Raw genomic sequence first — 72,089 nt, forward strand, 5'->3', positions numbered from 1 at the left:
ACGAATCACATAACTAAACTAGGTCGTGTGTCCTTTGGGAGAACGATACTTGGTCTTACCGAGTTTATTACTTGAAATGATTCGGTCATACTTGCCGATTGTTCAACAAGTTTGTGGCGCCGTATTTCGGTATTCGTAAATCTGTCATCACACGTCCAATACCATGACAACTTTACATAGTTGTAAAACTCAAATGTCGAAGCCCCGAAAAATTCGATGTTCTATAGTAGTAATACTTGGACGTATTATTGTCAGTCATAAGCCTTTGGCTTACTTCAATAATTACTGGGAGTAATTGACGTCCAATCCTCAAAGAGTTTGACGCGATATGGGTAACCCTTTGGTTTCAACCGCATAGTACAACGTCGAACCCTTTAGAAATTCGATGTTGATGAAATTATATTATTGGGCTCTCTGTTTTTGAAAATTTTAATCGGGCTTGAAACTGATAATATTTGATGCACAACTTTATAAATACTAGATTTGAAAACCTATTGTGCACACAGTGTTTTCTAAACTGAACAGTTACAAACCCTAGAACTGTGAAAGACGTTCCAGAATTTGATCAGAAATGGCTTCTTCATCATTATCAAGAAGAAAAGGGAAGGTTGCCCGGATTACAAGGAATGTTAATCCTACAGGGACGATTAGTGATGAAGACATTCAAGGGAAGATTTTAAGTCTAAGGAAGATTAAAACCGTGATTTGTCACAGATATCTGAAACTAATGAGGGTGTTCTACTCCAACTTGAAGATGAGTGATGAAACATTTTGTTCTAGAGTCAAGGGGGTTAAAATAAAGTTTAGGATTGGTCATCAGCAATTATATCCCATCTTTGAAACTTGGAGTGCAAACAAAACAGATTTGACAAAAACTGAAAAAGATGAGTGGGCTAAATGGTATGTGGTGAAAATAGATTGTATGTCAGAATCGCTAAAAAGATTTTTGGGACTCAAGTAAATTGAAAGATGGCACAGTCATTGACAAAAGACTCTAATGATTGAAAAATCACCGATCAAAATGAAAAGGAAGGTGATGTGAACAACCAAAAATGGATCAATAATAATTCTGCAAATGAAGAATATGGATTTTCGTTATTTGATTTTAATTTTGTAATTAGTGGCTTCTTAAGCCATCTTTTGTTTTGCTGGTTGTAATCATCTTTTGAATATTAATAAAATTCTCTTGTGGCAATAACATTAGTGAATGGTGATTGAATTGTTTAAATTGATTAAATCACTTGTATGATTGTAATTGAACATTTTGATGTTATATCATTACATTGAATATACCATTGCACTATTTTTGTTTTTTTTTTCTATTAGAACACCAATAGTATGTCGATTGGTAAAGCTACTCGACGTAATATTAATAGAAAAAGTTTTGAAACCAAGAGGTTAACGTCATTCTTCAGACTTCGACATATTATTGTTAGCCAGATCACTCCCTTTTTATTTCTTTTTCCTTTAAACCAACAATAAACGTCCAATTTCTTGGGCGTGTGACGTATTATTTGTTAACCAAACCCAAAGGTGATGGACAAATTTGTAAGCACCAAAATATGATGTCACAAACTTGTTTCACAATCGGCAAGTATGACTGAATCGTTCAAGTAATAAAACTTGGTAAGACCAAGTATCGTTCTTCCCAAAGGACTCACGGCCTAGTTTAGTTATGTGGTTTCTTGATTAACTAAGACTTACAAACGAAATATTTGAGTTTAAAATGCAAGACAGAAAATAAACATGTATGCATGAATTTTGATCAATGGCAAAGACAAAAGATAAACACTTTCAATGGAATATATGAATGAATATGTTGTTGGGGTCAATTTCATCTCATCCACTCTCATATATTTTAGGAATTCAACATTCAAATCATCATTGTTAATGCCACTCTCTAATGTACCATTCTAGATGGCTTCTCCCTAATCAAATAGTTCATACAATTCCTAGCATTCCTAATGATTAGTTCATGAGTGCAGGAGCTTAAAGGCAACCAATAGAATATTGTCAGTATAATATTGGGAGAAATTCCCCGGATCTAGACTTCCCCGTACGTGTCTGTATCGACAAAACCAATAATCATGCATTAGAATGAGTTAAACAATGCAAGCATTGAGCAAAGAGGAAAAACCCTAACTAATGATGAAAGAAAGCATATGTCTTAATTCAAAGATGTACTCAACAAATCCATATATGAGAGCTTCAAGAGATTACATTGATTCCCCAACAAACATACAAGGTTTAGTTCACCATATTCATGGTGAACCTAGATGAATAACAATGAAAGTATGAAAGAATAAACCCAATAAAGTGGAAGAGGTAGCCTGAGCATCCAAGATCCTCCTTCAAAGGGGTGAAAGAGAGAGTGTTTGCCTCGTTTCTGCCAAAGATGCTAACTATAGGACGTGCAAGCCCTTATATACTAATCTAGAGTTACAAAAGATTACAAAAGTCCAAGCCCAAAAAGTGCCGCTCAGCGGTATTTACCGCTCAGCGGTGATTGCGCGTCTTCTTTCTTCCCCTCAGCGGCCTTTTTGCCCCTCAGCGGTTCCAACGTCACCTCTTGAGTGCCGCTCAGCGGTAGTTTGCCGCTGAGCGGTGCCTTCGACTTCTCCTTTTTGCACTCTTTCTTGTCTTTTCTAATGTCCTCTCTCTTATTCTTCACTTCTTTCACCAAATTCACCTCAAAACCTGCACAAAAACACTTAAATCAAGCATAAACCTGTCCAGCTCTCTTATTTCTGAAAATATAAACAAAAGGCATGATTTCAAGCTAGTTTCTAAGTCTAAAGGTTGCTTTTAGTATCAACTTTAAGCATGAAAATAACAGTTTTTCAACTGTTATCACAACCCCAAACTTAGAACTTTGCTTGTCCTCAAGCAAATAAAATGTAACTCCATCTCCAACCAATTCATATGATGGTTCACTCATTCAAAATGCTCTTTTCAAGATAAGTAATAACTTCACTCAAACTTAAGACCAAGAGTTCAATCAAGATGTGCACATGCTTTAGTGTTCACAAAGTCATTTAAATTCCAACAAATGCTATTTTTCATGAATGATCAATCAATTAAGCATGGATGTTCATGTGCTTATGGAATATTTCCTCACTAGGTAAAGTGTTTCACTCAACACACAAGTGTATAAGAGGTAAAGTGTTTCACTCATTCACTCCACTATCACAATGTCACATGAATCAACTTTGCCTTTCATTTAACCACAATCAAATACATTCACAAGCATGCATCATCACAAGGACTTTTCAATGGCTTATAATGTGGCTGGGCTAACAAGAAAATTGGTTTTTCTGGATCACAAAATCATTGAGTTAAGAGAATCATAACAACACAATCTTCTTATTCATTCCCAACTTTCTTTTGCCTTTGCTTTTGCATTTGCATTGAGCTTTGCTTCTTTTTCTTTTCTTTTCTTTGCATATTCTTACTTTTTAGCTCTTAGCTCAATGCTTTTTCCTTTTTCATGTTTCCCCAATAACCCCAAACTTGAACATTTAACAATACCACACAAGATCTTCTACTTAACTCAAGGTAAAGATTTTCAATCAAGGGTGTTCAGTGTATATTTAAGGCTAAGGGTTCAACGGATAGAACACAACGTGTTCTCTTTTAGAAGGCTAACTTTATGAATTTGGCCAATAAAAAGGGTTTCAAAAACACGGCCTTTGATCATATGATGCAAAACAAGCAATTGATTCAATCATAGAAAACCTGGGCAAAGTCATTCATGCTTTCAAAGTAATAGCATTCAACAATAATAACTCTGGAGCTCAAAACCTCACATATAAGCTCATTCACATTTGACATGCACATCCTGCTTAATTTCACAATCACAATCATGATATTATGCATTTGTTCACAAAGCTTGTGAATCACCTGTATAAGCATTTTAATGTGCACATCATCTCAACATCAATCAATCAATAAGCATCATCAAGCATTACTTATCACACAATCACAATTAATAGCAAACCATCATAACAAACCAGGTGTTCAATAGAGTACATCAAACCCTAATCTAAAAACAAAAACAAATAAGTTCAGAAAACTTAAACCATAAAAGCATAATCATATGATAGCATTCATCAGTAAATGCTATCTCAGCTCCTCATCAGTCCGAGCTCTCTGTATCTTCCTCTTCCTCTTCATCATCATCTTCATCAAATGCATCCTCCTCCTCAGCTTCATCTTCATCCATGTCTCGGGCTGAAGCTTCAGCTGCTTCAGCTCCTCCATGCCATGGTTCTTCTGGCCAAGCTACCACATTATGGAATTCATCCATAGTCCACCTGTGTGCTGGAGGGGTATCATACATCCCCACTATCATCTCAGCCGTGGCCACCTGCCCTCTGTGGATGGACTGCAACTGAGCACCTATAAGAGACATATACATGTCCCTCATCTGGAATGGTTCTGCCTCATGAGTATCAGCAGAAGTCCTGCTCTGTGCTGGCCTTCTCTCTCTACGAGCCTGGCGTGGTGGCACTGGCTGGGCTGCCTCCTCACCTCCACAGTACTGTCTGTAATAGGCCTCATCTATAGCTTTTCTTGGCCTCTCAAATGGTGGAACAGAAGTGTCCACCCCAGCTAGCTTGCAAAGGTGAGTGATCAAAGAAGGATGTCCCAGTGGTGCTTTGTTGTTTGAGGTGTTAGCACACACACTAATCTCATCAGCTATCACCTGCCCAATATTAACATTCAAGTTTCTGATAGCACAGTAGATGAAGAGTGCCCTGCTGAGAGTAATATCTGACACATGTGAACATGGCTGAATGTTGGCATGAGAAAATGCCATCCAATACTTTGCAAGAGGAGTCAAATCTGTCCTCCTAATATTAACCACTGAGCCAGATCTATTCCTTTGGAAGTGTCCTCCAGGTATGCACAATACTCTCTCAACATCCTCAAAGTCAGCACCTTCCTCCATGCTAAGAGCAAACTGGCATTGCTCACCAGCCCACACAGTATCCAGAAAGTTATTGATGGAGTCAGAATCATACCTGATAGCATGGCCTCTAACATAGCCCAAATAATTCTCAGCTGGATAATCACCAATCTTCTTTGCATTGGTGTAGAATTCTTTCACCACAGCTATGTTGGCAGGTGATGGATAAGTGGCTAGCTTCCCCCAATCATTCCCTAACACTTGCTCTCCAAATTGAGGAGCAAAGTTAGGTATCATTCCAACCTTTCTCTCCATTAGAAGTCTCCTGTCCTGAACCACCCTAAAGTGCTTCTCATGTTTCCTAGAGAGGAACCTGCCATTATGGGGCTGCTCTGGTTCCTTTTCCTTCCTCTTGGTTGCCATGGTTTTCAATCTCTTTCCTGAAGAGGATGCCATTCCTGCATTCAAACATAAATCCAAAACCACAGAACATGATGTTAATCATTAGTAAACACAAAACAAAACTCCTTTTGAAGCTAAACCACCGCTGAGGGCCAGAATTTCCCTTCAGCGCCACCAGTGCCACATTCAAACACGCAACAAACCAGAAAAAACAAATCTGGCAGAGTGCCGCTCAGCGGTAAATGCCGCTCAGCGGTGATCTGCAGATTTTTGCAAATCTCTTTTTAAAACAGTCCTAACTCCACCCAAATGCAATTTTCAGTTTTCCAGTTCATAATCAAGCAGTTTAATCGGTTCAAACATCAAATATATCATCAAATCATGCATAGAAACTAAAACCCCTAAGTATTCATGCTTTGACAATCACATTCAAATTCAAGAACCCTAGAATGAACAAAATGCATTTTACTTACTTGGGTGGAGATGCTAGATGATATGAGAATGCTTCCAAACTAGAATGCTCTCTTCCAACCCCAAACTTTGATGGCACACTAGTATAAAAGTGAGTGGAAGAGAAATCTTCTAAAGAGGGAAGAGTAGAAAGATGTGGAAAACCTAGGAGAAGAGGTGTGCAAGTGTTTATGCACAGAAGAACTTGAAAGAGTGTAAAAACGCGCAGCTTAGGGTTTAAAAATACCCCAATGGGCTCGGGTTCCGCTAAGGGGAACTTAAGCCCATCTGCGTTAGTACCGCTCAGCGGTAAATGCCGCTCAGCGGCACTTTCGTGATGTGCCCTTCTCCTTCTTTTCTTGACCTACGTGCCTTCCTAGCATACCCCTCATAGGTTCCCTGCAATTCAATGTTAAAAATGCTTATGCAAACCCTAACTAAAATAGACAAACAGAAAACAATCAATCAACTGGGTTGCCTCCCAGGTAGCGCTTGTTTAACGTCACGAGCCTGACCCAAATTCCACCAGCACCCATCAGTAGGTGTTTCCAACTTACCAGCACCCATCAGTAGGTGCAAAATCTTCTCACCAACACCCATCAGTAGGTGCTACAAACCTAACATCCTTCAGTAGATGCTGGATCCAACAAAAATATTTACAAAACTAATGTTCACAAATTAAAAATTACAAAACCAAATCAAAAGTTTTTAAATTCACTGGGTTGCCTCCCAGCAAGCGCTCTTTTAATGTCATTAGCTTGACCCAGTAAAGCTCAAGTTCCTTCTTCTTTTTCTTCTTCTTCCTATTGAACTTCTTCAGAAATTTGATCAAACCAGGAACCTGTTGCAGTGTCTCAATCATAGGAACTTTAATCTCCAATTTCTTGAAGATTTCCATGAAGCACTTAAATTTCTTTTCCTTCCTATGATTCTTCTTTAGATGAGGATGTAATTTTTCATGTGACTTCTTCTTCTTTCCTCACAAATTAACCAGTTAAACCATGAATCCTCGGCAACGGCGCCAAAAACTTGATGGACAAATTTGTAAGCACCAAAATATGATGTCACAAACTTGTTTCACAATCGGCAAGTATGACCGAATCGTTCAAGTAATAAAACTTGGTAAGACCAAGTGTCGTTCTTCCCAAAGGACTCACGGCCTAGTTTAGTTATGTGGTTTCTTGATTAACTAAGACTTACAAACGAAATATTTGAGTTTAAAATGCAAGACAGAAAATAAACATGTATGCATGAATTTTGATCAATGGCAAAGACAAAAGATAAACACTTTCAATGGAATATATGAATGAATATGTTGTTGGGGGTCAATTTCATCTCATCCACTCTCATATATTTTAGGAATTCAACATTCAAATCATCATTGTTAATGCCACTCTCTAATGTACCATTCTAGATGGCTTCTCCCTAATCAAATAGTTCATACAATTCCTAGCATTCCTAATGATTAGTTCATGAGTGCAGGAGCTTAAAGGCAACCAATAGAATATTGTCAGTATAATATTGGGAGAAATTCCCCGGATCTAGACTTCCCCGTACGTGTCCGTATCGACAAAACCAATAATCATGCATTAGAATGAGTTAAACAATGCAAGCATTGAGCAAAGAGGAAAAACCCTAACTAATGATGAAAGAAAGCATATGTCTTAATTCAAAGATGTACTCAACAAATCCATATATGAGAGCTTCAAGAGATTACATTGATTCCCCAACAAACATACAAGGTTTAGTTCACCATATTCATGGTGAACCTAGATGAATAATAATGAAAGTATGAAAGAATAAACCCAATAAAGTGGAAGAGGTAGCCTGAGCATCCAAGATCCTCCTTCAAAGGGGTGAAAGAGAGAGTGTTTGCCTCGTTTCTGCCAAAGATGCTAACTATAGGACGTGCAAGCCCTTATATACTAATCTAGAGTTACAAAAGATTACAAAAGTCCAAGCCCAAAAAGTGCCGCTCAGCGGTATTTACCGCTCAGCGGTGATTGCGCGTCTTCTTTCTTCCCCTCAGCGGCCTTTTTGCCCCTCAGCGGTTCCAACGTCACCTCTTGAGTGCCGCTCAGCGGTAGTTTGCCGCTGAGCGGTGCCTTCGACTTCTCCTTTTTGCACTCTTTCTTGTCTTTTCTAATGTCCTCTCTCTTATTCTTCACTTCTTTCACCAAATTCACCTCAAAACCTGCACAAAAACACTTAAATCAAGCATAAACCTGTCCAGCTCTCTTATTTCTGAAAATATAAACAAAAGGCATGATTTCAAGCTAGTTTCTAAGTCTAAAGGTTGCTTTTAGTATCAACTTTAAGCATGAAAATAACAGTTTTTCAACTGTTATCAAAAGGTCGCTCCCTTTTTTTATTTATCCTTTTTAAATTCAAATAGAACATCCAACTTTATATGGGAAAACACAGTTGGTTGGGCTTGATGAATGTTGTGTTAGAAACGAAGAGATCCACGTCATATACTAACACCACTTGACGTCCAGGTATATTAGAAAAGACTGTTGGCAGGGCATGATAAATGCTACGTTAAAACCAAGACATACACGTCCATTATTGACACCACTCGACGTCCACGTTATTTGGGAAATACATAGGGACGTCATTTTCCTTCAGTATTCGACGTAAAATTATTTGAAGGAATTCTAAAAGAAATCCATTATTACGTAGGTTCATAAATGGAAACGGAACAAAGGAAAAACATAATAACACAAAACATAGGAAAAAAATGAAAATCAAACGACAAAAAGATTCGCAGGATTGTTAAAATGTATAAGGATTTTTGTGAATGGAGGTGATGAGTCACCATTTTTCACTATACACTTAGTTTCCAGCACCATATTTTGTTAGTGAATTGTGCTTAATTATCAATTATTCTTCCATTTTCATTATTTGGGCTCAATTTCAAGACTAATTCTTATTTTATTTAATTTGAATTATTTGGGCTTAATTATTTCAATCACATTTGTGCAGGACAATCACAGTTGAAAGGTTGAGAAAGATTTGCTGAAGATGAAGATGACCGAACGGTCTGCTAAAACCTTGACCGAACGGTATCCTAAAACCTGAAACGAACGGTCTACTGAAGACATGACCGATGTTGAGAACCTGCAATGAATGCCGAGCACTACACTACCGATTAGTTTTGTTGAAGGAAAAGTCGAACGTTCTACTGAAGCCATGACCAAACGGTATGTGGACGCATATACCGAAAGGTCTGTGAAAGCTTTCACTGGATGAACGAACACTCTTCAACGAACGACAGTGCATGTGTTCCTATAACCGAACGACATAAGCCTTTCATGATCGAACTGTCCGAACGGTCTTGTAGTGACCGAACGGTGAGCTAGAGTCTAAACTGAATGGATGAGCACTATAGAACGAACAGTCTCAGCAATTGTTGTTGACCGAACGGTCTTGTAAAGACTGAACTGCACACCATCTCCTGAGCCTCTAGTGACCGAACGGTGGGATCCTTTAATGACCGAACGACCAAATGAGATGACTAGAGAACTCAACAGCAGCATTATTGGAAACACATTATGGGAATTCAAGAGCGTGGCCACGTTAGTGTTAGAAGGGCAGTTTTGTCTTTTGGGGTCTATATATCCCAAAATTCACCTTCACTTGACCTAAGTCTTCCAGCCGCCACTTACGTTTTCTAGGGAGCATCTTTTTCCTCCTCCCCTTTAGGGAGGTTTTGGTTTGTTTTCATTTTTCACCTTCATGTATTGAATCTATGTGTTCCTAATTGTAATTTCCACTTTGCGTTCTTCATTTGATGTTGTTGAATCTTTATTTTCATCTACGCATTGCCTTTCATTTCCAATTTCGTTTTCTTGTTCCGATTTTGGATCCAATTAGTTTCATTTTCCAAATTGCTTTGAGTTTCGTCTTTGCTTAATTCGTTTCATCCAGTTTCATTGTTTATTTCCAATTATGCATTTTAATTCTGTCAGATTTTTGTTTCCAATTCACGTTTTTCAACTTTGTCCCTTTATGTTTCTCAGCTTTTTTTCACTACAACCTCTATTTGTGTTTTGATTTACGTTTTCTAGTTGTGTTTAGAAGTTCGTTTTGCTTCATTCCAGCTTTGTATGTTCATTCCAGTTCTACTCGTTTAATCTACTGTTCATCGCGTTTTCTGCTTCAATTCTATAACGTTTTGAGCTTCTTCATTTAGACCGGTCGATTTTTAATTAATATCGTTCGGTCTCTAACATGTTAGAGACCATTCGGCTTTTTCTACTCAGTTTTCAATCTCTTTTCTGTTTTCTTAACGTTCGACTTTTACATTGTAATACCGTTCGGTCTGTTATAAACCGAACAACCACTTTCTTCATCTTTTGATTACGTACATTGTCTCAATAAATTTTAATACCGTTAGGTCATACACTTCTGTGTAGGACCGTTCGGTCTGTTTGTTTTTATAAACGACCGTTTGTCTCATGTCAGGACGTTCGGCCTAGGTGCACAGCCGTTCGATCTCTAACTTAACTGTTAGAGATCGTTCGTCCTTTTCTTTGTTCTGCATTTTATTAGGTTTAATGTCTCCTAAGGTCCATATTTTTGTCTAGAATTTCAAATAGGTCCCCTTCTTGTTCGGCGTCTTAATTAGGTCTTTATTTTGTGAAAATATGCAGGTGATGAAATTGATTTGGGTTTTCTATGATTAGGTCTGGGTTTTCTATGATTAACACCGTTTGATTTAATTTAACGGTAGGGGTTTAATTGTAGCATTTTTTTACAAAATAAGGACCTAATTGAGACGCCGAACAAGAAGGGTACCTATTTGAGATTCTGAACAAAAATAGGGACCTTAGGAGAATTAAACCCAACGACCGTTCGTCTCATGTCAGGACGTTCGGCCTAGGTGCACAACTGTTCGGTCTCTAACTTCACTGTTAGAGATCGTTCGTCCTTTTCTTTGTTCTGCTTTTCATTATCGTTGCTCTCTTATGACGTTCGGCTTGTCTTGTTTATTTCCTTTAGCTTGTATGCTTTTACACTGTACTACCGTTTGGTCTGTTAGAGACCGAACGACCCTTTCATCTCTTGCTTTCGTTACCGCTCGACTAATGTGTTTGTTCATTTCCTTTTAAGTTCTTTAGATAATGTTCGGTTTTTACTACTATGCAATTTATAGTCCATCATTCGGTCACTACTTTAGACCATTCAGTCTTTCATAGCACCGTTCGATTTAACACTTATTGTTAGAACCGTTCGGTTTTCTGCTTTCAGCGTTTAATTGTTTGGTTGTCTTTAACTTCCAATTTTAATTTAGTTTAATTTTCCTTGCAAAAACACTTTCAACCCCCCCACTACGTGTTTGACCTAAGTCTCGAACCACGTTTGGTCCTTGAGAGATGACCTAGGAGTCACTTCCTAGCATTATACTGCATTCTTATTTGCACATCAAATTTGATGGGCCGCGACAGCCGCATCAGGAGGTGTTAGCGTTTGAATGGGTGCAAAATCCAAATCTTTCAACCTTTTTCTTTGTTTTTCTATCACTCTTTCAAGCTCTTTGCCATGACGCACTCTTTCAAGATCTTCGCCATGACAAAGAATCAAACCACAAGGAAATTATTCGCTTTGGTGAACTTGAAAGAGATGATATAGAAACAAAGAAGAAAGTTAATAGATTGTTACGAGATATTTGATGAATGGAGGTTGTAGCGTTTTGAAAGGGTGCGACATCCAAATCTCTCAACCTTTTTCTTTCGATTTCTATGACTTTTCCAAGCTTTTCAACAGGACAAACAATCAAAACCATAAAGAAATGACTCATTTTTGTCACCTTGAAAGAGCAGATTCATGTCAATTATTAACAAAATTGGATGTCCGCTATAGAGTATATTTTAAATTCATAAGTTTTAACATTTTCCTCTGGTTTTCTACCATGTCTTCATCGTTAACAAAGAAATGTCTTCGTTTAGTAGAGGAATCGATAGCAAACCAACGAAAAAAGTTAACATGAATTTGTTTATGGAAGTTCTGTAGTTTAGTGAAGGAGGAGTAGCGTTTTAAAGGATGCAAAATCCAAATCTATCACCTTTTCCTTTGGTTTTCTATACTCCTTCAAGCTTTTTTGTGTCCTTGAAGGAGATAACAGAAAACACAAAGAAAAAATTAACAGATGGAGTTCATAGCAGAAATTTTATAAATGGATGTCTACAAGTTATTTAAGGCTCTGAAATTGTATTTATAGACAAAAAGAATGACTGTTGGGAAAGGCCTGATGTGGGGTGACCTTTGGCTTCAATAATAAAAGGCAGTCCAAAGACAAAGGTCGCTCCTTTTTTTCTTTTTCCTTTTTAAATTCTCATAGAACGTCGAACTCTAGGGGACTTCGACGTGAAAGGTTTGTGAGAATTCATTTTGTGTTGTTACCAGAGGTTTTGGATTTATTTACGAAAATGTCACCGGTCATTTTTAATGTTGGATATTGAGTGGTTGGACATTGAACGCGTGACGTTATACGCGTGATGTTGGTCGCTCCCTTTTTTTTTTTCTTTTTCCTTTTTAACCTCCAATAACACATCAATTTTGAAAATATTCGACGTCCTCTATAGGGTCTTTTTTTGAAATTCCTTGAAGGAGTTTATGAATTTTATGATTGGAAGTTGTAGCGTTTTGAAAGGCCTTGGAGTTGTTACAAGTTAACACAAAGAAACCTTGGAGTTGTTACAAGAATTTTTATAAATGGATGTCTACATAAATAATTACTGTTGGGAAAGGCCTGATATGGGCTTCAATAATAAAAGGTAGTCTACTTAAATGATATATGGGAAAATGTACTTTTGCTGTTAGAAACGAAGAGGTTGACATCAATTTCTTCAGACTTCCAAAGTGTCTTTTTGGTTTAATTCTTTTTTCTTTTAATCCAACAATAAACGTCGAATTCCTTGAACATCTGATGTATTATTTGTTATCCGAAGGCAAAGGTCGCTTTTTTTCTTCTTTTTCCTTTTTAAATTCCCATAGAATGTCTAACTCTAGAGGGCTTCGACGTGAAAGGCATTGGAGTGGTTGTGAGCATTAATTTTGTGCTGTTACCAGAGGTTTTGAATTGACTCTATAAATATAATGCTTAACTCTATACAATTGCACAATTTGATCGTTTTTTAATGATTCATTTTTAAACTTTCTTAGAGTTGTTTTCTCCGAAATTAGATCCACTAATTCTGTAGAAAACAACTTCAAGAAACTTAAAAATTGAATCATATAAATAAAAAAATTCAAGTTATAAAAGCAGTTTTGCCCCTCCAAGGGTTCTATAGATTTGAAAAATCACTTATCTTCTTACTATTTTTCTTTCCACCAGATTTCTATTGTTCAAATTCTTCTTCCCATCAAATATGTTGATCATATTTGGATGGTCAAAAGGATGACAACAGAAGATGTTTTTCTGTTGTATGCAATTAAACGAAAGTGGATGCTTGAAAAGAAAGTAGATGTGCTTTATCAAAAAGAGATTAATAACGATCTCGAAATAGAGGATTCTGATGAAGAGTTTATTGAAGAAGATTCTAGGAAGACGTGTGAATCAGAATAGGGTCTTAGAGTCATAGTATTAAGTTGTAATGTCCTTGCTTTATTATGTTTTCTTTTTTATGGCGTTTTATTCGTTGGCTTAAAAGAGAAAAAAATTATTTCTGGCAAAAAACGTCAAATTGGTGAAAGAGTTCGACATTCTTTGGTTGGTTTAAAAGAAAAAAGGAAAAAGGAAAAAAGAGGGACTCAGGTTATTGCTAACGTTGTTTGTTCTGTTATGTGACGTTGAACTTTGACGTTATACGCGAGTATGGCACGTCAAAGCCAAATCCCCACATAATTTGACTTGATATGTGGCTTCCTCCGCTCAATAAAACGTCGAAACCACGAGTATAAGGACGTTTTTTCGGTTGGTTTAGAAGAAAAAATTAAACACATAATTTCTGGAAAAATAAAACGTTCAACGCGAAGAAGAATTCGACGTTCTGTGGTTGGTTTAAAAGAAAAAGAAAAAATAATAAAAAAGGAACTAAATAACAAAATGTTTAAGCCAGTAGTATAAAACTAAAATTTTATGGGTTGATTTAAATAAAAATAAATAAATAACTGCTGGTTGTAATATATAACATCCTTCTTTTGTTACGGTAGACGTCATATTAATTAAATAAATATTTAGTATTTATTTATTTTTTATTGGACATCGTCTGTTTCCTTAGGGACGTTATGTGATTACGACCATCACGTCCAACCCCAACTTGTTCGACGTTCTATATTGTTTTATACGTCGACCCCATAAAGTGTGCAATGTTCTGTTTGGTTTATATAAGAGAAAAAAAATAAAGAATAAAAAAGGAATTCACTCTTTGGCTTCGTGCTGACATATAAAACGTTGAATATTTGTCATGGTTGACGTCAAAGTTGGGTAGGAGTAATACTGCTGGAAGCAAACCACTATTTCGTTATTTTTTTATTTTAAATTGAACGTCAAATGTTTCTTAAGTTGACGTTATGTGATTCTAAGGTCATTGGTTTACGTCATCTGGGGCTTATTTGACGTTAATACATTTTAGATTACGTCGACATGCTCCTTGTTTGACGTTAATACATTTTAGACGGCGAACTATTTTAGTAAATGACGTGAAGTGATTCAATTTATTTACGAAAATGTCACCTGTCATTTATAACGTTGGTTATTGAGTGCTTCGACGTTAACCGCGTGACATTATATGTTGTTTTTACACTAGTGAATGTTTGAAAATACAACAATTAATTAAGAGACTAAAAGAGAATTAATAAATGATAAATTTTTTAATGCGCAATTTATCCTTTTTCTGACATATATAGAATATATAAAATGATTTTCATATAAGAAATTATATTTTTTTTTCATAATAGATTTTTTTCTATAAATATAATATAATTTTAGTATAAATTTAGTATAATTTTTTATATTTATATTTTTTTTAATAAAATCTTCGGTAGTAACGAAATATATAATTTAGGGAGAAGAAAGTAGAAGATGTGGATGGTGGCAATCTGAAGTTGGAATACCATGTCATTCCTCATTGTTATTAGTGGTATTAATTTATATTCACACAAACTGATAGTTAGCAATTGCAAAACATCTGGTTGTAATCAAACCATGTAATAGGAAGCACTAATTTGTGCGGCAGCTGTGGGATCATATGCTTTCATTTTTAACTCCAAAGAATGTTTGTAAACTTAGTTACCATGTAATGATTTAGAATTTGAAATAAAATATCAGTCTTTAATAAGGTTGATCTCTACCTTGACTATGTGCCAGTTAATTACAATTCATTTCATGATTAATCTAAATTCAGTCATTTCCAAAATGATTTTTTATCGTATAATAAACCTTAACTTTTTTTTCCTCTTAATTTTCCTTTAAATAAATTGTTCCATCTGTTTGTGTTAAAGTGACGTATTTGCTCAAAGAATGATTGTATTAACATTTGTGACAAACAACTATGGGTATTTTAAACATTTCTGTTATACTATACTATGAGCACGGCAGTGGAACTATATGGACTCTGTGGACTTAGTCCCATTAAAAGTATAGAAAAATAAAGCAAAAAGGGAAATATTTATACATGAAAATAGTTAGCTTGATATATTGATGAGTGAGATGTTAATAATCAGTTATTATTTATCACTTAATATATTAATGGTTATTTTCGTTATAGGCACGACATTTTAGGAGTATAATTTTTCTTAGCTTGGGACTATATTGTTACGTTATTTTGTTCGTTAAATTACAAATCAAATCAAATAATGAAGTGAAAGGTTTTATTTCTTAAGCATTTTTTTATTTCCATAATATTTACTTTTGAAGGGTTGGATGACGATTCTTTTGTTAGTCGTTTCTTTCTATTGAATTTGTTGTATCAATAATTTCTCTCAGTTAAAGTGGTCTATGGGAAAACTCTTTAATATTCATATTATTTGACCGTTTTTTTGGTGCAATTTAGAATGTGAGATTTAAGGCATGTAGACATTTGATAATCATTTCAGACATATTATAATAAATATAATTAAAAAAATACAGTAAGAGAATGCATGTAAGGATTGATACCAATTCACCTCACTTGAGGTTATACATTCAGTTTCTTAAGCCATCTACTTAAGAAATTCACTAGTCAAAACCTTTGACTAGCAATAAGTATCAACTATAGCAAGTCACTCCTCTTAAGAAATACAACTCTTCAAATTAAAACAAGCTGAACCTTTCCAGGTAAAAATGTTGTTGTTAATGCAATCAAATTAATATTACTAAACTATAATAACTTCAGTATTACTAAGATACACTAGTACAACCAAGGGATATTACCTCGGTTGTTTTGGGTTTATGACTGCGGTTACAGAACCGAGGTATATTCAAGCGAGGTAAAAAGTTTGGACTTTTGGCCTCGGTTCAAAAAACCTGAAGCAGTAAATCAAAAATAAAAATAAATACACTAGTAAAAAAACGCTATTTAAACTCGCACAATAGGTATCGGTTTAGGTAAAACCGAAGTCTATTAAAACACGGTGGTATTTTTGTAGTTTAGTCGAACTTATACGCCTCGGTTCAAAGGGAACTGAAACGTATAAGTTTTATTACCTCGGTTGAAGTACACAACCGATGCCTAAAACCCTGCAATTCCACCTAGCCCTCTGCACAACAAACTTTTCAGCTTTTCGAGACTGACCTATTACCTCGGTTTGCGCAAAACCAGTGTGAAAACATGTTTATGCCTCGGTTTAACAGTTAACTGAGACATATAACTATCAATAAATTTTTTATTTTATTTTTTATCAAGTGTATAAGCATCGATTCCTATGTGAACCGAGGCATATAATGGTCTACTATTTCGTTTAATTGAAGAACCGAGTTAGTATAGCGTCCAGGGGTTCTTAACCTAGTTCTCGCGCTTTCTTCCTCCATTCTCGCACTCTTCTTCCTCCAATACTCTCTCTCTGTCGCCTGCACAAGGCTTCTTCCTCCACTCTCACTCTTCCAAACAATACTGCTAGTGCGACGGTTCTCTCTCTGGTTCTACCCCTCTCATCCACCGTCGCCGGGAGCCACCACCACCTCGTTGTGTGCGCCGTTGGGAGTAAAGCTCCTAGGGAGAGATAAAGCGGTGGCCGTTGGGAGTGAAGCTCCTAGGGTTCTATCCCCTTTCTCAGATCTACAATTCTTCAGCTCTTATCCCCTTTCTCTTCCTCTTTTTCTGTTTCTCAGATCTACAAACCTCTTCCTCTTTTTTTGTGGACCGCCTGGTGCGGCCCGTGCCGTGGTGGAGCCGCTGCGATGGGACCGTTCGACTCTGCTTCGGAGGCCGAGGACGACAACGTCGACGCGAACGCGCTGCTGCCCCTTTGCGATTTTCAGAGTCTGACCAGCATTCGGTTGGGAAGGAAGGAAGGAGTTGTCTTGTTTGTGGAAAATGGGGGAGAAGGAAGGAGTTGTCTTGTTTGTGGAAGAGGTTTTGAGGACGGTGCGGCGGGGGCGTAGCCGGTGGATCTGTTTTTGGTTATGTTTCTCTGCCTTGGGTGTTTGGTTCTGTTTCTCTGCAGGTGCGGTTTGGATTCGCCTCTTGAATTGGGGGTACTGCTTCTTAGTTTTCTCTACGCCTTCTGATTGCTCGCTGGGAAAGGTCTTAGGGTGGATGGTGATGATTGGGGTTGAAAATCTGGAAAGGTCTTTGTTAGTGCAGGTTGGGGTTGAGGTTGAAAATCTGGGAAAGAAATTGTGGTTCAGAACATAGAAAAGTGAAAGGAAAAGAACATGGCAGAACAGAACGAAGAACAGACGAGGAACCAACAAGAGATTTTGATTGAGATTAAAAAAATTAAAAGGACTCTACTGCCTCGGTTGTCTGTTAACTGAAGCAGAATTCAAACACTTTTGACTCGGTTCAAAACCTGAGACATAAAGCCTATATTTTTTACTTCGCCAGAATATGCTCCGGTTCTATAACCGGTGCCTATAAACCAAAAGAACCGATGTCATAATCCTTAATTGTACTAGTGATAGGTCTATTACCTCGGTTCTAGTTTGAACCGAGGTCGTAAACCCTTTTCTTTAAGGACTTTTTGCCTCGGTTCTCTTTTGAACCGAGGTAGTATCTTACAAAATTTAATAAAAAAAAATTAACCAATAAAATAAATTTAATAATCAAATATCAAATCAAACTATTATTTATTATACCTAATGATTCTCTGATGTAATGCTGGCAACTTTAATTCCAATAAATGCTAATAACTAAGGAGTGAGATAATAAAAGATAAGATCTTGACCATTGAAGGGACAAGAAAAAATTACAGGCCCGTAATAAATTAAAGGATTCTACTGAAAATAAAATTCAACCTAGTAAATAGACAAAACATATGACTAATTTGCTAACCAAGACATCAGTAAGAAGTCGTGTTTGTATTCTAATTTTTAAATAAAAGAAATTTTCTTTTGATCCTTCAATGATATATATGACTAACACTCTACTGTACCAAGAGTAACATGTTTTAAATTAAAGGGTACCTACCAAGCTTCAGAATGGGCAGAGCAATATCAAGGGCAAACTTTATAGCCACATAAAGCTCTAATTGTTTAGGGCATATAAATATCTTTGCAGTGACAAACCAAACAACATCTTTGTAACAATAACCATCAGAGGATCCTTACAAGCTCCAATAAATTGGAAGAAACAAAGAAATCCATTATCTTCATAAATAGGCATCTATTAGTCCTACAGTAGCATAAAGATCAAAAGACCATAATATACACTTTACACTATCCATAGATAAGTCTTCAATGAAACAAACGATACAAAGCACATGGTACCCCTGCACTCACAATTCCAATCCAAGAAAACAGTGGTCTAAACCCATAAATTTCCATCATTATAAGCAGTGCAACCCAATTGTAATTCACGTTAATCATATGAGAGTGAAGGGTGTGTGTGCAGTCAATTAACAGTTCCAATACATCCATTAACACAACAACATTCAAGTCCAGAAACACACATAAATTGACATAGTCGAAAACCAGATAGCATCCCCCTTACTAGCTGCTGTAATCTAACCTTAAACACCCACCTAACTCACGGTTCACTTCCAGAATAAAGCACCTAACTCTTTCCTACTCATAATCCTACCTTTATGCAAACTCCTGCATCTGAGAGGTACATAAACGTATTATAGACACTGGACCAGAGCCCAATGGAAACCAGTGATTCTTCACTAAAACTCTAATGGAAACAAATTATGCTCATTACTAAACTTAGGATATTTACTCCAACTATAATAAATTCAAGACAGTCACACACTAGCCAAAGCCATGAATTTCAACATGCTTAACCAGTTCCAATTAGTTGGAAAACACCAAGATCATCAAACCAGAAAATTTGATTCCAATAACAGTAAAACAACCCTTACTGACAGCAAGCAATAGTTCAATTAACAACCATATCACCCCCCAACCTGACCCACTACACACAACAACACACCCTCTTCTGCCCAAAACATTCTCAGGATCCAAAGAGCAGCCATATAACATCCACTCAACTAAACAGACTTTCCCGGCCAAAACACAATGTATAGAAAACAGTTCTCAATTTATTGAACTATGTACAAATTGACTGTCTACCCACTGCCCACACAATTACAAGCGAATAAGTAATTGACTAAACCCATGAATCCCGATATCACAAGCAACGATACAAAGCACATTGCGGAAGCCGATGCGAACCTAGACCACCGCGACCGCAGCGGTGTTCTTGCTACGCTGCACATGGCGACAAGGTACGTGCGGCCTGGTGTTGCGAAGGTGATGCTCGATCTGGGCGCGAATTGTGAGGTGGCGGATGAGCGTGGAAGAACGGCGTTGGATCTGACGTAGGAGATTTTGAAGGCGAAGCCGAAGGGAAATCCGTTTCAGTTCGGGCGCAAGATTCGGCTCGAGGGAGTGGTTAGGGTTTTGGAAGGGGCTGTGTTCTAGTACGCGGAGGTGGAGGAGATTCTTGAACGGAGAGAGAATGAAGAGAATTTGGAGTCATGGAGGTGGAGGAGATTCGTGAACGGAGATGGAAGGGAGAGAATTTGGAGTCGTAGAGGTGGAGGACATTCATGAACAGAGAGGGAAGGGAGAGAATTTTGAGTAACTTGTGCAGTGGAAGGACGGTGGTGCGAATGAGGGCTGACTCAGAAGCGTTTTCTTAGAACCGGGGCATATAGCAACATTTTCTACCTCGGTCTCCTGAGTAACCGAGTCAGTATACTCTTTGAAAAGTGGTTGTCTTAAAACCGATGCATATAACAGCGTTTTCTACCTCAGTCTTTTGGGTAACCGAGGCAGTATATTCTTTGTACAGCGGTTGTCTTAAAACCGAGGCATATGGTATCTTAACTATTACAACATTGCCACTGTATTTTAATAGGCTTCGGTTTTTCGAAAACCGAAGCCTAATGGACGATTTAAAATACCGATTTTGCACTAGTGATAGTAGTCAACAAAATAGAAATTATAAATTCAACCCTAAGTCGTCTCTCAACGAACACAAAATTGATTTTTAACAAATTATTTATAATAAAAACTATACAAAGAGGTTAGTAAAACAAAAACAAAAAGAAGATAGAGATCAATAAAAGAACAAAATAACAAAAGATAAAAAGAAATAAATTTATAAAAAGATTTAAAAAGCTAAAAACAATGATAAAGAAACTAGGTTGATTTCTCTGCTTTTTCAAAATAGGATTCATCATTGGTTATCTAAAGATTATTGTTCAATTAATTATTGTCTTACATTTTCAAATTAATCAATGTAAATTCTCACTTAATTTATTGGTATTCTCACTCTTAACCAAATTATATTCTCAATTAAAAGCAAGAACTTTGTAGATTATTAATCATAGTAAATTTAACCAAAGCACACTCTCAATTAAATATTACTATGCCTAATCGTGTCCATTTGTTTACCTCTTATATCAAGTAAAAAGTTAATTAACCAAAGTACATTCTTGATTAATTATTGTTAAAGTTTTTACCACTAATCAAAGTACATTCTCAATTATTGACAAAAAACCAATCAATCACATGAAAGTTTCTAACTTTAATCAAAGTAAATTGTCAATTAAAAATAAAAACCCTTTTACTCATATGAATTATTTGTTATGTAAATTTAACACCATGTTAACTTTCTATAATGTAAAAATCATTACTTTTACTTGATTAAGAAGCAAAAGACAAATAAAAATAAATCACAACAAGAATCAAAAGAACAAACAAATTTATTCATCTAATCTAAAAATCCAGTTAAGAAATTACAACAGAATCAACCTCGAATGCTTAATATTCCATGGAATGTGGAAATAATATGAAAATATAAGAATAAAGGGTGGATAACATGAGTGAAGAGAGAGGGGGAAATTTGAAACCCCCAAAAGGTTTCTAAGCTCCCCTAATGTGTTTCCCTAAGTCTCTTTATATAGAAATTGGATTGGGCTTGTTTGAGGCTTTTTTGTTGTTGTAATCTTCTTTATAATAATGTAATCTCCTCCAATTATCTTCTAAATAATCTTATATCTTCAAGATATATTTTATTGTTGTGGAGATCTAAAATATTGGAATAGATATTTGCTAGATTAAAAAAGATTTGACAAATATTATCTTTTGATATATATTGATATATTTAAATAAGGTAATTATTTAACAATATCAAATAAAATATCTTAATATATATTTTTCCCAAATTATCTTTAATCATAAACATTTATCAATTATCAAAGCCCTTTTAGTAGAAAAAATAGAGAAAACCGCAAGATCCAATTTTTGTTGCCTGTTCCCTCTTCTTGGTTTGTCCAAATTTCTTCATTTTTCATGCTATGCTTGGTGTTAAAAAAGAAGTGCTTCGTTTCTCACACCAAGAGGGGGGGTGAATTGGTGATGTGTAAAAGTGATTGCTTATAAAATCTTTTTTGCAAAATAGGAAGTCATAAACGTTTCTTGAATCGCAAGTAAATTTGTATGCAATGAAACAGTAAGCGTATTCAAATGCAATGACAGTATAATCGACTTAATGCAAGAAAATTCAAACACTGTAGCTTATACTGGTTCGGCCAATCTGCCTACATGTGTCCTTCCACTCAACCCAAGATAGAAGTCAATGCACTATATAGATATGAGTTTTTACTCCAAGGGCTTTACAACGACCTCATGTCAAAATGTAAATCACCTCTCTAACTCACTAATCTAAGTATAGGCAATACACAAAATAGACAAGCATCAAGAACAATCCTCTTCTGCTGTCAACCCCTTTGAGATCCCCCTCAAAGTCAAGAACCACGTTCTTCTTCTTGTATACACCACATGGAATACCAGAACCTCTCAGCGTTTGCCAAAGCTTTTCCTGATCACGTAGAAAGCATATTCTTGTGTAGAACGATTAGACGTTTCTAATCACAAAATCTTGCTTCACAAGAAATCCTCAAGACTTTATCACCATGGTAATTCTTGATTCTTGGAGCTTTTCTCTCTTCTATAAGATTTCAAAAAGCACACTGAAAAGATATGAAAGTGTAAAGATCATTCATCTTACATAAATCAAATCATGCATCTATATATAGTATAAGACAAATCAGACGCGTTTTAATCGATTATGATATTAATCTAGTCGAATGCATTTCACAGTTATAACAAATTAACAGTAGTCAAATGCGTTAATTGAAAGCGCACTTAATGTAATTGATTGGCAATAAGTGCTTGGTCAACATATTTAAAAATATGATCGTTGTGGCAATTATGTCAAGCAATGAAACAATTTTAAAATCTTTAACAAACTTAGTCGAATACAAGATGCATGCAATCGATTAAGTAGTAACACTTAGCATATTTTTAAAAACTTATCTTCTCAAAATTCATCACATAACACTTGAAAATAATTTGTGCAAACACATGAGTTTTAATCGATTTCACCACCAATGTAATCGACTTAAAACTTATTGCACTACAGGAAATTCATGGATTACCGGCGGGCTACTACCGACGGCCCTTAGGCCTTCGGTAAATTTTGTTTACCGAAGGATTTTCTGACGATCTCTAATAGTACATAATTGGAGGATTTCGGCCTTCGGTAATTGACATGGGACATTACCGAAGGAACTTGACCTTCGATAAGTGGTTGGTGTATAAGAAAATTTTTCCCTCCCCCTCATTTCACGAAAGCTCTTCTTGCCCCCAATATTCAAAATCTCCCAACTCTTTCTTCTCCTAAGTCCTTCTCCCAACTCCCTCTGCTGCCTGTGCACACTGTTCCCTTCACCATCATTGTGCTCTAGCCTTGTCGTTCAATCAAGGAACCCATCTTCGTCATTCGGCCGACCATTCCAAGAATGTCCTTAGAGTCATCTTCTCGAAGGGTCTTGGTCGTTGGCTACCGGTGTTCGCCTGCGTTAGTTGCCGGAGTTCGCCGCTCACATTATCAGTAGGGCGAAAATCAGGTATTCCCTCTCACATTTTCATTTCGCATTGAAACACATTTGCCCTCCCTTCTCTGATTCCCCCAATCTAAGAATCGTCACAACTATTTTGTCCAAGGGTCGTAGGCGCGGGGTATTGGAGTTCGCCTCCCTCCATTGTGCTTCAACCGCAACGTGATCTCGTGAACCGCCATTGTAGTTCAATCGTGCCTCCGCAAACCTGTATTGGCTTGAACTTCACTTCCGATTTTAGGACTCCTATTTGATAACAGTTGAAAAACTGTTATTTTCATGCTTAAAAGTGATACTAAAAGCAACCTTTAGACTTAGAAACTAGCTTGAAATCATGCATTTTGTTTATATTTTCAGAAATAAGAGAGCTGGACAGGTTTATGTTTGATGTCAGTGTTTTATGCAGGTTTTAAGGTGAATTTGATGAAAGAAGTGAAGAAGGATAGAGATGGAATCAGAAAAGAACTCAAAAAGTGGAAAAGAAGAGAAGACGCAAGTACCGCTCAGCGCCAGTTTACCGCTGAGCGGCACTCATGAACTCCCGTTGGCTCCGCTGAGGGGTGAAAATGCCGCTGAGGGGAAGAATCAACACACGCACTTACCGCTGAGCGATAGTTTACCGCTGAGTGGCACTATTTTGGGCTTAGGCCCACTTTTCTGTAATATTTCGAATAGTATATAAGCTTTAGGACTTCCTAGGGTTTGTATCTTTGGCAGAGTATGAAGTAAACACTCACTTTTCCACCCCTTGGAGGAAGATCTTGGATGCTAAGGCTACCCACTCAACTTTCTAGGGTTCTATCTTTCACTATTTCATTGTATTTGATCTACTTTCACCATGAATATGGTGAACTAAACTTTGCATTGTTGTTGGGGAATCAATGTAATCTTTTGAAGCTTTCATATATGGAATTGTGTGTTTAAACATCATATTTATGATACATGCTTTCTTTCATCATTGGTTAGGTTTTTTCTTTTGTGCTCAAAGCATGCATTGTTTAACTCATTCGATGTCATGATTATTGATTCTGTCGATATGGGAACATACGGGGAAATCTAGATCCGGGGAAATTCTCCCAATAGCATATTCCCTAGACTAGGGATATGAGGGATGATTGCCTTTAAGCTTCTGTGCTTTAGAATTAAGTTTGGGGTTGTGATAACAATTGAAAAACTGTTATTTTCATGCTTAAAAGTGATACTAAAAGCAACCTTTAGACTTAGAAACTAGCTTGAAATCATGCATTTTGTTTATATTTTCAGAAATAAGAGAGCTGGACAGGTTTATGCTTGATTTAAGTGTTTTTGTGCAGGTTTTGAGGTGAATTTGGTGAAAGAAGTGAAGAATAAGAGAGAGGACATTAGAAAAGACAAGAAAGAGTGCAAAAAGGAGAAGTCGAAGGCACCGCTCAGCGGCAAACTACCGCTGAGCGGCACTCAAGAGGTGACGTTGGAACCGCTGAGGGGCAAAATGGCCGCTGAGGGGAAGAAAGAAGACGCGCAATCACCGCTGAGCGGTAAATACCGCTGAGCGGCACTTTTTGGGCTTGGGCTTTTGTAATCTTTTGTAACTCTAGATTAGTATATAAGGGCTTGCACGTCCTTTAGTTAGGGATCTTTGGCAGATACGAGGCAAACACTCTCTCTTTCACCCCTTTGAAGGAGGATCTTGGATGCTCAGGCTACCTCTTCACCTTTATTGGGTTTATTCTTTCATACTTTCATTGTTATTCATCTAGGTTCACCATGAATATGGTGAACTAAACCTTGTATGTTTGTTGGGGAATCAATGTAATCTCTTGAAGCTCTCATATATGGATTTGTTGAATACATCTTTGAATTAAGACATATGCTTTCTTTTCATCATTAGTTAGGGTTTTTCCTCTTTGCTCAATGCTTGCATTGTTTAACTCATTCTAATGCATGATTATTGGTTTTGTTGATACGGACACGTACGGGGAAATCTAGATCCGGGGAATTTCTCCCAATATTTTACTGACAACATTATATTGGTTGCCTTAAGCTCCTGCACTCATGAACTAATCATTAGGAATGCTAGGAATTGTATGAACTATTTGATTAGGGAGAAGCCATCTAGAATGGTACATTAGAGAGTGGCATTAACAATGATGATTTGAAAGAGGAATTCCTAAAATATACGAGAGTGGATGAGATGAAATTGACCCCCAACAACATATTCATTCATTTAATCCATTGAAAGTGTTTATCTTATGTCTTTGCCATTGATCAATTCATGCATACATGTTTATTTTCGTCTTGCATATTAAAATTTCAATTATTGTTTTCTTAAGTCTTAGCTAATCAAGAAATCACATAACTAAACTAGGCCGTGAGTCCTTTGGGAAGAACGATACTTGGTCTTACCAAGTTTTATTACTTGAACGATTCGGTCATACTTGCCGATTGTGAAACAAGTTTGTGACATCATATTTTGGTGCTTACAAATTTGTCCATCAAGTTTTTGGCGCCGTTGCCGGGGATTCATGGTTTAACTGGTTAATTTGTGTGATTATTGATTACCTTTGACTTTAATTTTGAATTTCTGTTTTTATTTTTTCTGTTTTTATTTTTTTATCTTTTTAGATTTGATTTTTATCTTTTAGGTTAGATTTTATTTTTATCTTTTTAGATTAGATTTTATTTTAATTTCGAATTTTTATTTTAGTTTTCTGTTTTCTGTTTTTCTGTTTTCTGTTTTTTTTTATTTTTCGGTTTTTATTTGATTTTATTTTATCTTTTAGATTAGATTTTATTTTATTTTATTAGATTTTATTTTTTTATCTTTTTAGGTTAGATTTTATTTTATTCTTATTCTATCTTTTAGGTTAGGTTAGATTTTATTTTATTTTATCTTTTAGATTAGATTTTATTTTTTAGATTAGGTTTTATTCTATTTTATTTGATTCTATCTTCTAAATCTTTTATCTTCTTATATCTTTTCAATCTTTATTTTCTTCTATATCTTTTTGTGCTAACAAATCTGTTCTAGGGTTTTGTTTTCTTGTGCATGCAGAAGGCAATTCGAACTAGAAGTAAGAAAACAACAGAACCACTACTTGAAGGGCTAGACGAGAGTAGAAGGAGGAGAAGAATCAGAACGTCCAGAGAACTTTTCCCTTCTCCTGAAACTCTCCTACAATCATCACCACAAGGTTCTGTTCATAGCACAGGGAGTATGGAGAACAATAATAATGCTAGAAGAACTCTTGCAGATTACACTAATCTTGCTGGACCTCAGCACTTCAATAGCATAGCTCGGCCTAGAGTCAATGCAGCCAACATGGAGGTCAAACCAGCATTAATTCAACTGGTAAAGAGTAATCAATTTAATGGGTTATCACATGAAAGCCCATATGAGCACCTTACAACATTTAATGAGATCTGTAACACGGTCAAGATTAACGGGGTGCCAGACGAAGCTATCAAACTTAGCTTGTTTCCTTTCTCATTGGGAGGCAATGCTAAGCTTTGGTTGAACTCTTTTCCAGAAGAAAGTTTCACGGAGTGGGAAGCAGTGGTTACAAAGTTTCTAAGCAAATACTTTCCACAATCTAAAGTGACTAAAGGAAAGCAAGAGATATCTTCATTCAAGCAGGGCATGGAGGAATCACTGGGACATGCATGGGACAGGTATAAAAGCTTGTTACGTAAAACTCCCACGCATGGCTTTGAAGATCAAGAAGTAGTCCTAACTTTCCTTGGAGGGCTTGGTTCACAAACCAAGATGATGTTGGATGCCTCAGCTGGAGGCAATATCAAATGGAAAACTCCAGAGGAAGCAACTGAAATTATTGAAAATATGGCTACAAGTGATAATGAGCTTCACAATGAAAGAGGCGCCCCTATGCAACAGAAAGGGGTTCTTCAATTACAAACCCATGATGCTCTGCTAGCACAGAATAAGATTCTAACTCAACAGCTGGAAACTCTGACCAAAACTCTTGCTTCACTACCTAAAGAGTTAAAATCTGCTGCACAGGTACAAACCCAGTTGTGCGAACTGTGTGGAGGTGATCACATCAATGGCCAGTGTGCTTTTCCAGTAGAGGCCTTGGAGGATGTTAACTTCATGGCTAATCAGTTTCCATACCGTCAAGGGAATTATAATCAGGGTTGGAAACCACATCCAAGCATTGGCCAAGGACAAACTGGGCAGGCTAATCAGTTTAATAAGCAGCAGCAGCAACCAACTTTGTGGCAACAATTATCTATGCTTAATGACAGATCAACAAAGTTGGAAGAAACTCTTCAGCAATTCATCCAAAAAACTGAATCTTCTCAAAAGAGCACTGAAGCTGCTATAAAGAATCTGGAGATTCAGATGGGTCAGATCACCAAGCAATTGGAAGAAAGACCCAACAGAAACTTTGGGGCTAATACTGAGGTTAACCCCAGAGAAGAGTGCAAAGTGGTCAAGAGTGTAAATGAAGAGATCATTGAGTTGGAAGAAGAAGAAGAAGAAACAGAAGAAAGAAGAGAAATAGAGAGTGAAAATAATTTTCCTTTTCCAATAAATCAGGAGAAACAAATGGATTTCACAGAATTATTTAATATGTTGGATAATGAAGCACCTTGGGAGCAGATTCTACAGAAAATCACAGTTTACACAAAATCTGATGAGAACATCTCTACAAAGAAAAGACGTAGAGATGAGGAAGCAAAGAAGTGTATAGCTGTTAAAAAAGAGCCATTCCCTCCTAAAGCATCTGATCCAGGCAGCTTTTCTATCCCTTGTTCTATAGGGAAGAAAAAGGTAAAGAAAGCTCTCCTTGATTTAGGTTCAAGTGTTAACTTGATGCCTTATTCTTTACTGGAGCAAATTGGCAAGGTTAAAATGAAACCTGCAAAGGTTAGAATAGTAATGGCCGATGGATCTTCAAAGGAGTCAAGTGGAATTGTAGAGGACATTATAGTTTGTGTTGGCAAACTTCAGTTCTTGGCAGACTTTGTGGTGATGAAGATGGAGACCGAGAAGATACCTATCATACTTGGAAGACCGTTTATGAAAACGGCCAGGGCTATCATTGATGTGAATGAAGGTATAGTGGTTCTCCAAGACAGAGAGGAGAGAGTGGTGGTGGATGTGTTCAAAGATGAGATACAAGCAAAGGAGGAAGAAGCCAGTTATAAAGCTGCATTTCGAGATGCACCCATAACGAGAGGTAAAAATAAAAATCTTAAGGTTTCTGATAACCATTGTTTGTATTTTCAGGCACCCAAGGTAGAAGAGATTGGAAAAGGAGAAGAAGTTCCTAGAGACTGGAAAAAATTAAGACTCCAACTTGGCACACCTGTAAGACTTAAGAACAAGTTGTGGGTTATTAAAGGCTTTAAAGAGAAGGAGATGATAGAGATAGAGTCTCCATATTCTAGAGAGTTCAAAACAGTCCAAAGGAAGCAGTTGAAAGGTTGGTGGAAGGACTACATCAATTATAAAGAAGATGGAATGTGAGCTTTAACAGGGTCAAGCTAGTGACGTTAAAGAAGCGCTTGCTGGGAGGCAACCCAGTGGATTTACAAACTTTTGATTTGGTTTTGTAATTTATAATTTGTGAATATTATTCTGTAATTAGGTTTTTTGTTGGATTTAGCATCTACTGAAGGATGCTAGGTGGTTAAGTATCTACTGAAGGATACTAAGTTTGTAACACCTACTGATGGGTGTTGGTGAGAAGATTTTGCACCTACTGATGGGTGCTGGTAAGTTTGAAACACCTACTGATGGGTGTTGGTGGATTTTGGGTCAGGCTCGTGACGTTAAACAAGCGCTACCTGGGAGGCAACCCAGTTGATTGGTTGTTTTCTGTTTGTCTATTTTAGTTAGGGTTTGCATAAGCATTTTTAACATTGAATTGCAGGGAACCTATGAGGGGTATGCTAGGAAGGCACGTAGGTCAAGAAAAGAAGGAGAAGGGCACATCACGAAAGTGCCGCTGAGCGGCAGTTACCGCTGAGCGGTACTAACGCAGATGGGCTTAAGTTCCCCTTAGCGGAACCCGAGCCCATTGGGGTATTTTTAAACCCTAAGCTGCACGTTTTTACACTCTTTCAAGTTCTTCTCTGCATAAACACTTCCACACCTCTTCTCATAGGTTTTCCACATCTTTTTACTCCTCCCTCTTTAGAAGATTTCTCTTCCACTCACTTTTATACTAGTGTGTCATCAAAGTTTGGGGTTGGAAGAGAGCATTCTAGTTTGGAAGCATTCTCATATCATCTAGCATCTCCACCCAAGTAAGTAAAATGCATTTTGTTCATTCTAGGGTTCTTGAATTTGAATGTGATTGTCAAAGCATGAATACTTAGGGGTTTTAGTTTCTATGCATGATTTGATGATATATTTGATGTTTGAACCGATTAAACTGCTTGATTATGAACTGGAAAACTGAAAATTGCATTTGGGTGGAGTTAGGACTGTTTTAAAAAGAAGATTTGCAAAAATCTGCAGATCACCGCTGAGCGGCATTTACCGCTGAGCGGCACTCTGCCAGATTGGTTTTTTCTGGTTTATTGCGTGTTTGAATGTGGCACTGGTGGCGCTGAGGGGAAATTCTGGCCCTCAGCGGTGGTTTAGCTTCAAAAGGAGTTTTGTTTTGTGTTTACTAATGATTAACATCATGTTCTGTGGTTTTGGATTTATGTTTGAATGCAGGAATGGCATCCTCTTCAGGAAAGAGATTGAAAACCATGGCAACCAAGAGAAAGGAAAAGGAACCAGAGCAGCCCCATAATGACAGGTTCCTCTCTAGGAAACATGAGAAGCACTTTAGGGTGGTTCAGGACAGGAGACTTCTAATGGAGAGAAAAGTTGGAATGATACCTAACTTTGCTCCTCAATTTGGAGAGCAAGTGTTAGGGAATGATTGGGGAAAGCTAGCCACTTATCCATCACCTGCCAACATAGCTGTGGTGAAAGAATTCTACACCAATGCAAAGAAGATTGGTGATTATCCAGCTGAGAATTATTTAGGCTATGTTAGAGGCCATACTATCAGGTATGATCCTGACTCCATAAATAACTTTCTGGATACTGTGTGGGCTGGTGAGCAATGCCAGTTTGCTCTTAGCATGGAGGAAGGTGCTGATTATGAGGATGTGGAGAGAGTATTGTGTATACCTGGAGGACACTTCCAAAGGAATAGATCTGGCTCAGTGGTTAACATTAGGAGGACAGATTTGACTCCTCTTGCAAAGTATTGGATGGCGTTTTCTCATGCCAACATTCAGCCATGTTCACATGTGTCAGATATTACTCTCAGCAGGGCACTATTCATCTACTGTGTTATCAGAAACTTGAATGTTAATATTGGGCAGGTGATAGCTGATGAGATTAGTGTGTGTGCTAACACCTCAAACAACAAAGCACCACTGGGACATCCTTCTTTGATCACTCACCTTTGCAAGCTAGCTGGGGTGGATACTTCTGTTCCACCATTTGAGAGGCCAAGAAAAGCTATAGATGAGGCCTATTACAGACAGTACTGTGGAGGTGAGGAGGCAGCCCAGCCAGTTTCACCACGCCAGGCTCGTAGAGAGAGAAGGCCAGCACAGAGTAGGACTTCTGCTGATACTCATGAGGCAGAACCATTCCAGATGAGGGACATGTATATGTCTCTTATAGGTGCTCAGTTGCAGTCCATCCACAGAGGGCAGGTGGCCACGGCTGAGATGATAGTGGGGATGTATGATACCCCTCCAGCACACAGGTGGACTATGGATGAATTCCATAATGTGGTAGCTTGGCCAGAAGAACCATGGCATGGAGGAGCTGAAGCAGCTGAAGCTTCAGCCCGAGACATGGATGAAGATGAAGCTGAGGAGGAGGATGCATTTGATGAAGATGATGATGAAGAGGAAGAGGAAGATACAGAGAGCTCGGACTGATGAGGAGCTGAGATAGCATTTACTGATGAATGCTATCATATGATTATGCTTTTGTGGTTTAAGTTTTCTGAACTTATTTGTTTTTGTTTTTAGATTAGGGTTTGATGTACTCTATTGAACACCTGGTTTCTTATGATGGTTTGCTATTAACTGTGATTGTTTGATAAGTAATGCTTGATGATGCTTATTGATTGATTGATGTTGAGATGATGTGCACATTAAAATGCTTATACAGGTGATTCACAAGCTTTGTGAACAAATGCATAATATCATGATTGTGATTGTGAAATTAAGCAGGATGTGTATGTCAAATGTGAATGAGCTTATATGTGAGGTTTTGAGCTCCAGAGTTGTTATTATTGAATGCTATTACTTTGAAAGCATGAATGACTTTGCCCAGGTTTTCTATGATTGAATCAATTGCTTGTTTTGCATCATATGATCAAAGGCCGTGTTTTTGAAACCCTTTTTATTGGCCAAATTCATAAAGTTAGCCTTCTAAAAGAGAACACGTTGTGTTCTATCCTTTGAACCCTTAGCCTTAAATATACACTGAACACCCTTGATTGAAAATCTTTACCTTGAGTTAAGTAGAAGATCTTGTGTGGTATTGTTAAATGTTCAAGTTTGGGGTTATTGGGGAAACATGAAAAAGGAAAAAGCATTGAGCTAACAGCTAAAAAGTAAGAATATGCAAAGAAAAGAAAAGAAAAAGAAGCAAAGCTCAATGCAAATGCAAAAGCAAAGGCAAAAGAAAGTTGGGAATGAATAAGAAGATTGTGTTGTTATGATTCTCTTAACTCAAGGATTTTGTGATCCAGAAAAACCAATTTTCTTGTTAGCCCAGCCACATTATAAGCCATTGAAAAGTCCTTGTGATGATGCATGCTTGTGAATGTATTTGATTGTGGTTAAATGAAAGGCAAAGTTGATTCATGTGACATTGTGATAGTGGAGTGAATGAGTGAAACACTTTACCTCTTATACACTTGTGTGTTGAGTGAAACACTTTACCTAGTGAGGAAATATTCCATAAGCACATGAACATCCATGCTTAATTGATTGATCATTCATGAAAAATAGCATTTGTTGGAATTTAAATGACTTTGTGAACACTAAAGCATGTGCACATCTTGAATTAACTCTTGGTCATAAGTTTGAGTGAAGTTATTACTTATCTTGAAAAGAGGATTTTGAATGAGTGAACCATCATATGAATTGGTTGGAGATGGAGTTACATTTTGTTTGCTTGAGGACAAGCAAAGTTCTAAGTTTGGGGTTGTGATAACAATTGAAAAACTGTTATTTTCATGCTTAAAAGTGATACTAAAAGCAACCTTTAGACTTAGAAACTAGCTTGAAATCATGCATTTTGTTTATATTTTCAGAAATAAGAGAGCTGGACAGGTTTATGCTTGATTTAAGTGTTTTTGTGCAGGTTTTGAGGTGAATTTGGTGAAAGAAGTGAAGAATAAGAGAGAGGACATTAGAAAAGACAAGAAAGAGTGCAAAAAGGAGAAGTCGAAGGCACCGCTCAGCGGCAAACTACCGCTGAGCGGCACTCAAGAGGTGACGTTGGAACCGCTGAGGGGCAAAATGGCCGCTGAGGGGAAGAAAGAAGACGCGCAATCACCGCTGAGCGGTAAATACCGCTGAGCGGCACTTTTTGGGCTTGGGCTTTTGTAATCTTTTGTAACTCTAGATTAGTATATAAGGGCTTGCACGTCCTTTAGTTAGGGATCTTTGGCAGATACGAGGCAAACACTCTCTCTTTCACCCCTTTGAAGGAGGATCTTGGATGCTCAGGCTACCTCTTCACCTTTATTGGGTTTATTCTTTCATACTTTCATTGTTATTCATCTAGGTTCACCATGAATATGGTGAACTAAACCTTGTATGTTTGTTGGGGAATCAATGTAATCTCTTGAAGCTCTCATATATGGATTTGTTGAATACATCTTTGAATTAAGACATATGCTTTCTTTTCATCATTAGTTAGGGTTTTTCCTCTTTGCTCAATGCTTGCATTGTTTAACTCATTCTAATGCATGATTATTGGTTTTGTTGATACGGACACGTACGGGGAAATCTAGATCCGGGGAATTTCTCCCAATATTTTACTGACAACATTATATTGGTTGCCTTAAGCTCCTGCACTCATGAACTAATCATTAGGAATGCTAGGAATTGTATGAACTATTTGATTAGGGAGAAGCCATCTAGAATGGTACATTAGAGAGTGGCATTAACAATGATGATTTGAAAGAGGAATTCCTAAAATATATGAGAGTGGATGAGATGAAATTGACCCCCAACAACATATTCATTCATTTAATCCATTGAAAGTGTTTATCTTATGTCTTTGCCATTGATCAATTCATGCATACATGTTTATTTTCGTCTTGCACATTAAAATTTCAATTATTGTTTTCTTAAGTCTTAGCTAATCAAGAAATCACATAACTAAACTATGCCGTGAGTCCTTTGGGAAGAACGATACTTGGTCTTACCAAGTTTTATTACTTGAACGATTCGGTCATACTTGCCGATTGTGAAACAAGTTTGTGACATCATATTTTGGTGCTTACAAATTTGTCCATCACTATTCGAGACACTGATGACAAATTTATGAACACCGAAAAACGATGCCAAAAACATTTTTAACCCTCGGCAAGTGTGACCGAATCGTATCAAGTAATAAACTCGGTAAGACGAAGTATCGTTCTCCCAAAGGACTCACGCCCTAGTTAGTTATATGATTTCTTGATTATTTAAGACTTGTGAACAAATTGGTATGAGTTTCAAATGCAAAAGACAAAAGTAAACATGTATGCATGTGATGATCAATGGGAAAGAACAACACAAACACTGAATGAATTATATGGATGAGTATGTTGTTGGGGTAATCAATTTCATCTTATCTACTCTCATATATTTTAGGAATTCATCATTCTTTTCATCAATGCTAATGCCACTCTCTAAATTACCTTGCGAAGAAAGCTTATCCTTAATTACGAGTTCATACAATTCCTAGCATCCCTAATAATTAATTCTAAAGCACAGAAGCTTAAAGGCAATCATCCCTCATATCCCTAGTCTAGGGAATATGCTATTGGGAGAATTTCCCCGGATCTAGATTTCCCCGTATGTTCCCATATCGACAGAATCAATAATCATGACATCGAATGAGTTAAACAATGCATGCTTTGAGCACAAAAGAAAAAACCTAACCAATGATGAAAGAAAGCATGTATCATAAATATGATGTTTAAACACACAATTCCATATATGAAAGCTTCAAAAGATTACATTGATTCCCCAACAACAATGCAAAGTTTAGTTCACCATATTCATGGTGAAAGTAGATCAAATACAATGAAATAGTGAAAGATAGAACCCTAGAAAGTTGAGTGGGTAGCCTTAGCATCCAAGATCTTCCTCCAAGGGGTGGAAAAGTGAGTGTTTACTTCATACTCTGCCAAAGATACAAACCCTAGGAAGTCCTAAAGCTTATATACTATTCGAAATATTACAGAAAAGTGGGCCTAAGCCCAAAATAGTGCCACTCAGCGGTAAACTATCGCTCAGCGGTAAGTGCGTGTGTTGATTCTTCCCCTCAGCGGCATTTTCACCCCTCAGCGGAGCCAACGGGAGTTCATGAGTGCCGCTCAGCGGTAAACTGGCGCTGAGCGGTACTTGCGTCTTCTCTTCTTTTCCACTTTTTGAGTTCTTTTCTGATTCCATCTCTATCCTTCTTCACTTCTTTCATCAAATTCACCTTAAAACCTGCATAAAACACTGACATCAAACATAAACCTGTCCAACTCTCTTATTTCCAAAAATATGAACAAAAGCATGATTCCAAGCTAGTTTCTGAGTGTTAAAGGTTGCTTTTAGTATCAATTTTAAGCATGAAAATAACAGTTTTTCAACTGTTATCAGACACTTCACTCACGAGGTAACATTCCTTCGTTCCCCACCTGAAACCCTACAGATATGATATACATGTGGTTGAAATGTGGTGTGGTGTGTGATTCTGTATTGTTGTGATTATTGAATTGATTAATTTGTAATTGTATAATGAGAAACATGAGATTCTATTCCATTTTTCTTCCTTCATTTGATTTGCCTGATCTTGTTTCTAATTTCTAGTTCTAAATAGGAATCTAGGTTAGTTATTGTGTTCTCATTCAAACAATCAAACATGAGACAACCATAAGCATAAAGAGTTTATTTATGAATGTACATATACCTTGAGGTGCTGCTGAACTGATAAAGCTTGCCACGGTTGGAAAAAATGATGAGGGCAACCTCAGCATCACAAAGGACTGAGAGCTCATATAGACCTTGTTGAGCAATCCATTTCTTCTCTTGGAAAATATGACTTGCTTGTTGATTTTGTTCTTTATCCTCTTCAGTTCAACCCTCCCTCTTCCCATCTCTATTTTCTCTGTCTATCTCTCTTAAAAACACACACTCTTTCTTGCTCTGGAAACTCTCTTTCCTGTATTGGTTAATAGAAGATTGTGCTTTCTTAAATTGACTCTTTGCTTAGGGTACCAAAAGGGATAAAACAATAGTGCAATAGTGGAAATAAAAGAGGAAACCTGAAAAAGGTTCCCTTATGCTTTTTTTTCATCTCCCTGCTTATACCCTCCATATATGTTTAATCAGCTTACTAACTTACCACAATTCCACACCTCAACTTTTTGTGTAAATGCTACACACATTTACTACTTCATTCAACTTTGTTTATGGTTGAATAAGAAATGTATATTGAGTTAGTAGGTTATCTTCACTAGCAAAATACCCTTTCATCTAAATGTTTGTTAAGTTGTATTCTAATGAACTTAAAGATACCCATAAAGTGTTTAAGTTTGTCAATTTACTGTATTATTAATTTTGATGAGGAAAGATTCTTGAAAGAATTATTGGAAATGAAGACAGAGAAATAAATTGTATGACTTCTTTTGACATAAAAGTTTACTCACCAACAAGAAAGTGCTCACTGATTCGGTTAAGCTCCCTAGTGACATCAGCAATATTCATTCTATCTTTTGGTGATTTCATAGAACAAGAAATCACAATCCTGAAAAGTGAAACTAAGCACATCTCAACATTTGGATCAAGATTCCAATTGTTTCCTGTCAATGGTGCTGCTTCCTCTGTTGGAACAAGTAGTGGATCCAAAATTTGCAAAAGATTATTAGGAAATGAAAATGTGACAAAGTTATGAAGATTTTGACCATCTTCAAACATTTCATCTGTGGGACTTTTTCCTATAAGCATTTACAGCACAAGAATCCCAAAGCTGAATATGTCACCATAAGTTGATACTTCAAAGCTCACTCTATACTCTAATAAAACATATACCAATGATGGACAAATTTATGATCACCAAAATATGATGTCACAAACTTGTTTTACAATCAGCAAGTATGACCGAATCGTTCAAGTAATAAACTTGGTAAGACCAAGTATCGTTCTCCCAAAGGACTCACGGCCTAGTTTAGTTGTGTGGTTTGTTGATTAGCTAAGACTTAAGAACGAAATAATTGGAGTTTAATATGCAAAACAAAAAATAAACATGTATGCATGAGTTTTGATCAATGGCAAAAGCAAAAGACAAGCACTTTCAATGAAATATATGGATGAATATGTTGTTGGGGGTCAATTTCATCTTATCCACTCTCATATATTTTAGGAATTCAACATTCAAATCATCATTGTTAATGTCACTCTCTAAATTACCTTATCAAGAAGGCCTATCCCTAATTATGAGTTCATACGATTCCTAGCATTCCTAATAATTAGTTCTTTTAGCACAGGAGCTTAACGACAACCAATATAATATTGGGAGAGATTCCCCGGATCTAGACTTCCCCGTACGTTCCCGTATCGACAAAATCAATAATCATGCATTGAATGAGTTAAACAAAGCAAGCATTAAGCAAAGAGGAAAAACCCTAACTAATGATGAAAGAAAGCATAAATCTTAAATTAAGATGCAAGCACAAATTCCATATATGAGAGCTTCAAAAGATTACATTGATTCCCCAACAAACATACAAGGTTTAGTTCACCATATTCATGGTGAACCTAGATGAACAATAATGAAAGAATGAAGGATAAAACCCTATAAAGGTGAAGAGGTAGCCTGAGCATCCAAGATCCTCCTTCAAAGGGGTGGAAGAGAGAGTGTTTGCTTTGTTTCTGCCAAAGATACCAACCCTAAGACATCTAGGTCTTTAAATAGGACATAAAAATAATAAAAAACGGGTCCAGGCCCAAACAGATCATAAAGTCGGATAAAACTGGCCCAAAACTCGTCTGGTTGACCTTTTTCGTATTCTGGTTGACTGGTTGACTTTTCTGGTTTCTGGTTGACTTTTCTGATTCCATCTCTCTCCTTCTTCACTTCTTTCACTAAATTCACCTTAAAACCTGCACAAAAACACTGAAATCAAGCATAAACTTGTCCAGCTCTCTTATTTCTGAAAATATGGATAAAAGCATGATTTCAAGCTAGTTTCTAAGTGTAAAGGTTGCTTTTTGTGTCAATTTTAAGCATGAAAACAGTTTTTCAACTGTTATCAACCAACAACTGTCAATACAAAAATCTGATAAGTAACAAAAGTTGATACCAAAAGGTAGAAAATTTTGAGAACCACTAATGATTCAAAGGCTAAGAACATACCTAGAGGAATATAGCCAAAAGTTCCCTTTATTCCAATTGTACTTGTTTGTTTAGAAGTGGTATCAATGTTGGCACATATAGCCAAGAGTTCCCTTTATTGCCATTAGAGTTTTCCTCATCCTTTATGAACCAAAGCACAAGCGATATCCAAATTTTGTTCTGTAATTTGATCTTTCTATTATTTCTGTGATTCTAAAGGTGTGTTTGTGTTGACATGTATAAATAATTATATATTTGTAATATGTATCTTATTTTTTATGCATTTGATATCATATTTGTCGATGGTCATTAGTTGTTGTAGAACAAATGTTTTGTGCATTGTTTTTGGAGGACATAAATATAGATGTTTCTGTTGTTAATAAGTTGGAACTTTTAGCATGATGAACTAAGACCACAGAAAAAGGAGACTATGGATGATTACCGCTCCCTATATGATGTTTATTTTGATTATTATACTTATGTGTCTCACCAGTATTGTCATAGTTGTTACAATTCTGCTGATAAGGTCTTTCTTTTCTTTTCTCTTTAATAATAGTTATAGGATTTTGCTAGCAGTTAACGTTGTCTTAACCCCCTATATATGATATTACTTCCATTGTTACTGCCCATCTTGGAACCTCTAATGGTACTAGTTCCTTCCTTTCATTTTGTATTAAGGTTACTCCTCGTCCTATGTCCACTTTTGGTTCCTATGAACACTTCTGTGCCCAAAATAACCCCATAACCTCCCTGATACCTTCCAACTGATTGGCTGCTCTAGCTGGCTGCCCCCTATTGATGCCAGAATCTTTGGTGACCTCCTTAACGTCCCTGGCAATCTCCATTTCAACAAATCTTTGGGGTTGTGGGCCTAATCTGGCTCCTTATATCTCCCTGTAGTCTAACAAAGAAATAGCCCAATAGGTGTTCCTCTATCAACTCAGATGCTTGTTTATTAATCTTTTAAAATCCTAAATATATTCCTCCACATTCCCTTTCTGCCTTAATGATGCCAGTTTCTCAACGTACATCTATGTTTCCCCCAAATCTTGTAATTAAAGATCTAGTTAGTTCTTCCCAAGATTCTAGGCAAGGAACCACTCAGATTGTTGTAGGAGAGGTATTTTCTTATGCTATCTACTTTTATAATTTTAAACTTGATTCGTAGGCTTTTGGCTTGCAATCAAAGTCTTTAACCATAAAAAATTAGGCTCAAAGTGTTTTTTGGTCCATTTTTGCCACAAAAATGACTCACAATTTGGTGGTTTAAGACACAAAATGTCACAACAGTGGCTATAGCTCAAAACTAATCACTCCAGCAATTTGATTTAGTGTTTTTAAACCAGTTCAAACTTTCAATTGGCTCAAATCCAAACTGTTACTCAGAAATCAAGAAATCAATTGTAGAGTTGACCTAGAGGGTGGAAAAATTAGAGACTAAGGAGTCAAATAAATTACCTGCACAAACAGTGATCAACCCGCAAAATGTAAGTGTTATTACTTTGAGAACGAGTAAGCAGGTAGAAGGCCCTGAAGGAACCCAAGAGGATGAAGATAAGGAGAAAGAAGGAGCGCAAATTGATGAGAATGGAGGATCACGTGAACCATCACCTGAGACTACCATTGATAAATCAAAGTTAGTATCCTCTAACTCTTCTTCTAAAAATTCTTGTTCATCTTATTCTCCACCTCCTCCATATCCAAATTGGTTGAAGCCGAGAAACAAAAAAATGGAGGAATTAGACCAAGAGATTTTAAATATTTTCAAGAAGGTGGAGATTGATATTCCTTTGTCAGATGTTGTTAAGCAAATTCCTAAATACGCCAAGTTTTTTAAAGAAATTTGCACAAATAGAAGGCGTTTTAGGGATAATGAGGTTGTGAATTTGGGAAGAAATGTGTCAAGCTTGATTAAGAAGCATATTGAAATACCACGAAAATGTAAGGATCCAGGTATGTTTTCTGTTCCATGTGTTATTGGAAATTCAAAGTTTGACAATGCCATGCTAGATTTAGGGGCTTCAATAAATGTAATGCCTTTATTAGTGTTTACTTCTCTATCTTTGGGATCTCTTAAGACTATTGATGTGGTCATTCAACTGGCCAACCGTAGCACAATTAACCCTGCAGGTGTGCTTGAGGACGTCCTTGTCTAAGTAGACAAGTTAATGTTTCCTGCAGATTTCTATATCTTGGACATGAAGGATGATGAAGCAATCAATCCAACAACTATTATCTTGGGAAGACCTTTCATGACGACAGCACAAACCAAGATAGATGTTCATTCAAGATTATTGACAATGGAGATAGGAGACGAGAAGGTGCGATTCAACGTGTTGGAAGCTGGTAAGCACCAGATTAAAGATCATTCTTTGTTTTGTATTGATTTATCAAGTGATGTTGTAAACAATTTTTCTTTTCCAAATATGTCATCCCTAATTTTGGATGAAAAAGGAAACTGTAAAGCAGGTGATATTGAGGACGCGGTATTAATAGATGATACCTCAGTGGCGTCCGAGTGTGATGTTGAGGTGGCTGAGATTACCTTAGGCAGTAAAATTTTGCCATCTATGGTGCATCCATCCATTTTGGAGTTGAAACCTTTACCATCCCATTTGAAATATGCTTATCTTGAGAGGGATGGGAAACTCTCTGTTATTATATCTGCATTGCTTACTGATGAGCAGGAAAAACAGTTATTACAGGTTATCAGAGACCACAAGAAAGCAATAGGCTGGACTTTAGCAGATATTCCTGGTATTAGCCCTTCTTTTTGCATGCATAGAATACATTTGGAGGAGGATGCTAAACCAGTGAGACAACCTAAAGGAAGACTAAATCCTCAACTGATGGGGGCTGTAAAGAAAAAGGACATCAAGTTGCTACAAACAGGTCTTATATATTCAAATTCTGACAGCACTTGGGTGGACCCTATACATGTGGTTCCCGAGAAATATGGAATCACAATGGTCAAGAACGAGAAGGACAAGTTGACTCCTATTCAAGACAGAGGTGGGTCACATAATGTAGTAGTTGACCATCTTATTAGGATTGAAAAAGGAAAAGATAACATTCATATCCAGGATGACTTTTCCAATGAAGTCCTACTAGCATTCCTTCCACCATGAAGGAGGTAAGTTCCCTCATACTTTTTCTTTGCATTTTATATATAAGGCATACATTGAGGACAATGCATAGTTTAAGTGTGGGGCTGTAGGGAAACAATTAATTTTGTTCCCTATTTTGTTTTTCTATTTTGTTTGTTTTTAATAAATATTTGCATTGGATTTGAAAGTTTGAATCGGTAACTGGAATGATCATGAATTCAAGAGAAAAAAAATGAGTCATGTTGATATGAGTAAATTGCTTTTATGATTTGCTAATTGAGTTGACTTGAGAATTTCCTGATTAAATCTTTTGTGAAAGAAATTTGAATCATGTGAGTTTTGAACTTAATGTTAACGATGGACCACCATGTGCCATACCTATTTTTCTTATGTGAATGTCCCATGTTTCATTGATATTGTAATAGTTAGTTTGATTATGTGTTGTGCAACTAATGAGAATATGCATGATTTGATACGATTGAGGCATTTCTTGTTTTAGCTACTTGGCCAAATAAACTTGTCCTAACATTAATCCATTAGAACCCCTTTTGAGCCTTAAGCCTATTTTGCTTGTTTTCAGTCATTGTCAAATGAGAAAAGAAGAAAAATCATATGTTCCTTACCTTAAGAAAGAAGAAGGAGTAATGGATTCTGTTAGAAGTAAAGTGATGAATAAGTGTGTGAGTCAGTACCTCACCCACAAAATAATAAAAAGAGCAAAAAGGAAGATAAAAAGTTGGAGTTTTTAAAAGAAAAAAAAAGAGCTAAAAAAAAAGAAAAATAATCTTCCTTAAAAGAGCAAGAAATAGAGTTGTTTTTGAAATCAAATGTCATTACTCTTTCTACATCAATTTCAAAAGCTCAGAAATTCCATAAAAATTCCCTACCTTTGCCTTGGCCTCAATAAAACCTTAAAAAGCCCTCATGATCAATAATTGCATGTTTACTGAAGTGTGTGAATGTAAGAGTCTTGCTAAATATCAAGGGTGTCTACTTACATGGGTATTTTGAGTGTAAACACAAGCCAAAAACACTTGAGAGAGTTGAGGAGAAATAGATACATGTTGACTTGAGTGTTGTCTTTCATATTTGATTTTCTTGGGAATTCAAAAAGGTTAACTCATGTGTGAAGAATAAAGTGATTCTATTTACATGTCCATGACAAAGTAATGCCTAAATGATTGATCTATGTCTGGTGATGCTCATTCTTTTGATCCAAATGCAAATATGAAATAAAATGATTCAAAACAAGGTCTTAGAATTAATCAATTTTGCCCAGGAGTGCAAAAGGATAAGTGTGAGGGTGTGATGAGTGCATATTTATGCCCACATTTATGCTTTAAAATTCAAATTTTTGATAGAATAATTGTGCTTAAATGATTGATTTTAAGTGAATTTGTGATGATTGAAATTGTTGGGTTTAAGAATTAAAGAGACGTAAAAAGTGAGTTTTAGCGCATAAAATATTCTTGGATGTTCTTACGTTTATTTGTGCAACTGAAATTATAAGTTCTATTGGTCCAAATGGCAATTCAAGGCCCAAAATCAGATTTTATTTGGAAAATAATGTACAGATGGGCCAAACAGGCAACTTTTACCCTTGTACCTCCCAATTTCCCTACATACATCCCTCTTCTCTTTAATAAGCCCAATACTAAGCTAAACAGTAACCTTATTCTAAATACACCTCCTAAATTTCCCTCGCCATACCCCTCCTAAGCTAGACTCCACCAGATCATGCCACGTGTCCAAATCCTCCCCACACAGATCTAGCCAACCATGTGCCGCCACATCAGCCCTAACCCATGAGCATCATCTTCCACCTTCTCCACAGAAACCCTAGCTGCCAATGCCGTAAGTCACCGTTCCGTTCCGCCGCCGCTCCTGCCAATGCAACAAGTCGCCGCCACGGCCAGATCATCTCCTTCCTTTCTCGTTGGCGCATCAACGGACCACCACGGTGCCTCAACCAAGACGCCGCGACACTCCTCCTCCTTCATCGCGAGTTCCACTCCGCCACCAGCCTTCATCGTGCCATTAACGGCAAGTTCTTCATCCACCATCGCTGGAGCACTACAGTCCTCCTCCTCTGAAATCATCACCACCATGTTCGCAACCACGCCGCAAGCAGAGCCACCATAGGTCGAAGCCTCCACGGATCATACCATCACCGGATCTATAACCGCGAAGCCACCGCGCACTGCTTCTCCAAAATCGCACCTCGACACTTCAGGCCGCAGCCACTACCGTCCTTCCGCTGTTAACCTTCAAGCCACCACAACGTTTCAACGCACACCACATCATCGCACAACCCTTCTTCTCCATCAAGCCGTCAACACCAAAGCACGACATCCATGGCCGTCGCGACACCACGCTTCTCGCGACCCCTTTTTTCGCGCCTCTGTAAAGTCGCGTCTCAAGCACCTGCACTCAGAAAAATCACACAACAAAACCCAAAACAAAGAAATCACCACTGCAACCACCGTGGCAACTCCACAATCTAGAGCCTCTCCTCTTTTCCCCACGGCACGCAGACGGCAAAAGGGGGAAGCCCTTTCCCCAAATCTAAAACCCTAATTGGGGAAGGAAGAGAGCAGCCACGTGGCGAGCTTCCATTGGTGCGTCCTCCTCAGGTCAAAGCTGGTCAATAAGCTTCCTCTAGTCAAGGTGTGGTCAACTGAGGGGCTTTCTTGCAATTTCAGAAACTCAGAAGGGGCTAAAGTGCAGATAGAAGAAATTTTAGGGCATTTGTGCAATTTTGAAAATTCAGAAAAGTTAAAAGATAAATTCAGTTGTTGAATTAATTTAATTTGGGAATATCAACCGAAAATATCTTCCAAATAATGTTATAATTATTTAAATCTTTTAGTTATTTGGAAGATATAAGATAAAAGATTTTATCAACTGAATACTCAGAGTCCAAGCCCGATCAAGCCTATTTAAAGAGACCCAGGGACTTCACTTCATTCATTCTCTGATATTCCTCTCACTTTTCTTTCATCTTGTATTCAACTCCATTCATGGAGAGCTAAGCATCTAGGGCTATTCTGCTGTAATTCCATGACGAATTTTGAGGTTACGTTCAGTTAATGCAATTGTTTACTTTGATTATTGATTTAGGTTGTTCTCTCTATGTCTTTCATCTCTCTATCTTGTTAATAGTAAAGATTTTTGCATCATAGTGTGTTTGAATCTACATGCATATTGATTATATGAGTTCTAGGGTTTCTAGGTTTAATTGAGAATCTACTTTGATTTAATTTAGGAACTTTCATATGATTAAATGGTTTTTACTATCAATTGAGAATGTACTTTGGTTGGTAGTAATAATTTCAACTATAATCAATTGAGAATTTACTTTGATTGATTATCTTTTAACTTGGTTAGGAGATTTAAGAATAGACATGATTAAACACAATAGAATTGATTGAGAATGTACTTTGATTGAATTTATTGTGAATAATCTAGAAAGGTTTTGCATTTGATTGAGAATTTACTTGGTTAAATGCATGATCGCGCTCAAATTAATTGGGAATGTACTTTAATTAATTTGAAACTTAAACAATAATCAATTGAACAATTATCCGTGAATAACCGATGATGAATCTATCTTGGAAAAGCAATGGAATTAGTCTATTTAATCATAATTGTTTTGAAGTTTATTATTTGTTCTTTAAACATTCTCCAAACATCATTTTTATTCATAAGCATTGCATAGCATTCGTAAGAGTTCGATATTCAAAAGCAATTCCGTGTTCGTTTGGAGATGACTCAGGGTTACTTTAGCCCTATCTACCTTCTTGAATACTACTTGGCAATATTGAAGTTGCTTTGAAAAGTAGTATTAATTTGATAGCTTCAACGACAACCTATCAGTGACGAAGAGGACGAAGTGGACGAAGTGGAGGAACTGGACGAAGTGGACGAAGAAGAAGAAGTGGAAGAAATGAAAGTAGTGGAAGAAGAAGAAGAAGAAGAAGTGGACAAAGAAGTGGAAGAAGTGGACAAAGTTGACGAAGTGGACGAAGTTGATGAAGTGGACGAAGGAGACGAAGTGGACGAAGTTGATGAAGTTGATGAAGTGGACCAAGTGGAAAGGAAAAAGAATAAGAAGAAGGTGAAGAAGAGGAAGAGGAAGAGCAAGAAGAAGAAGAAGAAGAAGAAGAAGAAGAAGAAGAACAAGAAGAAGAAGAAGAAGAAGTGCACGAAGTGGGTGAAGTGGACGAAGGTGACGAATATGGAGAATTGGACGAAGTTGGCGAAGTGGACGAAGTGCACGAAGGGGACGAATTGGACAAAGTGGACAAAGTGGACGAAGTGGAGGAAGTCGACGAAGTGGACGAAGTGGACGAAGTGGACAAAGTGGATGAAGTGGTCGAAGTGGAAGAAGTGGACGTAGAAGAAGAGGAAGAAGAAGAAGAAGAAGAAGATGATGATGAAGAAGAAGAAGAAGAAGAAGAAGAAGAAGAGGTAGAAGAAGTGGAAGAAGTGGACTAAGTAGAGGAAATGGAAGAAGTGGACGAAATGGACGAAGTGGACGAAGTTGACAAAGTGAAGGAAGTTGAAAAAGTGGACGAAGTGGGCGATGTGCACAAAGTGGACGAAAGTGACGAAGTGGACGAAGTGGAAGAAGTGGACGAAGTTGACGAAGTGGTGGAAGTGGACGAAGTTGACGAAGTGGTGGAAGTGGACGAAGTGGTGGAAGTGGACGAGGTGTGCAAAGAAGAAGAAGAAGAAGAAGAAGAAGAAGTGGACGAAGAAGAAAAAAACTGAAAGAAGTGGACAAAGTTGACGAAGTGGACGAACTTGATGAAGTGGACGAAGGGGACGAAGCGGACGAAGAAGAATAAGAAGAAGATGAAGAAGAAGAAGAAGAAGAAGAAGAAGAAGAAAAAGAGAAAAAAGAAGAAGAAGAAGAAGAAAAACAAGTGGACGAAGTGGGCGAAGTGGAAGAAGGTGATGAAGATGGCGAAGTAGACGAAGTGGATGAAGTGGACGAAATGGATGAAGTGGACGAAATGGACGAAGTGGAGGAAGTGGACGAAGTGGATGAATTGGAAGAAGTTGAAGACGTGGACGAAGAAGAATAAAAAGTTGAAGAAGAAGAAAATGAAAAAGAAGAAGAAGAACAAGAAGAAGAAGAAGAAGAAGTGGACGAAGTGGAAGAAGTGGAAGAAGTGAAACAAGTGGAAGAAGTGGACAAAGTGGAAGAATTTGACGAAGTGGACGAAGTTCACAAAGTGGACGAATTGGGCGATATGCACAAAGTGGACAAAGGTGATGAAGGTGAAGAAGTGGACAAAGTGGACGAAGCGGTCGAAGTTGACGAAGTGGTGAAAGTGGACGAAATGGCGAAGAAGAAAAAGAAGAAGAAGAAGAAGAAGAAGAAGAAGAAGAAGAAGAAGTGGACGAAAAAGAAGATAAGTGGAAGAAGTGGTTGAAGTTGACGAAGTGGACGAAGTGGACGAAATGGATGAAGTGTAGAACGTTGATGAAGTGGACGAAGTTGATGAAGTGGACGAAGTGGAAAAGAAGAAGAAGAGGAAGAAGACGATAAAGAAGAGGAAGAGGACAAAGAAGAAGAGGAGGAAGACGAAGAAGAAGAGGAAGAAGAAGAAGAAAAAGAAGTGAACGAAGTGAAAGAAGTAGAAGTGGACGAAGTGGACGAAGTGGACGAAGGTGACGAAAATGGCGAAGACGAGGAAGTGGATGAAGTTGACAAAGACGACGAAGAAGATGAAGAAGAAGAAGATGAAGAAGAAGAAGAAGAAGAAGAAGAAGAAGATGATGATGATGAAGAAGAAGAAGAAGAAGAAGAAGAAGAAGAAGAAGAGGTGGAAGAAGTGGATGAAGTGAAAGAAGTGGAAGAAGTGGAAGAAGTGGAAGAAGTGGACGAATTTGACCAAGTGGACGAAGTTGACAAAGTGGACGAAGTGGGCGATGTGCACGAAGTGGACGAAGGTGACGAAGTTGATGAAGATGAAGAAGTGGACGAAGTGGACGAAGTGGACGAAGTGGATGAACTGGTCGAAGTGGGCAAAGTGGTGGAAGTGGACGAAGAAGAAGAAGAAGAAGAAGAAGTGAAAGGAGAACAAAAGAAGTGGAAGAAGTGGAAGAAGTGGACTAAGATGATGAAGTGGACGAAGAAGAAGAATAAGAAGAAGATGAAGAAGAAGAAGAAGAAGTGGAAGAAGAAGAAGAAGAAGAAGAAGATAAGGACGAAGAGGACGAAATGGGTGAAGTGGACGAAGGTGACGAATATCGGGAAGTGGACGAAGTTGACGAAGTGGACGAGGTGTGCAAAGAAGAAGAAGAAGAAGAAGAAGAAGAAGTGGACGAAGAAGAAAAAAACTGAAAGAAGTGGACAAAGTTGACGAAGTGGACGAACTTGATGAAGTGGACGAAGGGGACGAAGCGGACGAAGAAGAATAAGAAGAAGATGAAGAAGAAGAAGAAGAAGAAGAAGAAGAAGAAAAAGAGAAAAAAGAAGAAGAAGAAGAAGAAAAACAAGTGGACGAAGTGGGCGAAGTGGAAGAAGGTGATGAAGATGGCGAAGTAGACGAAGTGGATGAAGTGGACGAAATGGATGAAGTGGACGAAATGGACGAAGTGGAGGAAGTGGACGAAGTGGATGAATTGGAAGAAGTTGAAGACGTGGACGAAGAAGAATAAAAAGTTGAAGAAGAAGAAAATGAAAAAGAAGAAGAAGAACAAGAAGAAGAAGAAGAAGAAGTGGACGAAGTGGAAGAAGTGGAAGAAGTGAAACAAGTGGAAGAAGTGGACAAAGTGGAAGAATTTGACGAAGTGGACGAAGTTCACGAAGTGGACGAATTGGGCGATATGCACAAAGTGGACAAAGGTGATGAAGGTGAAGAAGTGGACAAAGTGGACGAAGCGGTCGAAGTTGACGAAGTGGTGAAAGTGGACGAAATGGCGAAGAAGAAAAAGAAGAAGAAGAAGAAGAAGAAGAAGAAGAAGAAGAAGAAGTGGACGAAAAAGAAGATAAGTGGAAGAAGTGGTTGAAGTTGACGAAGTGGACGAAGTGGACGAAATGGATGAAGTGTAGAACGTTGATGAAGTGGACGAAGTTGATGAAGTGGACGAAGTGGAAAAGAAGAAGAAGAGGAAGAAGACGATGAAGAAGAGGAAGAGGACAAAGAAGAAGAGGAGGAAGACGAAGAAGAAGAGGAAGAAGAAGAAGAAAAAGAAGTGAACGAAGTGAAAGAAGTAGAAGTGGACGAAGTGGACGAAGGTGACGAAGATGGCGAAGACGAGGAAGTGGATGAAGTTGACAAAGACGACGAAGAAGATGAAGAAGAAGAAGATGAAGAAGAAGAAGAAGAAGAAGAAGAAGAAGATGATGATGATGAAGAAGAAGAAGAAGAAGAAGAAGAAGAGGTGGAAGAAGTGGATGAAGTGAAAGAAGTGGAAGAAGTGGAAGAAGTGGAAGAAGTGGACGAATTTGACCAAGTGGACGAAGTTGACAAAGTGGACGAAGTGGGCGATGTGCACGAAGTGGACGAAGGTGACGAAGTTGATGAAGATGAAGAAGTGGACGAAGTGGACGAAGTGGACGAAGTGGATGAACTGGTCGAAGTGGGCAAAGTGGTGGAAGTGGACGAAGAAGAAGAAGAAGAAGAAGAAGTGAAAGGAGAACAAAAGAAGTGGAAGAAGTGGAAGAAGTGGACTAAGATGATGAAGTGGACGAAGAAGAAGAATAAGAAGAAGATGAAGAAGAAGAAGAAGAAGTGGAAGAAGAAGAAGAAGAAGAAGAAGATAAGGACGAAGAGGACGAAATGGGTGAAGTGGACGAAGGTGACGAATATCGGGAAGTGGACGAAGTTGACGAAGTGGACGAAGTTGATGAAGTGGACAAAGTCCACGAAGTGGATGAAGTTCATGAAGTGGATGAAGTGCACGAATTGGATGAAGTGGATGAAGTGCACGAAGTGGACGAGGTTCACAAAGTGGAAGAAGTGGAAGAAGTGTAAGAAGTGAAAGAAGTGGAAGAAGTGGAAGAAGTGGACTAAGTGGAAGTGGACGAAGTGGACTAAGAAGAATAAAAAGAAGATGAAGAAGAGGAAGAAGAAGAAGAAGAAGAAGAAGAAGAAGAAGAAGCAGAAGAAGAAGAAGAAGAAGAAGAAGAAGACGAAGAAGAAGTGGACGAAGTGGGCGAAGTGGACGAAGGTGACGAAGATGGCAAAGTGGACGAAGTGCACGAAGTGGACAAAGTGCTCGAAGCGAACGAAGTGGACGAAGTTGACAAAGGTGACGAAGTCGACGAAGTGGACGAAGTGGACAAGGAAGAAGAAGAAGAAGAAGAAGAAGAAGAGGTGGAGGAAGTGGAAGAAGTTGACGAAGTGGACGAAGTGGATGAAGAAGAAGAAGAAGAAGTGGACCAAGAAGAAAAAAATTTGAACATGTGGAAGAAGTGGACGAAGTTGACGAAGTGGACGAAGTTGATGAAGTGGACGAAGGGGACGAAGTGGACGAAGTTGATGAAGTTGACAAAGTGGAAGAAGTGGAAAAGAAAAAGAATAAGAAGAAGGTGAAGAAGAGGAAGATGAAGAGGAAGAAGAAGAAGAAGAAGAAGAAGAAGAAGAAGAAGTAGTGGACGAAGTGGGTGAAGTGGGCGAAGGTGCCGAATATGGCGAAGTGGATGAAGTTGACGAGGTCGACGAAGTTGACGAAGTGTACGAAGTGCACGAAGGGGACGAACTGGACGAAGTGGACAAAGTGGACAAACTGCACGAAGTGGACGAAGGTGACGAAGGTGACGAAGTGGACGAATTGGACGAAGTAGAAGAAGTGGACGAAGAAGAAGAAGTGGAAGAAGAGGAAGAAGAAGAAGAAAAAGAAGAAGAAGAAGTGGACGAAGATGAAGAAGAAGAAGAAGAAGAAGATGATGATGACGAAGAAAAAGAAGAAGAAGAACCAGAGGTGGAAGAAGTTGAAGAAGTGAAAGAAGTGGAAGAAGTGGACAAAGTTGAAAAAGTGGACGAAGTGGGCGATGTGCACAAAGTGGACGAAGGTGACGAAGTGGACGAAGTGGAAGAAGTAGACGAAGTGCACAAAGTTGACGAAGTGGTGGTGTCAATACCAAATTTCGTCCGGATCGTTGTTGGCTTTTACTGTAATTTATTATTTATTTCTTTGTATCTTTATTTTTATTCTCGTTTTTGTCTTGTATTTATTTATTGTTACTTGTTTATTTGTTTTTTATTATTATCTATTATTATTTGTTTTTTGTTTTATTTATTATTATCATCATTTTTTGTTTTATCTATTTTTATATGTTATCTTATTTTTCTCCATATATATGTATATATATTTTTCTTACGTTATTTTTATTTTAAAATTTTACTATTTAGTTATTGCTTTTATTTTTTATTCTATTTTCATTTTAGTGTTAAGTTTTACCTATTTTAAATATTTTGTTTAATACGGCTAAAAAAAAAGAAGAAAGGAAAAATATAAGAAAAAGATTTGAAAAAGAAAGAGAGGTTGGCTGTGGAGGTTGGAACGTGGGGAGCAGAAAAGGGAAAAGAACGATTTTCTGGAGAGAGCAAGGTGGTGGCAGAGCGTTGGGGCGTCGTACGGATTCGGTACAATTTGGTTTGGGCATACGGAATCAGCACAGAGGTTTGAGCATAAGGTGGGAGCAGACCGAAAAAACAGAAAAAGGAGAAAAAAGGGGATTTGGAGAGCAGGGAGAAAAAAGAGAAACTGGAGAGAGCCTTCAAAAAAGGATCATTAATTCCTAGTGGGAGGATCCAGATTTTTCACCCGCAAAAGAAAGACAGAGGTTGGCTAGGAAGAAGGAGAAGGGATCACCGGCTTCACGCACCAAGCAATAACACAGGAGCTCCAAGAGGTAAGGAACTCCTTCACTGGTTCATACTGTCATATATACCGGAATAAGCACACCTTGCTCACACCCTGTCCATATAAGCTGGCGGCATTGTATGTCATTTTATGCTTGATTTTGCTCTGTTTGAGTATGATATTATGGTGTGAATGTTTTCCTTTCTCTGGTCCAACGCATAAGCACACTTCCACTTTAACTTGAAACATGCTTGATTCATTCCTTGATTCCTATTCCATCTTTGCCACCAAAATCATCACCATCGCCATTTTCATCCTTCTTGATACACCTATTCACAGTTCCCCTGCATTAAAAACAACAACAAAACAATGAACGGAAGAAACCAAATCCATCCCAACTCACGCACTACATCTATCATCCTCCCCAGCCACCACTGATTTCAGTTTCTCTGCTCTTGAAATCCATCCCATTCGGTCAACATGACCACCTCCAACACCATCATCCTCAACCTGCATTGCACAAAGCCACAACCAACCAAGAACAATGACCAATTTCCAGCACCCAAACACAAGCTCGTACTCTACCTTCACTGAATCAAAGCCAGAATTTGCCACTGTACCATCCACCGTCGCCATCAACCATTCAACACCGATCTCCACTTCCATTCATTCTCTGTTTCACCACGCTCCCTCTCTCCTTCCTAACTCCCACGCTCACGGCCAATCCCAACAAACCAAACCCAAAACCCACTCGGTGCCTAGTCTCAATCATGTTTTCCCATCACCATACGCACACACCCGTAGCAACCAGAAAACAACATTCACACACATGGCACCCATTACACAATCAAAGAAATGACGGTGGAAAGAGAGGGAGAGATCGGGGTGGTCGCCGGCAACGACCTTGACGGCGACGCCCTGGCTCGTGGCTTGCGGCGGCCAACTTTGGTGGAGGCAGCGGCGTCGACGTTGCAGTACGTGGAGGAGCAACTCCTTTTGGTCAGAGAGAAGGAGACATTGGTCTTATTGGAGAGGAACGGCGTGAGTGAGTGAATGAGAATGAGAAGGCAGAACCCCTAGGGGAATTCTAGGTTAGAAACTACCCCGGTGGGCCAAGCCCATAAATAAACGCACGTTAAGCCTTTTTCGAACGTTCGTCATCTACCTCCTCACCGAACGTCCGTCCGGCCACTTCTTGGACGGACCGTTTGGTGACCATCACCCCAACGAACGCTCGTCCCCAACGAGCGCTCGTCATTCAGCCGTTTCCCAGCGTCCGTTTGCCAATTCCCCAACGAACGCTCGTCCCCCAACGAGCGCTCGTCATTAAGCCTCCTTTTCCAGCGTCCATTCGCCAATTCCCCAACGAACGCTCGTCCCCCAACGAGCGCTCGTCATTCAACCCGTTTCCCAGCGTCCGTTCGTCAACTCCCCATCGAACGCTCGTCCCCAACGAACGCTCGTCCCCAACGAACGCTCGTCCCCATCGAGCACTCGCCCCAATGAGCGCTCGTCATTCAGCCCGTTTCCCAGCGTCCGTTCGCCATTCCCCAATGAACGCTCGTCCCCAACCAACGCTCGTTATTAAGCCTCCTTTCCCAGCGTCCGTTCGACATTTCTCGCAACAAACGCTCGTTATTTCACTCCATTCCCAACGTCCGTTCATAATTCCCCCAACGCTCGTTATTTCTCCTCATTCTCAATGTCCGTTCATAATTCCCCCAACGCCCGTTACTCCTCCTCATTCTCAACGAACGTTCGGTAATTCCCCCCAACGAACGCTCGTTATTTCTCCTCATTCTCAACGTCCGTTTATGATCCCCCAACGCTCGTTATTCCTCCTCATTTTTAACGAACGTTCGTTAATCCCCGCAACGAACGCTTGTTATTTCTCCTCATTCTCAACGTCCGTTTATGATCCCCCAACGCTCGTTATTTTTATTTGTTTGTTTTTCTTATTTTATTTTATTCTATTTCATTTATTTTTGTCTATCTTATTTCATTTGTTTTATTTATTTCTTTTATTTTTATTTTTATTTTTATTTATTATTTTATTTTGTTCTATCTACTTATTCTAGATATTTACTTATCCTAAAATATATATATTTAATAATGCAATATTTACAATTTAAATAAAGGAATTTATGAAAATACGTTTTAAAGGTTTAGGCACATGTGTGATCGCACGCATCATCCTTGTGCTGAAAATCTTTTCTCTTTCTTAATTAAAATTACAAAAAAATACGTTTTAAAGGTTTAGGCACATGTGTGATCGCACGCATCGTCCTTGTGCTGAAAATCTTTTCTCTTTCTTAATTAAAATTATAAAAAATACGTTTTCAAGGTTTAGGCACATGTGTGATCGCACGCATCGTCCTTGTGCTAAAAACCTTTTCCCTTTCTTAATTAAAATTACAAAAAATATGTTTTAAAGGTTTTGGCACATGTGTGATCGCACGCATCGTCCTTGTGCTGAAAACCTTTTCTCTTTCTTAATTAAAATTACAAAAATATGTTTTAAAGGTTTAGGCACATGTGTGATCGCGCGCATCGTCCTTGTGCTAAAAACCTTTTCTTTTCCTTAAGTAAAATACAAAAAAAAAAGTATAAAATCTTCAAAAAAACCCAAAAGCATCTACAATTTCAAACAACAAACAAATGGCTACCCAGAACTACGTGATCCTTGATTCTCCATCAAAAGTGGAGATACGTAGGAGCAAGGCTAGCCCTTATCAGGCTCACTTTCCCAAAAATCCAAATTTATCCGTAATCATTTTCTCAAACAAATCTTTCAATCAATTTCTCAAACAAATCTCTCAAACATTTTCAAAAAGAACTACGTAACCCTGATTTCTCGTTTTGAATGAGAATACGTAGGAGCAAGGTCAATCCTTGTCGGGCCCAAAAAACTAAAAAATATGTTTTGTTTATTTAGAATTTTATTTTAGGGGATAGTTAAACATTTTGAAAACCACATCATATTCGTGCATTTATTTAAAGGTACTGCCTTAGGGCAGGCGTTGTGGGGTGCTAACACCTTCCCCACGCGTAACCGAATCCCGAACCCAATCTTTGGTTTTCGTGGACCGTGCTTTATCGTTTTATGGTTTTTCCGTAGTTTTCCAGAATAAACTATGGTGGCGACTCCAAAATCTCTTTTTCGAAACCTAAATTCCTTTTTTGGATCGTCGTCCCGTCGCGATTCCGGTTGCGACAGATGGCGACTCCACTGGGGACCCTTTTTAGAGAGTCAAGCCATTTAACTATATGCGCGAATTCAATGTGGTTTTTCTTTATGTTTTTCTTCCCTTTTTTCTTTATCTATCTTTGATATTTGAATAATCGCATGTGAATGAATTTGCTTGTTGGATATTGAACCCTAGGGTAGAAAACGTGTTATATCTGCCTGGGAATCTTCTGGTTGTTTCGCAGGTGAGTGTTTGGGTATGCATTGCATCCTCCCTTCACACACGCACCTTATGCATATCATGAGTGAGGCCCTATACCCGGGTCTGAGCGCAACTTAGAATTAGAGGGGTTGTGTAGTGGTGTCACTCTGGGATGTAGTTCCTGTTTGGCTATCGTGAGAACCCCAACTAGAGTCTGTTCTCTTCATTTGTGTCTTCACACCTAGTTGATTACTCGACTGTTGTGGAGATGCTATGAAGGGGGCCATAGCTCTAGTGACCATTGATCTTTAGGTTCAGGGTACCATCCTTGTGAGATTGCATATACTTGACCTTGGATCTTAAGTGTTCAACCTTCATTAGGGCACAAAGGGAGATGTGTGCAGTCTTATAACCCTCATTTTTGCTTAATAAAATACAACAGATTGTACATATCACTATATCTTTTGAAACATTTTTTTTCTCTTCTTTTCTTTCTTTTTCTCATGCATTTTTATGGTCTTGTCATTGGTTCTAGTCAGGAAATTATAAATTTGTGACTAAGCCTTTGAGATAAAATGGAAATTAACATGAGATCTAAAGTCAAGGGGGGTTCAAGTTCAGACATTTTAAAGGAAATGTTAGTCATTGAAGTAAAGGAGGGTAATATGGATGGCCTGAGAGAACGGCTGAAGAAAATGAAGACAACCCAAAAGGATGCATTCAGGAAGGAGTATGGGATTTTGTTGAGCCTGTTAGAGGTGAAAGTTCAAACATCGGCCATTACTGTTTTAACTCAGTCTTATGATCCACCACTGAGATGTTTCACATTTCGGGATTTCCAATTGGTGCCTACGATGGAAGAATTTGAGCAAATCTTAGAATTACTTCTCGAGGGCAAAGCTCCATACAATTACCTTGGGCAGTTTACCCATGTCTTGCAGCTAACGAGAATTATAAAAGTACACCATGTGAAGTTGGAGAGAGAGAGTTCATGCTTAAGGGTAAAACGAGGAGCCTTCCTCGGGGTTACCTAGAGTGGTACCTGTATCGTTCGACTAAGGAGGAAAGGTGGGAAACAATTACGAATGTACTAGCTCTTATCCTCTATGGTGTCATGCTCTTTTCTAATATCATGGATTTTGTCAGCTACGTCGTCATGAATGTATTTGTGGGATATAAAGTTCGCTCTAAAGAATCCAGTCAGTATTGTCCTAACTGAAGTTTCCAAGACCCTTAATCAAGGTTATGAGCCATGTAGAAAGAAGATCTCTCGCATGAGTATGGCCATTTTGAATGCCACATGTCACATGGAGGAGTTGTTGCGGTATAAACTGATGAGAGGGTCGCACCTCCCAACAAAAGTTGTGCATAAAAGAATGCAGTATAGTGCTAGGATTTGACTCCTAGGTCGTCTCTCAAGGACCAAATGTGGTTCGAGTCTTAGGTCAAACACGTAGTGGGGGGGGGGGTTTGTGAGAGTTTGTTTGTGGATGAAATTAAAAAGCGTCGAATTAAAATTTTAAAACAGTAAAATGAAAGACAATCAAACTTATGACCCATTCATCTACCAAAAGAAATTAAACATTGCAAATGCTTATAAAGAACTACATCCTTAGCCGTGACACATCCATGTATTCAATCCAAAGAAAATTAAATAATTAAAAGCAAGCTACTTTTAAACAAATTAAAAACCGAACTTGTGTTAACTTGAAAGCACCGATTGAACGCAACAGTTAAATAAAGAAACTCATCTAAAACGTGCAACACTCAACTAACAAAGAAAATGTATGTTGTAGTCATCTAGAAAGGCACATCACCAGCGGAAACAATAATGAAAACGTGCTTGAACAGTATGATAATATAAATTAGTAAACATTTTACCCTAAAAGTATTTCAATGTAGAGAATAAAAGAAAATAATTATTGGTCCAAGGGTTAAAGACAAATTGCAGAATCTATTGGAGCTCTCTGATTTTTCCAGCACATTGTATTGAGCTTTAACCATGTGCACATTCTCTAAAGGTTGAAAGAAAAAACGCTGTACCTACCAAAAGCAAGGTTACGTGGGATCAAAATAAAATAAATAGGCTGAGACATCACTTTCTCCAAGCATCTGGACCTACATGCTACTCCCTCTCTTTAAAGCAAAGAAAAAAAAAAACCCAACTAATAGGTGGCGACTCGCTGTTCATTCCCTCCAGCTCAACCGTAACCCTTCATTTTTCCAGTGCCTCCTTTTCTAAGTGAAGATGATGATGATGCCCTCAAGGGTGGCGGCTGCTCTTTTTTTAATTCAGAACGATTGCCCTGCTGGATGCCTTCTTCACGTTGTTCTATGTGCTGGAAGCCAAACCCAATTCAAATTGCTGGAGCTGCTGGATGCACCCCCCAAACTGCTTCCCATTCTCCGCGTGGCAGCTGGACTCCCGTGTGCGTGGACGTGGCTTCAGCTGTTGGACCGAGTGCTTCTTTTCTTCCAGCACCACGTTTCGCTGCTCTGCTGGACCGTGAGTGCTGCAGGCCGTGTGCTTACTTCCCAGCGTACGTATCTCCTTTCTCCAATGCTGGATGCCACCTCCAAAGTGTGGGCCGTGTGCTTCAATTCCCGTGGAGACCTGGGCCAATTGCCTTCCGCGTGTGAGGTTGCTTTCAAGCTTGCTGGATGTGTGCAGCCAAGTGTGGGCCGGAATGTTGTGTTTTTCGTTCCAACAAGCAACATACACATCTCCAAGTGCACCCCCAAATATGAAATTCACACCTCCTCACTCATTTTAGTTTAAAGTATATTTGATGTGGTATTTTCTTTTGACCTCCAAAATGTCCCAAATATTATCCAACAATTTCCCTACAATTAATAATGCAAATAATTAGCTCAAATAATTCAAATTAATTAAAATAAGAATTTTTGGTCAAATTAAGCACAATTATCAAAAACGGGAAAATACTGGACAATTAAGCACAATTCCCCGATTAAATTCGGTACAATAAACTAAGTGAAGTGAATAAAATATTGACTCATCATAAACCGAAGATGAAAGAGGCAAATCAATGAGCGCAACTTTGTGCAGGCTCAGAGGAGGAAAGGTCTAAATGATGTGTTTTCTTGGCAGCGAAGACCGCACATCATATATCATTGCGGGAAGTACCCTAATGTACCCCTCATGGGTATTCGATGTTGTACTAATCACAATACTGTGTTAGCACAAAAGAAATCTGGGTAACTTCCACGCCTACATCTCTTGCCATATCGCAGATCTTAAGAGGAAGGAAGGAACCTTTGCTGAATTGCTTCATCAAGTTCGGGACGCTTGGGGCAATGTTCTGCACTGCGAAAGAGGCCCAAGATCATGGACTGTTAATGAAAGATTCCCTTAGCCAATGGATCGTAGAAAGAGTTAAGACAATCCAGTTGCCATTCAAGATAATCTCCCCTGACCCAAATTGTGAAAAGAAATTTCACAGTGATGAACCGTGTGAAAGCAGCAGTGGCAAAACTGGAGAAGAAATGTCATCGAGCTAAGAAAAAAAGAGACATCAAGAATTGGTAATTGAGATGAAGGGGCATATTGTGGAACAAGGGCGAATTGGATGATAAGTCTCTCACAACTAGCTTCCCTCGCCAATGAAGGTGTTCCGAAGTTATTAACTAATGTTGAGTCTGCAGTGCCAATCTTTAACCTGCCTAAGGGGATTGAACTTTCCACGATTGCTGCAAGAACTGACTAGAGAATGAAGAATGTGATGGTTAAGGCCCGAGTCAGTCGACCAAGACTTCCTATGACTCACCTTTTGGGAACTTCTAAATGATGAGCCACCCTATTGACTCTGTTTCGTGTTAATTTCCAAACTGTGTCGGGGCAATGCTTTCACAGCTTTATAATTTCCGACTAGAGTATTTGAACTACATTGTCTCTTCTTTTTCTTTTCATTTTCATTTTCTTTTTCTTAATTTGTTTCAAAAAAAAAACTTAAAAATACGGCTAAACATCCAAGATACCCTAAAGGACTCAAACCAGTTATCAAATCTTGGAGAACCAAGGAGAAGTTCAAGAAGGAATGAAAGCTAATATCCAACAATTGAATGAGCAGATGAGCTGAAGCCTAGAGCTTCTGAATGCCTTACAAAAAGCCTAGTAAATTCGCTCACATCACGAGCGCAACAAAGAGTTCCAGGAGCACAAACTTTCCCTCCTTATGGTCTCCCCTAGAATTATACTACGCCCTTGGGAGTGGACTCGGGACAACTTTGCATTCAAAAGGCCAAAATAATACAATGAAGGAGGCAACAAGCTTAAGGCAACCACTTTCATGATCCCTATAGAAGTGATTCAGCCCAGTGTAGCGAGCAAGACAATGACAAAGCAACCCGAGTTGAAATCTTCTCCTCATGCTGTTACGCCAATGGATTTTGAGGCTGACGGGCGTGAATTGGAAATGTTGGAAAAGGCCGAGAGTCATAGAAGTTGGAGGAAGCCTTAAGTTTGAAAATATTGTGGGGCTATGCTTAGTCCCAAGTGGTGATACCTCCCAAAGTATAGATGTCAAGGAGAGACCACTTGTCTTAAGGCTCATCTCATAACACATGGGAAGAAAATGTTTGTTCATGCATGTGATGGAAAGTTGCTAATTCATTTGTTCCGAGAATTTGGTTGGCATGGCACCAAACTAGGGCACTCATCTTGAGTCTTCGTGCATTCGGTCTTGGGGAGATTTGGTGGATGTTTCTCTTGAGGTAGTACAAATATATCAGGGATGTAGCACCTGCTAGATTACAACTGTAGACCTTGGTGAAGGAGTACAAATTGTTCAAAGAATATGCCAAAGGTGGAAAGAGACTGTTGCTCAAATGAAGTTTCATGAGAGTGACAAGGAAATGGTTCCCATATTCCTCAATACTCTGTAATCACCCCTCTGTGAGACCATGGTGAGCAGTGTTTCCCTAAACTTCTCAAACTTGGTGATAATCCAAGAAAGAATTGAAATTGGTGTGAAGACTGAAAAGATCGCACAAGGTCCTACCATGGCAGTGAATGTGAACGAGTCTGGTCTAAGCTTGGGATGAGGAGAGAAGAAAGAGCTCAATCACATCCCACCGCTCAAATACCGTTGGCCTACCCTTTGAAACCAGCCCAAGGAAAAATTGGAGACTCGACCCAAACTCAACTTCCTACCAAGCCGCCAGGCAAAAATGTTGATCAAGACGAAAGGCATATGAGTTTCACTCCTAACCTTCTGACTTATGCAACATTTCTTCATAGTCTCCTGCATGACAAGGCTCGGTCTCTACTTGTTACATGAAGCCTTTAAAGCCTCAATACCTAAAGACTCGTGATGCAAAAGGTGATTACCATGGAGTGGTTATCTGTCATTCCACCAAAAGTGCTGGTTGTTCAAGCGTAAAGGCAAACTTTGATTCATTCAAGATGATTAAAGTGTGAAGAAAGTTAACCCAGACACTGAGGCAAGGCTTGAGAATGCCTCCACAAATGCCATGAAGAAATGAAGTGGGCTTTAAGATCACACAAGAAATCATAAGTCATTGTACAAGTGAATTTGATGTTGTGGAGTGTCTTGCTACTGGGAAGTATGCTCATCGGTATCACGTCTTCATCCATGACTTTGGATGCGAGCATTCACTACAGGGTTTCTCCAAGTAGTGCTGGAAATCGAGTCCTGAAAGGGTATCGTGGAAAAAAGGAAAAAAAAAATGAAATGAAGTCAATCTTAAGTCACTTATCTTTCTTGCAAATCGTCAAACTTTTGTTTTTCGAAAATAGAAAAGAGCAAAAGAAAAAATGATGAATAATCAAAAGGAAAATTGGGATGTCAAGTTTCTCTAAGGTCAAGTGTTTAATCAAAAAATAACAATTTGAAGCTTTCTCCCGAGACGTTTGTGCGCATTTTGCTTGAAAACCTTCACCCATTCCAAAATAAAGGATGTTCCCCAACAAACACTGTCACTGCCCTTAGTAATGATGTAAGCCTTTACACTGGGGCAGATTGGTCTGGCCAAAATTTTCCTTGCTTGCGCTAGTTGGGTGATCCCTGAATCCATTGAGACAAATAAAAGAATTTTCAAAAGGAGAATAAGTCCACTAGATTGAAAACCCAAAAGGGCGGTCTAGAAAGAAGGAAAAAGAAAAAATGACTCATGTTGAGGTCATCTAATCGTAGAATTAATCTTTTGAAAAATAAGGCAATCAGAGTTCAAAATGATGTGTGGCCTTCTTTCTTTATCCAAAAAGCAAAAACTATAACCATTGTTACCCCGTTTGAGCCAAAAATAATTTCTTTTTCAAAATTATTCCCAAGCAAAGGTTATCATCATTAGGGAGTCAACTCAATGTACAAATAAAGAGCACTCAATAATCAAAGGAAGAGAATCCTTCAAAAGGGTAAACAAAAAAAACAACAATAAAAAAGAAAAATCACAAAGTGATGATAAACGAAAGAATGAAAAAACGAAGTTCAAGAAAAAAAAAGCAAAGTGCTCAAAAAGTCAAATAGTTGATGCGATGCCTAGATGATAACCCTTGTTTCAAAAAAAATAATAACCGACAAGCATTCATTTGGGCCTTTAACCTTTTCTTTCGATACCTCCTAGCCCTAGCCACATTACAAGCCTAATAAAGTCCACACAGATTGAATAATGTTTGCTCAAATTTTCATAGGGCTTAATTTTGCGATAAGACAAAATGACTTGCAATGTGTCCAAAAAGAAAACAAACAAAAAAAAAGCACAAAATTTGAAAATGAATGAAAAAAAAAAGAAAAAGTAATGTCTCAGGAAGAAGGGATCTCTTTGCCAACTAGGCAAGAGCATGCAAAAGAAAATCAGACCAATTGGGGTCATCCTTTTAACCGATCCTTTTTCATGCCCTTCCAAACAGAATCCATACCCCAAAAACTGGGGCAGCTTGGTGGACCTCACCACGCGTTTTTTTTTCTCTTTCCTTGAAATTCATCAACCCATAATCTGAAGACTGGGGAAGCTTTGCGGATCTTACTTGAATTTTTCACCCGAATTATCATGGATTCATCATCATACTCATTACACCAAACCGGGGCAACTTTTTAGGTGCCTCGTGTTTCGCTTTGGCACTCATCTCCTTTGAGGATTATAGAAGGAATGACGTGCCCGCATGACTCTCCCAGTCTTCTCCAAACCTTTCTAAACATCTCACATTTTCCACTTGTCTGCGAATTCAAGCATGTGTGCATTGATGTCGAGAAAGAGAAAGTCAAACATATAATCATTTTGGACATTAGACCTCAAGATGTATGACATTCCTCTCTTTCACAAAATACTAAAAATAAGAATAAGTATGATGATTGCAAGAAAGATGACTGACTCGAGCAGAAAAAACAAGCGAAACACAAAACAAAGCAAATGTTTTCCATATGTGTGCATTCATCCATAAAAAAAAATAATAAAAATCTTTCAGATCGAAACCCTCTTCATTGATATGAATGGTTGTCGAATCCTTCTTCAAAAATACAAAAAGAATAACATTATGGTTTTCTCTTTCAAATCATGTTGTTTCATGTTGATCATGTTTTTTCTCTCATTTTGGGGTTTTGACACCCACATCTTTACACTCTATTCACCGCCTTTAAGTTAGTGTTTCAACATTCTTCCATGGTCTTTACACTTTGTTTCTCTTATCCTCATATTAGGACCTTCTCTTTCGGAATGGTCACTGATGCCTTTTCAAAAATCAAAATTTTGTCAAAAATTACAAAAAAAAAAAAACCCATTTCACAAAACTACGAGTTTCAAGAATTTCCAAATCCTAAAGCCCAGTTTCCACACTGGCCCCCCAAGCCCAGTTTTCACACTGGCCCCCAAGCCCAGTTTCCACACTGGCCCCCAAAGCCCAATTTTCACACTGGCCCCCAAGCCCAGTTTCTACACTGGCCCCCAAAGCCCAGTTCCCATACTGGCCCCCAAGCCCAGTTTCGCCTGGCACCCTAACCTCAAGTTTTTCTTTTTGCATTTCGGCCCTCTGTAAGACAATGGTCGAACCCAATGATCACATCATTCATCCACAGGGTTTGTACACCCTCCACGAGGTTAGTACACCTCACATCATTCATCCACAGGGTTTGTACACCCTCCACGAGGTTAGTACACCTCACATCATTCATCCATAGGGTTAGTACACCCTCCACGAGGTTAGTACACCTCACAGCATTCATCCATAGGGTTAGTACACCCTCCACGAGGTTAGTACACCTCACACCATTCATCCATAGGGTTAGTACACCTCACATCATTCATCCACAGGGTTTGTACACCCTCCACGAGGTTAGTACAGCTCACATCCTTCATCCCTAGGGTTTGTACACCCTCCAAGAGGTTAGTACACCTCACATCATTCGTCCACAGGGTTTGTACACTCTCCACGAGGTTAGTACACCTCACATCATTCGTTCAGGGTTTGTACACCCTCTACGAGGTTAGTACACCTCACATCATTCGTTCAGGGTTTGTACACCCTCCACGAGGTTTGTACACCTCGTTCCGCTCAAGCACGGTTTTGGTTCAGCGTTTCAAGCCCAGTCTTGTCTGGCGCCTCTAGTTTTTCTGTGATTTTGGGCCCTCTGCTCGACAATGGTCGTTTATGTTGCAATTTCACATTCTTCATCGATTTGTTTAACTTATGTTTCGTATTCATTTTACTTCATTTTGCTTCCTTAGAAATCCGGACGAAATTAGTATTTTTTATCTTTACTTATCTTTTACAATATAATATGAAAACATCACTTTGTCATATTATCTAGTAAAATCTAAGTAAAGAGGGGCAGCTGTCAATACCAAATTTCGTCCGGATCGTTTTTGGCTTTTACTGTAATTTATTATTTATTTCTTTGTATCTTTATTTTTATTCTCGTTTTTGTCTTGTATTTATTTATTGTTACTTGTTTATTTGTTTTTTATTATTATCTATTATTATTTGTTTTTTGTTTTATTTATTATTATCATCATTTTTTGTTTTATCTATTTTTATATGTTATCTTATTTTTCTCCATATATATGTATATATATTTTTCTTACGTTATTTTTATTTTAAAATTTTACCATTTAGTTATTGCTTTTATTTTTTATTCTATTTTCATTTTAGTGTTAAGTTTTACCTATTTTAAATATTTTGTTTAATACGGCTAAAAAAAAAGAAGAAAGGAAAAATATAAGAAAAAGATTTGAAAAAGAAAGAGAGGTTGGCTGTGGAGGTTGGAACGTGGGGAGCAGAAAAGGGAAAAGAACGATTTTCTGCAGAGAGCAAGGTGGTGGCAGAGCGTTGGGGCGTCGTACGGATTCGGTACAATTTGGTTTGGGCATACGGAATCAGCACAGAGGTTTGAGCATAAGGTGGGAGCAGACCGAAAAAACAGAAAAAGGAGAAAAAAGGGGATTTGGAGAGCAGGGAGAAAAAAGAGAAACTGGAGAGAGCCTTCAAAAAAGGATCATTAATTCCTAGTGGGAGGATCCAGATTTTTCACCCGCAAAAGAAAGACAGAGGTTGGCTAGGAAGAAGGAGAAGGGATCACCGGCTTCACGCACCAAGCAATAACACAGGAGCTCCAAGAGGTAAGGAACTCCTTCACTGGTTCATACTGTCATATATACCGGAATAAGCACACCTTGCTCACACCCTGTCCATATAAGCTGGCGGCATTGTATGTCATTTTATGCTTGATTTTGCTCTGTTTGAGTATGATATTATGGTGTGAATGTTTTCCTTTCTCTGGTCCAACGCATAAGCACACTTCCACTTTAACTTGAAACATGCTTGATTCATTCCTTGATTCCTATTCCATCTTTGCCACCAAAATCATCACCATCGCCATTTTCATCCTTCTTGATACACCTATTCACAGTTCCCCTGCATTAAAAACAACAACAAAACAATGAACGGAAGAAACCAAATCCATCCCAACTCACGCACTACATCTATCATCCTCCCCAGCCACCACTGATTTCAGTTTCTCTGCTCTTGAAATCCATCCCATTCGGTCAACATGACCACCTCCAACACCATCATCCTCAACCTGCATTGCACAAAGCCACAACCAACCAAGAACAATGACCAATTTCCAGCACCCAAACACAAGCTCGTACTCTACCTTCACTGAATCAAAGCCAGAATTTGCCACTGTACCATCCACCGTCGCCATCAACCATTCAACACCGATCTCCACTTCCATTCATTCTCTGTTTCACCACGCTCCCTCTCTCCTTCCTAACTCCCACGCTCACGGCCAATCCCAACAAACCAAACCCAAAACCCACTCGGTGCCTAGTCTCAATCATGTTTTCCCATCACCATACGCACACACCCGTAGCAACCAGAAAACAACATTCACACACATGGCACCCATTACACAATCAAAGAAATGACGGTGGAAAGAGAGGGAGAGATCAGGGTGGTCGCCGGCAACGACCTTGACGGCGACGCCCTGGCTCGTGGCTTGCGGCGGCCAACTTTGGTGGAGGCAGCGGCGTCGACGTTGCAGTACGTGGAGGAGCAACTCCTTTTGGTCAAAGAGAAGGAGACATTGGTCTTATTGGAGAGGAACGGCGTGAGTGAGTGAATGAGAATGAGAAGGCAGAACCCCTAGGGGAATTCTAGGTTAGAAACTACCCCGGTGGGCCAAGCCCATAAATAAACGCACGTTAAGCCTTTTTCGAACGTTCGTCATCTACCTCCTCACCGAACGTCCGTCCGGCCACTTCTTGGACGGACCGTTTGGTGACCATCACCCCAACGAACGCTCGTCCCCAACGAGCGCTCGTCATTCAGCCGTTTCCCAGCGTCCGTTTGCCAATTCCCCAACGAACGCTCGTCCCCCAACGAGCGCTCGTCATTAAGCCTCCTTTCCCAGCGTCCGTTCGCCAATTCCCCAACGAACGCTCGTCCCTAACGAACGCTCGTCCCCATCGAGCGCTCGCCCCAACGAGCGCTCGTCATTCAGCCCGTTTCCCAGCGTCCGTTCGCCATTCCCCAATGAACGCTCGTCCCCAACCAACGCTCGTCATTAAGCCTCCTTTCCCAGCGTCCGTTCGACATTTCCCGCAACGAACGCTCGTTATTTCACTTCATTCCCAACGTCCGTTCATAACTCCCCCAACGCTCGTTATTTCACTTCATTCCCAACGTCCGTTCATAATTCCCCCAACGCTCGTTATTTCTCCTCATTCTCAACGTCCGTTCATAACTCCCCCAACGCCCGTTACTCCTCCTCATTCGCAACGAACGTTCGGTAATTCCCCCCAACGAACGCTCGTTATTTCTCCTCATTCTCAACGTCCGTTTATGATCCCCCAACGCTCGTTATTCCTCCTCATTTTTAACGAACGTTCGTTAATCCCCGCAACGAACGCTCGTTATTTCTCCTCATTCTCAACGTCCGTTTATGATCCCCCCAACGCTCGTTATTTTTATTTGTTTGTTTTTCTTATTTTATTTTATTCTATTTCATTTATTTTTGTCTATCTTATTTCATTTGTTTTATTTATTTCTTTTATTTTTATTTTTATTTTTATTTATTATTTTATTTTGTTCTATCTACTTATTCTAGATATTTACTTATCCTAAAATATATATATTTAATAATGCAATATTTACAATTTAAATAAAGGAATTTATGAAAATACGTTTTAAAGGTTTAGGCATATGTGTGATCGCACGGATCGTCCTTGTGCTGAAAATCTTTTCTCTTTCTTAATTAAAATTACAAAAAAATACGTTTTAAAGGTTTAGGCACATGTGTGATCGCACGCATCGTCCTTGTGCTGAAAATCTTTTCTCTTTCTTAATTAAAATTACAAAAAATACGTTTTAAAGGTTTAGGCACATGTGTGATCGCACGCATCGTCCTTGTGCTAAAAACCTTTTCCCTTTCTTAATTAAAATTACAAAAAATATGTTTTAAAGGTTTTGGCACATGTGTGATCGCACGCATCGTCCTTGTGCTGAAAACCTTTTCTCTTTCTTAATTAAAATTACAAAAATATGTTTTAAAGGTTTAGGCACATGTGTGATCGCGCTCATCGTCCTTGTGCTAAAAACCTTTTCTTTTCCTTAAGTAAAATACAAAAAAAAAGGTATAAAATCTTCAAAAAACCCAAAAGCATCAGCAATTTTAAACAACAAACAATCTTCCCGCTAGAACTACTTGATCCTTGATTCTCCATCGAAAGTGGAGATACATAGGAGCAAGGCTAGCCCTTGTCAGGTTCACTTTCCCAAAAATCCAAATTTATCCGTAATCATTTTCTCAAACAAATCTTTCAATCAATTTCTCAAACAAATCTCTCAAACATTTTCAAAAAGAACTACGTAACCCTGATTTCTCATTTTGAATGAGAATACGTAGGAGCAAGGTCAACCCTTATCGGGCCCAAAAAACTAAAAAAAATATGTTTTGTTTATTTGAGAATTTTATTTTAGGGGATAGTTAAACATTTTGAAAATCATCATATTCGTGCATTTAGTTAAAGGTACTGCCTTAGGGCAGGCGTTGTGGGGGTGCTAACACCTTCCCCACGCGTAACCGACTCCCGAACCCAAAATCTGGTTTTCGTGGACCGTGCTTTATCGTTTTATGGGTTTTCCGTAGTTTCCCATAATAAACTATGGTGGAGACTCCAAAATCTCTTTTTCAAAACCCGTTTCTTTTTTTGGATCATCGTCCCGTCGCGATTCCGGTTGCGACAGGTGGAAGTGGACGAAGTGGTGGAAGTGGACGAGGTGGACAAAGAAGAAGAAGATGAAGAAGAAGAAGTGGACGAAGAAGAAGAAAAGTGGAAGAAGTGGACGAAGTTGACGAAGTGGACGATGTAGATGTAGTTGATGAAGTGGACGAAGGGGACGAAGTTGATGAAGTTGACAAAGTGGACGAAGTGGAAAAAAAAAGAATAAGAAGAAGGTGAAGAAGAGAAAGATGAAGAAGAAGAAGAAGAAGAAGAAGTGGACGAAGTGGACAAAGTGGGTGAAGTGGACGAAGGTGACGAATATGGCGAAGTGGATGAAGTTGACGAGGTCGACGAAGTTGACGAAGTGGACGAAGTTGACGAAGTGGACGAAGTGCACGAAGGGGACCAATTGGACTAAGTTGACAAAGTGGACAAAGTGCACAAAGTGGACGAAGGTGACGAAGTTGACGAAGGTGACGAAGTGGACGAAGTAGAAGAAGTGGTCGAAGAAGAAGAAGAAGTGGAAGAAGTGGAAGAAGTGGAAGAAGAAGAAGAAGAAGAAGTGGGCGAAGATGAAGAAGAAGTGGAAGAAGCAGAAGAAGTATACGAAGTGGACGAAGTGGAATAAGTGGATGTAGAAGAAGAGGAAGAAGAAGAAGAAGAAGAAAAAGAAGAAGATGATGATGATGATGATGACGAAGAAGAAGAAGAAGAAGCAGAGGTGGAAGCAGTTGAAGAATTGAAAGAAGTGGAAGAAGTGGAAGAAGTGGACGAAGTGGACGAAATGGATGAAGTGGAAAAAGTTGACAAAGTGGACGTAGTTGAAAAAGTGGACGAAGTGGGCGATGTGCACAAAGTGGACGAAGGTGACGAAGTGGACGAAGTGGAAGAAGTAGACAATATGGACAAAGTTGACAAAGTGGTCGAAGTGGTGGAAGTGGATGAGGAGAACAAAGAAGAAGAAGAAGATGAAGAAGAAGAAGTGGACGAAGAAGAAGAAAAGTGGAAGAAGTGGACGAAGGGGACGAAGTGGACGGAGAAGAAGAATAAGAAGAAGATGAAGAAGAAGATGATGATGATGAGGAAGAAGAAGAAAAAAGAAGAAGAAGAAAAAGAAGAAGAAGAAGAAGAAGAAGTGGACGAAGTTGAAGTGGACGAAGTGGAAGTGGACGAAGTGGGCGAAGTGGACGAAGGTGCCGAATATGGCGAAGTGGATGAAGTTGACGAGGTTGACGAAGTTGACAAAGTGGATGAAGTGCACGAAGGGGACGAATTGACGAAGTGGGCAAAGTGGACAAAGTGCACGAAGTGGACGAAGGTGACGAAGTTGACGAAGGTGACGAAGTGGACGAATTGGACGAAGTAGAAGAAGTGGACGAAGAAGAAGAAGAAGTGGAAGAAGAGGATGAAGAAGAGGAAAAAGAAGAAGAAGAAGTGGACGAACATGAAGAAGAAGAAGCAGAAGAAGTAGACGAAGTGGAGGAAGTGCACGAAGTGGACGAAGTGGAAGAAGTGAACGAATTGGGCGTAGAAGAAGAGGAAGAAGAAGAAGAAGAAGATGATGATGATGACGAAGAAGAAGAAGAAGAAAAAGAAGAAGAAGAAGCAGAGGTAGAAGATGTTGAAGAAGTGAAAGAAGTGGAAGAAGTAGATGAAGTGGACGAAGTTGGAAAAGTGGACGAAGTGGGCGATGTGCACAAAGTGGATGAAGGTGACGAAGTGGACAAAGTGGAAGAAGTAGACGAAGTGGACAAAGTTGACAAAGTGGTCGAAGTGGTGGAAGTGGACGAGGTGGACAAAGAAGAAGAAGAAGATGAAGAAGAAGAAGTGGATGAAGAAGAAGAAAAGTGGCAGAAGTGGACAAAGTTGACGAAGTGGACGAAGTAGACAAAGTTCATGAAGTGAACGAAGTTGATAAAGTTGACAAAGTAGACGAACTGGAAAAGAAAAAGAATAAGAAGAAGATGAAGAAGAGGAAGATGAAGAGGAAGAAGAAGAAGAAGAAGAAGAAGAAGAAGAAGAAGAACAAGTCGACAAAGTGGACAAAGTAGGTGAAGTGGACGAAGGTGACAAATATGGCGAAGTGGATGAAGTTGATGAGGTCGACGAAGTTGACGAAGTGGACGAAGTGCACGAAGGGGACGAGGTGGACGAAGGGGACAAAGTGGACAAAGTGCACGAAGTGGACGAAGGTGACGAAGTTGACGAAGGTGACGAAGTTGACGAAGTGGACGAAGTAGAAGAAGTGGACGAAGTAGAAGAAGAAGAACTGGAAGAAGTGGAAGAAGAAGAAGAAGAAGAAGAAGAAGAAGAAGAATAAGTGGACGAAGATGGAGAAGAAGTGGAAGAAGCAGAAGAAGTAGACGAAGTGGACGAAGTGGAAGAAGTGGACGAAGTGGATGTAGAAGACGAGGAAGAAGAAGAAGAAGAAGATGATGATGATGATGATGATGATGATGACGAAGAAGAAGAAGAAGAAGAGGAGCAGAGGTGGAAGAAGTTTAAGAAGTGAAAGAAGTGGAAGAAGTGGAAGAAGTGGACGAAATGGACGAAGTGGACAAAGTTGACAAAGTGGACGAAGTTGCAAAAAGTGGACGAAGTGAGCGGTGTGCACAAAGTGGACGAAGGTGACGAACTAGACGAAGTGGAAGAAGTAGACGATGTGGACAAAGTTGACGAAGTGGTCGAAGTAGACAAAGTGTTGGAAGTGAACGAGGTGGACAAAGAAGAAGAAGAAGAAGAGGAAGAAGAGGAAGTGGACGAAGAAGAAGAAAAGTGGAACAAGTGGACGAAGTTGACGAAGTGGACGAAGGGGATGAAGTGGACGAAGGGGATGAAGTGGACGAAGAAGAAGAACAAGAAGAAGATGAAGAAGAAGATAATGAAGAAGAAGAAGAAGAAGAAAGAAGAAGAAGAAGAAGAAGAAGAAGTGGACGAAGTTGAAGTGGACGAAGTGGAAGTGGACGAAGTGGGCGAAGTGGACGAAGGTGACGAAGATGGCGAAGTGGACAACGTGGATGAAGTTGATCAAGTGAACGAAGTGCACGAAGTTGACGAAGTGGACAAAGTGGACGAAGTTGACGAAGGTGACGAAGTGGATGAAATGGATGAAGTTGACGAAGTGGAGGAAGTGGACGAAGTGGATGAATTGGAAGAAGTAGAAGAAGTGGACGAAGAAGAAGAAAAAGTGGAAGAAATGGAAGAAGTGAAAGAAGTGGAAGAAGTGGACTAAATGGACGAACTGGAAGAAGTGGATGAAGTGGACGAAATGGACGAAGTGGACGAAGTTGACAAAGTGGACTGATGAGTTTTTATTTCTGGAATTATATTTAGTTTATTGCACTTAAATAAACCAGGGAATTGTGTTTAATTGTCTGTTATTTCCCCGTTTTCCGAATTCTGTTTAATTTGGTCGGAAATTCGTAATTGTACTAATTTGGGTTTTCTGAGTTGATTAAGTGCATTTCTGGTTACAGGGAAGTTGTGGAAACATCATCTGGAACATTGGGATATGGCGTGACACACTCAAAGGCTCAACATTTAGTCATTTAGATTCTAATTAAAGTTGTAATTTCGTTTTCTAGAAGCCCTTAACTAGAATTAGGTGTTTTGGACCCTTTTAGGGGCAATTTTGAAAAAAAAATCCATTTGTAGGACATGTACCTTTTAGGTTAGGGTTTTTATTTTATTGTGTGGACCCCACCCTTATTAAAAAGGATACACGGCCCAGGTCAGCGGCCACACTCTCATACGCTTTTTTTTCTTTTCTCAGGCGGTGGAAACACTTTCTTTTTTTGATGGGGAACGAATGAATGAAGGGGCTGTAACGTGAAATGGGTCCAGCCGCCACCTTTGGGGGGCTTTTGTTTTGAATGTTTGGAAATTTTCATCAACGGGAGCTCACGGACACTATCAGGTGTTACGATTTGGGAGAGAATTTTAGGAGACACATGCGCTGATTAATGATGCCTGGAATGAATGAATTTTTTATTCACGGGCAGCAGTAGGGTCATGTCTAGCTTGGGTGCAAGGGAATTTCCTTTAATTGCAAAGAGCAGCACACACTGATTTCATTTTGTGGTGCACGGGAATTGAGCTCGAAGAAGGGAAGCACGTTGGAGGAGAGTGTCACGGCTTGGCATGGAGAAAGTGGTGTGTTGTCACGGTTGGAAGGAAAAGGTGCACACGGCTTTCGGTTTTAAATTCTTTCTTTCTTCAGAATAAGATGGAGAATTTCTTTAATAGCATGGTAGTACACGTTGCTTGATTATTGAGGGAGTGAAAATGTGACATCCAGCGTTGGAGAAAGCGTTTTCAATTAAGAACACACACGCTCATTTGCATTTTTCTTTTAGAAAAGCATTTTCTTTGATTTGTCTTTTATTTTGCTTTAGCTCTAAAAAGGAAGAAGTGGAAGAAGTGGAAGAAGTGGAAGAAGAAGAATAAATGGAAGAGGTGGAAGAAGTGGAAGAGGCGGACGAAGTGGAAGAGGTGGACGAAATGGACGAAGTTGACAAAGTGGACGAAGTGGGCGATGTGCACAAACTGGACAAAGGTGACGAAGTGGACAAAGTGGAAGAAGAGGACGAAGTTGACGAAATGGGCGAAGAAGAAGAATAAGAAGAAGATGAAGAAGAGCAAGAAGAAGATAAAGAAGAAGAAGAAGAAGAAAAAGAAGAAGACGAAGAAGAAGACGAAGAAGAAGAAGAAGAAGAAGACGAAGAAGATAAAGAAGAAGAAGAAGAAGAAAAAGAAGAAGACGAAGAAGAAGAAGAAGAAGAAGACGAAGAAGTGGACGAAGTTGACAAAGGTGACGAAGAGGGTGAAGTGGACGAAATGGACGAAGTGGAGGAAGGGGAGGAAATGGACGAAGAGGATGAAGTGGACGAAGTAGAAGAAGTGGACGAATAAGAAGAAGAAGTGGAAGAAATGGAAGAAGTGGAAGAAGAAGAAGAAAAAGAAGAAGAGGATGAAGAAGAAGAAGAAGAGGAAGAAGAAGAAGTGGAAGAAATGGAAGATGTGGAAGAAGTAGACGAAGTGGACAAAGTGGACGAAGGTGACGAAGTGGAAGAAGTGGACGAAGTGGACGAAGTGGAGGAAGTGGACGAAGTGGAAGAAGTGGACTAAGAATAAGAATTAGTGGAATAAATGGAAGAAGTGGAAGAACGAGAAGAAAAAGAAGAAGTGGAGGAAGAAGAAGAAGAAGTGGAAGAAGTCGAAGAAGTGGAAGA

At 38.7% G+C, this 72,089-nt stretch overlaps 1 protein-coding gene across 1 annotated transcript; it reads right to left on the bottom strand.

The window, feature by feature from the left end:
- Positions 1–36,145: 36,145 nt before the first annotated feature.
- On the bottom strand, positions 36,146–38,683 carry LOC148203726 (putative receptor-like protein kinase At3g47110). The gene is made up of 2 exons (XM_088107732.1): positions 38,596–38,683; positions 36,146–36,441 (listed from the first exon to the last, which is right to left on the bottom strand). Exons 1-2 carry the CDS (start codon positions 38,681–38,683, stop codon positions 36,146–36,148), a joined length of 384 nt encoding a protein of 127 aa, XP_087963858.1.
- Between the last annotated feature and the right edge of the window lie 33,406 nt (positions 38,684–72,089).

Source organism: Vigna umbellata, chromosome 2 (assembly GCF_029865625.1).
Source record: "Vigna umbellata cultivar VRB3 chromosome 2, Vumbellata_1.0, whole genome shotgun sequence".
Lineage (NCBI taxonomy): Eukaryota > Viridiplantae > Streptophyta > Magnoliopsida > Fabales > Fabaceae > Vigna > Vigna umbellata.

What these genes read in the sequence shown, in the direction of transcription:
- LOC148203726 (XM_088107732.1), bottom strand. Translation starts at nt 38,683, where the DNA reads ATGGAGATTGCCAGGGACGTTAAGGAGGTCACCAAAGATTCTGGCATC. An exon ending in AGCAGCCAATCAGTTGGAAG is followed by an intron (nt 36,442 to 38,595) that starts GTATCAGGGAGG and finishes AAATGCTTATAG; the next exon opens with GAAAAAGTCCCACAGATGAA.